Below are 70,600 nucleotides of genomic sequence, written 5' to 3' on the forward strand. Positions count from 1 at the left end.
GCAAGGGAGTCTGGGGATTGTAGTTCTTCTCTTTCCAACCTGTGCACTCTCTGTTTAGCTCTAGGCAGACAAATGCCCATTCAATCCCCAGAATCTATATTATCACAGAAAGAAGACAGGGCCTATCAGCATTTGCCTCCATTAGTGCAAAGTTCCCCGGCTTAAAAAGTGATATGGAAGGGCTGGGGCTGGGACATTGCAGAATATGGCTCAGACACTAAAAGACTTTGTGTAAATCACCTAAGCCTTGAGCTTCAGGTGAACTTGGTTCTGGAGAAAGCAGAAACTCAATCTCCTAGAAGACTTTCCTTTACACTTACTCAATGGACTAAACTTTTGGAAGAACTTAGGTGTTTTGGCTGTGATAGTCTCGGTGATGCTGGGTGATAAATAGCCCATGACTGTCAGCGGCTTAAAATTAAAATCACTAGAGTTCACATCTTGCTCATGCCACCTGTCCAGTGCAGACTGGTAAGGGATTTCAGAGTGACCCAGGAACTTGGGCTCACTAAGGCTCCCACGTGCATTCCTGGCCAGGCAAGAGAGGCAGAATGTGGCAAACCGCATGCTTGTTTCTGCCAGGAGGGGACATATCGCCGACCACCATATCTCGCGAGCCAAAGCAAGTCACGCAGCTCACTTTTTTTTTTTTTAACATTTTTACTGGAGTCTAATTGCTTTACAATGGTGTGTTACTTTCTGCTTTATAACAAAGTGAATCAGCTATACATATACATATATCTCCATATCTCCTTCCTCTTGCCTCTCCCTCCCACCCTCCCTATCCCACCCCTCTAGGTGGTCACAGAGCACCAAGCTGATCTCCCTGTGCTATGCGGCTGCTTTCCACTAGCTATCTGTTTTACATTTGATAGTGTATATATATGTCCATGCCACTCTCTCACTTCGTCCCAGCTTACCCTTCCCCCTCCCTGGGTCCTCAAGTTTATTCCTGTCCTGCCCCTAGGTTCTTCAGAACCTTTTTTTTTTTTTTTAGATTCCATATATATGTGTTAGCATACGGTATTTGTTTTCCTCTTTCTGACTTACTTCACTCTGTATGACAGACTCTAGGTCCATCCACTTCATTACAAATAACTCAATTTTGTTTCTTTTTATGGCTGAGGAGTATTCCATTGTATATATGTGCCACATCTTCTTTATCCATTCATCTGTTGATGGACACTTAGGTTGATTCCATGTCCTGGCTACTGTAAATAGAGCTGCAATGAACATTGTGGTACATGACTCTTTTTGAATTATGGTTTCTCAGGGTACATGCCCAGTAGTGGGCTTGCGGGGTTGTATGGTAGTTCTATTTTTACTTTTTTAAAGAACCTCCATACTGTTCTCCATAGTGGCTGTATCAATTTACATTCCCACCACCAGTGCAGGAGGGTTCCCTTTCCTCCACACCCTCTCCAGCGTTTATTGTTTGTAGATTTTTTGATGATGGCCATTCTGACCAGTGTGAGGTGATACCTCATTGTACTTTTGATTTGCATTTCTCTAACGATTAGTGACGTTGAGCATTCTTTCATGTGTTTGTTGGCAATCTGTATATCTTCTTTGGAGAAGTGTCTATTTAGGTCTTCTGCCCATTTTTGGATTGGGTTGTTTGTTTTTTTGATATTGAGCTGCATGAGCTGCTTGTAAATTTTGGAGATTAATCATTTGTCAGTTGCTTCATTTGCAAATATTTTCTCCCATTCTAAGGGTTGTCTTTCCGTCTTATTTATGTTTTCCTTAACTTTAAAGGAGTAGAAAGTTCGGTTCTCCCTGTGCCAGAAGGACCTGAGAACCACACTGTGGGGAACAGCATTAATTACCTCCAGGGGGAGGTCGAGCAGAGAGCCGTGTTCCTTACAACCTCCATTTCCCTCATGGCTCCAGCTGGGATAACTTACCATCCCTGTTACCATTTTTCTTTTTCTCCAAGCACTGAAAATTTCAACTTGAAAGATACTGATAAAATTTTTACTTGAAATGGCCTGTGAAAAACCAGCACAGTCCCCAGGGACAAAATTCTCATCATGCTTTTCCTCAAATACATCAGCGGTTCCGAGTCTGTCATGATTTTGTGGGCTGGGAATGCTGTGTGTTTACTTTTGTATAAAAATCCTGTCTTCCTTGGATTAGAGAAGAGAGATGGGCACAAGAGGCAGACTCCAGAATGTTTCAGGTTCAGCTCAAGTGCCCCACCCTTGCCCCAGGCTTTCTCTGACCACCTTCTCTCCAGTTGGAGGCCATTTCTGACTCTCATGAGCCTCCACTTTTCCTGCACTCCCCATCCCAGGACCTGTCATGGTCCCTCATTGTATTATCGATGTTTGTATAAATGTCTCACTTCCCCAATTAGGCTGTGAGCTCTTCGAGAGCTGGAAACTGATTGGCTCCGTCTAGGACTTTCCCCCTGCGCAAGCAGCATTTATCAAGTAATTTTGAATGGCTCAATGGATGTACGAATCTCATCTTAGGGCCTTTTCTGCAGGAGATTCTCAGTGTCTTCTGAATGAGACGATGACTGGATGGATGGACAAATTAAAGAATAAAAGATTGAATATGTATAGAGGCTAGTTAACATCTCATAGGGGAAATAAGCCTATTCCCCCCACATGGCTGTGCTAATTCTGACCAGCCAACACATAAATGTAGATTCTTGGAGCAGAAGGGACAAATGGGAGTGGGGTGACTCAGGGAAACCTCTTCCCACCCTGCAAACGGAGGCCAGGCCCTGCTGTGGCAGCAGTGTCCCCTGTACATGACTGGGCTTTGGTCATGGCTTAGTCCTCAGGTGCCAGGGGCAGGCTTTCTGGACACAGGGGCAGAGGGCGTGGCTCTTCCTGTCTGAGCATTTCTGTGGCCCAGGCTCAGTTTGGGGGAAGGAGCGACAGGCCAGCAGAGCCTCTAGGGGTTCTTGCTGGCGAGACTGCTGTGATGTGGCTCTGCTGTCCACATTAAATGTTTTCGAGGCTGAGGCAGGGGATCTCTGCAGGCCCCCAGAGCCCACAAGAGGTCAGTAGGTCGAGGCAGCAGGGGCAGAGGGACAGCCCCAGAGAAAGTGTCCCTCATCTGCCTCCTCACCCATGGGAAGGAGCCTCAAGCACCATCTCCTTTCTCAGCAGATGGCAACACGAACTCCCGTGCCTCCCAGATCTCTCCAGGGTGGAGTCTTGTGGAAGGGAGGGGAGACAGGCATGGAGAGGAAGGGCAGGAAGGCGGCACATGTGTCCACGAGGCGGTGGGGTGAGGGGACAGGCACCCCCTTTTATCTAAAATAAAGACAGAAACCTCCCCTCCCTCTGCTGTCTCCTTCCCATTTCTCCTTCGGCTCAAGTAAAGGCATAGAGGTGAGAAATGGTCCCTTTGCTGGGCTTGGCCCTTGAGTTAGAGGAGGTTAGACCTCTCTGCCTTGGTTTTCCTCTGGTGTTCATTTCATGAGAAAGAGAAATGTACGGATGCAGAAGGAACCCCAGGAGTTGGGGACCATCTTCCCTCCAGAGTGTCAGTGTGGTTCCACCAGGGCAACGGGCCTGGAGAGGCACCAGGCCAATGGGATGCTACTCGTGGATGCTGGCTATGGGCGGCCCTGATCCTCTGCCAAAGATGCCCGAGTAAGAGTCCAGCTCCTCTTCTCAACCTCCCATGGAATGATGTTCTGTGGCCAAGCATGTACCAAAGGATAAATGTGCTATATTAACATGAACACTAATGACAAATGCACTGCAGTAGTAAGCACATCGTAGATACACAGAATATTCTCTATATAGTCTGAACATAGATACAAAATAAGTTATACTTGTTTTTGTTTTCCATCACAGTAGGAGCATGGCATACAAAGACTGAGTCAGTGGCCACAAAGCAAGCCAAGGGAGAGACCATGAGGGAGACTGTAGGGCACCGAGAACGGTGGGGATTTGCCAAGGACACTGCAGACTCCCGGGGGTCCTGCAGGGAACCCGACCTTAGATCTCTCAAACTGGCCTTCAGAGAATCAGCAGGAGGTCCCACTGGATAAGAGTTGGTGGCTGCATTTGAGCTGGGATGATTCAGGCTACTGGGTGGGAGGCAGAGCAGAGACAGAGGCAAACAGCACCCAACAGGCCAGCCCACTCTCCCGCTAGCGCTGTCGGGCTTCTGCGATTTTAGGAACATGGGGAGCGTCGCCGGAAGGCACAGTTTGCTTCTGTGCTGTGACAGATGGCCAGACTGATGGCCCACCAAATGCTGGCTGGCCCTTCTCCCTCGCCAGCCCGCTCTGGGAGGCCATGAGGGGGCTGTGTGCTCAGCTTATCTGCCGTGGTTTGTCATCAGCCAGAAACGCTGGGATCCCGCACATCATCACAGCAGAGGGCAGAGTCTGTGGCCCTCACTCTATCACATGTGAGTTCTGTGACCCTGGGAGGGTCACCTGAACTCCTGAGTCTCAGGCTCCTCTCTGCAAATTGGAGGGACTAACACATACTTCCTCGGAGCGTGGTGAGGACCACATGGGATAATGTATATAAAGTGCCTAACACAGCTCCTGGCACTCAGGAGAGGCTGGATAAATGTGAGTCAAGTACAAGCATCGAAACATAGAGGCCAGGTGGGAAAAAATATGAATCTCACAGAATCTGTGGAATAAAAACCACCTTGACTGGCTATGAGAGCAGAGGATGACAGAACAGTTTCTTTGCTTTCTTTCCTGCCAAGTTTTCCCCTTCTCTCTCTGGTTCTGGGATTCTTTGAAGTGAAGTGCAAGCAGGTTTCAAAGCCAGGTCTGCCAAGGCAGTCAGAGCCTAAGCCTGGGAGAGAACAGGGCTCGGGGCCACGTGTCTTCAAGTCTGGGGCTTGGTTCGCTGAGGACGCTTCCCTCCTCCCCTCCCCTCCCTGCCGCAGCTCCCCTCCCCTCCCATCTCCTGGCCCCAGAGCAGACTTCATATGAGGAAGCCAAAGAGGGAGGAGAAAGCACAGAAAAAAAGTGGATTGTCTATTAAGTGAAAAGCCTTTTCCATATGCTCTGAGTCTGGGGAATCTGGAGGTAGGTGGGCCATCTGTGGGTGAGTGAACTGCCCCCTCTGTGGGGGAAGGCGGGTCTCTGGGCAGTGGAATAGGGGAGGGAAAGAGGGATGGAGACCTAGGCTTGATACCTGGGACCCTGGGAGTGCTCCTGTGCCTCAGCCAACGCTGGGAACTTGGAGATGTGTCTACGCAAAGATCCACCTGGAAACCTAGGGATCACTGTCCCCTCTTATCCGCAATGCTGTTCCCAACATCTGTGTGTGTGTGTGTGTGTGTGTGTATATGTATGTGTGTGTGTCCGTGTGTATGTGATCGCCTCTCCCGTCTCCTCTAACACCTGCCTGCTCTGGACCTCCCCGCCTCCCATCACTCGGTGGCTTTCCTCTTGGACGGGGGTATGAGGTGGGCAGGCAGCTCGTTGGGCAGCTCATGCCCCTCCAGCTTCACCTTGATGAGGTGGTTGGCCAATGCGAACTCCTCGTCATCCAACATGCCATCCTTGTCGATGTCGGCCAGCTTCCAGATCTTGCCCAACACACTGTTGGGTAGCTTGGAGCGCACCATCTCCTTCTTGGCATTGGCGCCCGTGATCTTGCCATCCACCGGTGACAGGGTGTAGAAGATCTCATCGTACATGGGTTTGTCCCTGGCCACCACCCACTCAGCATCATCAATGCCCTCCCCAGCCCCCTCCCCATAGCCGTGCCCGAAGGGGCCGTGCAGGGTGCCCTCAAATGCTCCGCCCTTCACTATCTGGGCGGGCCGCTGTGTCTCCTCCTGGCGCACCAGCACCATGAGCTGGGCAATGTCATGGGCCAGCATGTCGTCCACCACCTCCAGCAGCTTGCTTTTCAGTGGCTGGAATTTGCTGAAGTCCTGGGCCTGCAGCTGGTCCTGCAGAAAGAGAGAGAAGAAAGAAGGTGAGGACAGAAGACAATGGAAGGAGATCCACAAAAGATACGAGAGGAGGAGAAAAAAGGCACGTTGGCTCTTGGTGGATTTTTCAAGAGAGAAAATCGTTGCAGGGGTTGGAGAAGGAAGGGAAATTTAACCATTACTGGTCTGATTCATTTGGATTTCCTCCAGCGCTCTAGAAAGCAAATACAGTCAGCTCTCTGTATCCGAGGGTTCTGCATCTGTGGATACAAGAGGGCCAAATGTACCTCACCATTTTATATAATGAACTTGAGCATCCATGGATTTCGGTATCTGTGGAGGGTCCTGGAACCAATCCCCTGTGGATACCGAGGGATGACTATAATTAAATTTCTCTTTAAGTTAGTTTTGGCTATTGAACAGTGAGTGGTTCTTGAATGCTGTATCCCTCTGAGACTGAGTCATGCGGGTGTCTACTTCAATAAGGGTTATACTCAAGAACACTGGAAGTGCTTTCACTACGTTAATTATCTCATTCACTCCCCCGTGACCTTCTGAAAGTGGGAAATCACATGCTATCACTATTTAGGGAAGGAAAAATGGAGGCATAGGCAACTAAAAACAAATCATAGTAGAAGCCACAGGTCATTCCTAAGCCAGTAGTTCTTAATCAGGATGCTCTCGGGATTATCTGGAGAGAGTTTTCTTTTCTTTCTTTTTTTTTTTAACATCTTTATTGGGGTATAATTGCTTTACAATTGTGTGTTAGTTTCTACTTTATAACAAAGTGAATCAGTTATACATATACATATGTTCCCATATCTCTTCCCTCTTGCGTCTCTCTCTCTCCCACCCTCCCTATCCCACCCCTCCAGGCGGTCACGAAGCACCGAGCTGATATCCCTGTGTTATGCGGCTGCTACCCACTAGCTATCTACCTTACGTTTGGTAGTGTATATATGTCCATGCCTCTCTCTCACTTTGTCACAGCTCACCCTTCCCCCTCCCCATATCCTCAGGTCCGTTCTCCAGTAGGTCTGTGTCTTTATTCCTGTATTACCCCTAGGTTCTTTGTGACATTTTTTTTTCTTAAATTCCATATATATGTGTTAGCATACGGTATTTGTCTTTCTCTTTCTGACTTACTTCACTCTGTATGACAGACTCTAGGTCTATCCACCTCATTACAAATAGCTCAATTTCGTTTCTTTTTATGGCTGAGTAATATTCCATTGTATATATGTGCCACATCTTCTTTATCCATTCATCTGATGATGGGCACTTAGGTTGTTTCCATCTCCGGACTACTGTCCGGAGCTGCAATGAACATTTCGGTACATGACTCTTCTTGAATTTTGGTTTTCTCAGGGTATATGCCCAGTAGTGGGATTGCTGGGTCATATGGTAGTTCTATTTGTAGTTTTTTAAGGAACCTCCATACTGTTCTCCATAGTGGCTGTACCAGTTCACATTCCCACCAGCAGTGCAGGAGTGTTCCCTTTTCTCCACACCCTCTCCAGCACTTATTGTTTCTAGATTTTTTGATGATGGCCATTCTGACTGGTGTGAGGTGATACCTCATTGTAGTTTTGATTTGCGTTTCTCTAATGATTAGTGATGTTGAGCATTCTTTCATGTGTTTGTTGGCAGTCTGTATATCTTCTTTGGAGAAATGTCTATTTAGGTCTTCTGCTCATTTTTGGATTGGGTTGTTTGTGTTTTTGATATTGAGCTACATGAGCTGTTTATATATTTTGGAGATTAATCATTTGTCAGTTGCTTCATTTGCAAATATTTTCTCCCATTCTGAGGGTTGTCTTTTGGTCTTGTTTATGGTTTCCTTTGCTGTGCAAAAGCTTTGAAGTTTCATTAGGTCCCATTTGTTTATTTTTGTTTTTATTTCCATTTCTCTAGGAGGTGGGTCAAAAAGGATCTCGCTGTGATTTATGTCATAGAGTCCTCTGCCTATGTTTTCCTCTAAGAGTTTGATAGTTTCTGGCCTTACATTTAGGTCTTTCATCCATTTTGAGCTTATTTTTGTGTATGGTGTTAGGGAGTGATCTAATCTCATACTTTTACATGTAGCTGTCCAGTTTTCCCAGAATCACTTATTGAAGAGGCTGTCCTTTCTCCACTGTACTTTCCTGCCTCCTTTATCAAAGATAAGGTGACTATTGGCTTCTCCCTGAGGGTTCTGACTCAGTAGGCACGGGCAACAGCTCCCCTCCTTGACTTCCCATGAACCCCACAGCACACAGTAAAAGAAATATGTTCCGCTTTGCATGTCTTTGCCATTTTGAAAGGTCCTGAGTTTCAAGCATCCAGCTTCTGCTTTGCCTCTATAATGATAAGACAAGAGTTTCCCACTCCCACCCTGGCTCTGGCCACAGCAATCTCAGGACACTGGGATGAGGCCAATGCACAGGGGACAGTCTCAGGACAAGCACACTGAGTTCACTGCAGAAAAATTTAGAAAACACCCATGGCTACATTTCAAGACCAAGTGTGAGCCTGGGCATTCTCACCTCCCTTCTAGGGCAGGGCTGGACCAGGGAGGCTAGGGGAGCTGGGTGGGGGTTGGTGGAGCTGACAAGCCTTTTCTCCTGCCCTCAGCACGACCTCCTAAGGTCCCTGTCTCTCCCAGCCTGTCCACATCTAAGTGTGTTTGGTGGGCTTCCAACTAGGGGGTCCCAGTATCTTCCAGAGGATATGAGGGTTGCTCCCATCAGCCCACACATATGCCCCCACCGGACAGCCATTTACATACTGATCCAGCATCCCTAACAGAAACTGATGTCAGACAGGCAAACAAGTGAGAAGGTGAAACCATTTACGTTGCAAAAGAATTCCTCACATTAAAAAGTCATATGGTCCCTTTCAAATGTCATCTTCCCCAAATGTTTGCTTACAGATCATTAAATTCTTAATACAAAGAGAAACTGAAAGTTGAAACAATTCTGAAATTAGTGACTGGATCCAGGTAGGTGGTTAAAGGAATGAATGGATACATGAACAAATGCATGCTTTGGATGTCTATTCTTTCTTTCCTTTTATTTTACTAGATAGGAAATTAAAAATGCGTATTTGGGACTATACTGATATTCTGAAACCCTAAAAGCAACAAGAGCAAAAACAATATTACTACTACATCTGCTGCTAGTTTTTCCTAATTCCCTAATTCTTAAAAACTTTTCATTTTTATATTTTATTTTTTAATACATTTATTTATTTTAGTGTTTATTTTTGGCTGCTTTGGGTCTTCGTTGCTGCGTGCGGGCTTTCTCTATTTGCGGGGAGTGCGGGCTACTCTTTGTTGCGGTGTGCGGGCTTCTCATTGTGGTGGCTTCTCTTGTTGCGGAGCACGGGCTCTAGGCGCGCGGGCTTCAGTAGTTGTGGCTCACGGCCTCTAGAGCGCAGGCTCAGTAGTTGTGGCGCACTGGCTTAGTTGCTCCGCGGCATGTGGGATCTTCCCAGGCCAGGGCTTGAACCCGTGTCCCCTGCATTGGCAGGCGGATTCTTAACCACTGCGCTACCAGGGAAGCCCTTCATTTTAAAATAATTACATGAGAACTAATCATGAGAAGTTGCAAAAATTGTGCAGAGAGCTAGGTTCCTTGCGCTCATCACCCAGCTTCCTCTACTGGTGACATCTCACCTAACTGGCTACTGCATTTTAAGAGCACAGTTGGTGCCAGGCCATGCTAAGTGCCTTGCAAATATTATCTGATATACGCCCACAATATTATCTGATATACGCCCACAGTATCCATATAAGGTGGTGTTTTTGTAGCCTCAATATGTAGATGAAAAGACAGAGGGTCAGAGAGGATCCAGTTAGTATGGTGTGGTAGTTTTTTCCTTAGACCTTGGACACTCCTGGGGTTTCTACTTGCAGGCTGTGTAAACATTACTAAAACCGTAGGCAGGTTAATTACCTTTGTAAACCTCAGTTTGCTCATCTGTAAAAGGAGGATGAAATGCCTACCTCAGAGGACTGTTTCATCCTAAAAGGAGGATGAAATAACTCCCTCAGAGGACTTTTCACACATAAGAAACTATATGTGACTGACCCTGGCCCAAGAGAGGGGCCCATGGTATGCTCCAAAGATGGTGAGCTTCTGTGCAGATTTCTGCTTCTCTGTGGCTTATGTCCCAAATTGCTCCCAAGGAGGAGCTCAGTGGTAAACTTAAGCAATAAAGGGTCAGGAGAATGTCAGGTGACTTGTCCTGTTTCACAGGATGTGGTGGGGATTCCAAACCTGTGGTGGCCAGGACTGGGGAAGGTCATGAACTTGAGGTATCAGACCCCCGAACATCCTCTAACACTGCTGCCCACTGGGAGCGCTGGGGCTCCATGTTTCTCCCTGGGCCCAGATACGGCCCCTGTTGGGCCAGTGCCAGCCCAGCAGGAAGGGCAGACCCAGGGCCATCTGCCGGCCTGCCTACTGATTCTGGGTTGAGTTTCCATGCAGGGAGTCCAAGGGTGGCCTCCTTCAAGCTCCGGCTGCTTAGCCGGCTTGCTCCTTTCCTGGGGCCCCAGACCCTGGTTACCTGCATCCTCTTCAGGTTGGGAAAGTCCCCAGGTGAGATCTGGTGCTCCCGCTCGATCTGGCCATAAATCTCGGCCAGATTGTTCACCAGCTCCTTCTTCTTGTTGTCCTTTCCGAACATCGAGGGCATCTCCTTCTTCAGAGAGCTGATGATGTAGGCATGAACCTGAATAACAGGGGCGGAGAGAAACGTTCAGATGGAGACCTCAGTTCTTTCCTTCCCTCTAGGGCGGCTCTCACCCCATCTCTTCCCATCAATCCCCCCCCTCCTGCTCCTACTTCTGAAATTATTTGTCTCCACCCTCTTTCTCTCCTGCTGCTTGCAACGCACGTTGTTTTGCTGAATCCCAGGGAAAGGTGAGATTGTGGGGAGGGTAAGGTCAAGGCGTAACAGGGATGGGAATTCTGGCGATGACGTTGATGAGGAAGACAGTAACAACAGCTGACGTGTACAAAGCACTTCTGAGGATGCCAGGCACTGTGATGAGGGCTTTTCCGTTCTTTATTCTTCTAACCCTTTCATTTTACTTATGTGGAAACAGGCACAGCACAACTAAGGGCCTTGCTGGGGTCGGGATGCACAGTAAACTGTGGAGTTGAGTCCAATCTGGCCATCTGACGCCAGGGCTTGTGATCATTGACACCACACTCTCCTGCTCTGCCCCCCTTCCCCCCGCAGCTCTTGCAGCTACCCCCCCCACCCCAAACCATTGGCCCCGCCCATGCTGCCCATCCCCCCCACCCCCCCAGGTAGCCTCACCTTGGCCAGCCTGGCCCTCTTGATGAGGTCGTTCAGCTTGCGCAGGGCAGCGTTTCGCGGCAGACTCTGGATGTCTCTGAATAGGTCCTGCTCCTCGGCCTCAAAGAGCTTCCGGTTGTCTGGGATGAGAAGGGGGCGGGACCAGAAGGAGCCGATGTAGACCCGGATCACCTCCGGGGTGTTCACGATCTTCCCCAGGGACCACATGAGGGCCCCGTACACCCGCATCAGCTGCTGGGTCTCGATCTGGTCCGCCTTGTTCAGCACCACCCGCATCTTGTCCTCGTGGTTCTTGAGGGCCTTGATGACTTCCGAGAACTCATCAGAGATGTCCAGCTTGTGGGCGTCGAAGAGCAGGATGATGCGATCGACCCGCTCGGCGAACCACTCGAGGACTGCCGCAAAGTCGTACCCTGCGACACAGCAGAGTCAGGGGGCGGGGCCTTTGGGGCGGAGGGTAGGGTTTTGGGGGGAGGCAGCCGGTGCAGTAGAAATAACATGGACTCGGGAGGCAGATCTGGATTCAAATCCGGCTCCTCCACATTTTCACAATTTGGCCTTCAGCCAGTTACCAAATGTCTCTGAGTCAGTGTTCTTCCATCTATAAATGGGCATACTAATAGTATCTAGTTCATAGAATTGTAAGGACTAAAGACGCTCAGAGCCCAGCACCTAGCCGCTGCTCAGTAGATGCTAGTTATTATTATTAACATCCTTATCCCCATAAAACACAGCCACCATCCAGCTCCCCTATCTTGCTTACTGTATTTAGGAGCCAGGGGCCCTGCTGGAAAAGAAACTCTGGACATATATTTTGAATAAAGACCCAGAAATTCTTAACAAGGTCCCATGGTTCAGACCACGCCCATCACTGGTCTGGAAGAAACCTGAGGCTCTTGACACACAACTTCTTCTCATGCCTGCTCATAAGCTCGCTTCATTCCTTATTCATTAGCTGCAGCTCTTCCCAACTCTTAAACCACAAGGGGTTTCTCCCCAAGCATGGGACAGACCTCTGGCTGCCACACATTGGTTATCTGGCACTGAGCTGCTTCAGGTCCGGCTGGTTCCAGGACCCCCACAGCACCTGCTCTGCTCAACCCCAAGTAGCAGTGGATCTGGGAGGGCCTGGAGGGGAAGGTCATGCCAACAGTCTGCACATCCAGCCTCATATTCACTGACCCTTAACAGCTGGAAGCAGCTTCACCTCTCTGTGCCTCAGTCTCCTCTTCCATGAAACAGAGGACAATACATGGGGAAGTGAGGCTCAGAGAGGGAAAGTGACTTGCTCGAGGGCGCACAGCCCAGACACAGCAGCACTGGGATGAGGGTGGACGTGTTAGGCCTTCTGCTGCTCCCCAGTGCCACACCTCTGGCAGGGAGGTAGGAGCCCTTCCTTAGGCTCTGGTGGGATCGACAACCCCGGGTCCCAACATCACAGGCTTTCAGGGGCACAGACCCTGGGGCCCCAAAGCTCATTGCCCCCACTGAGTGGGAGACCCAGCCAACGGGAAAAAGCCAGCAGTTCCTGCCCTGCCTCACAGAGGAAGATCAGAGACTGGGGCAGGTCATTAGGCAGCTGCTTTGCAACTGAGTCAGATGCAAGCAGCTCTGCTCGCCTGGAACGGCGGTCCTCAACTTGAGCGCGCAGCGGAATCCCCCAGGGGCCTGTTAAAACCCAGGTGGCTGGGCCTACCTCAGAGCTTCTGGTTCAGTTCACATCATGACCTCATTTCCCCTTCGCACCACCCTCTGAGGCAGGCACAGTCCCACTTTCCAGAGGAGAAACCTGAGGTTCAGCGATGAGGGGAGAGCCAAATTGCCGGCATGTTGGGGGGTCAGGGTTGGACCCCGCCACGGGGCTCTGGTCGCCCTGCACAGGCCGTGCTGGCAGCGGTCCTGCACCTGTGCCCCACCCGCCCCGCCTCCCGCTCCCCTCCCGTCTCCTCCCTTCCCAGGGCTGGCTCCAGGCTATTTTTAGTCTCCCTCAGCACAGCCAGGTGGAGGGCAGCTCTCACCTTCTGAAGGCAGTCCGTCAGAGCCGTGGGCAGGAGGGCGGGCAGAGGGCTCAGAAAATCAGGGCAAACTCACTCCCGGGCCCCATCCACCCCAACCGGGAAAACAGGTCACGGCCTGGCTGCTTTGGCGCCTGGAACCTGCAGGCGTGCCCTCAGTTGTAGCTGGGGAGGGCAGGGGGCTCAGAGGCCTCTGGCCTTCTGCTGAGGCCTGTTTCCAAATCTAGCCTGACAAGGTTTTGGCCGTGGTGGTGCAGACCACGGGGAGGGCAGCTGCGATGCGCCTTCCCTCCCTCCCTCCTTCCCTCCGTCCCTCCCGTACAGCAGATTTCAGCCCTCACTGCTCAGCACGCCGGCTCACTGCTCACAGGCAGCTGGTGGCAGCAGCTCACAGCCGGCTGTGCAGCCACAGCGGCTAGCCCTGGGCGCTTAATGACAGGGCTCAAAGCAAGTGGGTGAGATGCGCCCAGGACCAAGCAGAGGGAGGGCCAGGACCAGAACACAGGTCTTCCTGCCCTAAGCCCAGCACTCCAGCCAGCCCTCCACGGGCTGGGGAAAGTGAAGGGGCCAGAGAAGCTGCAGAGAAGAGGCTTCTGCCCCCTGAGCTCTCACCAACCCCAGATGGCAGCAGCCATGCAAGAGGAGCCTCAGCTGCAAAAGCTTGGACGGGGGTGGGGCAGATCCCAGCAAGCTGACCAGCCCCTGCTTGGGGTGGGGCGGGAGAGTGACAGCAGCAGGTCAGTGCTGCCGGAATAGGCCGGCCCATGTCTGTTCCTGTCCTCACGGCTGGCTCAGGTGCCCCTCAGGCAGGCCCTTGCCTCTCTGCTCACCCAGGAATTTATCCTCCCCCCACCGCACAGGGAGCTGGGCTGGGCAGGGGCTGCTCATCCTTCCCAGCTTCCTCTGTGCCCAGCACGGTGCCCCACACACAGTAGGTGCTCTATAAGCATTTGCTGAACAGACCTGAAATGTGAGCCCTTGTTCTGCCTTTTGCATCCCAGGGACAGTGAACAGGTCATCTCTGGGCCTCAGTTTTCTGGTCTCTGAATTGGAACCCCCCAGACGCTGCCAGAGGGCGGCTGTGAGGATCTAATCGAAGAGGATGCCGGTGAGACTGCTTGCCTGTGACCCTGGCTGTTCCTACGGCTCTGCCCCTTTATAAAGAGCTCCTTCCAGACACCAGTTTCCATGACTTGGGTGTGCTCTGAAGGGGGCACCCGAGGAGCACTGGTCCGGGCAAGCCCACCTCTAGTTTCTCCTCAGCTATTAATTTGCTGTGTGTCCTTGGGCAAGTAGCCTTCCTTCTCTGGTCCTTGGTCTCTTTGCCTGTTAATCCACAGAGTTGGACTGGAAGATCTCTGAGTTTCCTTTCTCAGTTCACAATTCCCTGCTTCTAAGATTGAAGGTATGAGGGTGGGGAGTACAGCAGGATGGATGGAGATTAGAAACAAGGAAGCTCTTGCAGGACAAGGGGAAGGAAGGCTGGGGACTGCTGTCTTTAATGCCCTGGGCTGCCTATGTGAAGCCTGCTCCTTCCTGAGAACAGGCAGATGGCTTCTGCGAACCTTTCTAGGATTTCAGAAGCACAGAGGCCTCCTACTCACCCTCCCACTTTTGCAAATTTTGTATGCTCTGGCAAGGCTGGCTATCCAATTACCAACTGGGTAATGCTGGAAGCTTTCTCCCCAGGTGTGGCTGTGAGGAAATGAGAATCAAGCAATGACTCTGTGGGCTTCCTCTGAAGCTCAGCCTCCCCGATCCTGGCTATTCAGAGCCAACAGGCTCCAGCCTGGGTATTTAATTATTTCTGTAGACGGGGCTTATGGGTATCCAAGAATGGGAGCATCTGAAAGGCACAGACGGGACCTATTAAGGAAAAGGGAACGGGTTGGCTCTCCCATTTATTCTCTGTGTGGCCTTAGGCAAGTCTGAACCTCAGTTTTTTCAGCTGAAAATGGGAATAAAAATGACTGACTGATGAGGGGTCAACGGTAGAACCATGGCAACAAGATAGCGGAGGGAGGGCCCAGACTCAGTCTGGAGTCTCTGCCCTGACGTCTAGGGTGATAGGCCCCCTTTCCCTTGCTGGTCCTGGGAACGGCTCTGAGCCCCAGAATAGGAGCTCTTGAGCACCTGCAGCAGCCCAAGGGCTCATAAGATATGGACTAGTGGGTGGTGGGAGATTCAGGCTCCAGGAGACAGATGGCGAAGCTGGCTGTCCTGGAATTGCGGGTAGCAAGTCTGCCGCCTCTGGAAGATCTGGTGTGCAGGCACCTGGAGCAGAGACTGGGCAGCCTGCAGGGAGCTAGGGCTCTCCCCACTGACCCCAGGCGCCAGTGGAATGGAAGGAAAGCACTTCTAAGTAATGCCAGGCAAGAGGATATCAATGAGACAAACACAATAAGTGCGGCAACTCCTTAGTCATCAACCAGCTTCCTTCACAGCCTGAAAGGCAGTGCAGGGGCTTCCCTGGTGGCGCAGTGGTTAAGAATCCACCTGCCAAAGCAGGGGACATGGGTTCAAGCCCTGGTCTGGGAAGATCCCACATGTCGCGGAGCAACTAAGCCCATGCGCCACAACTACTGAGCCTGTGCTCTGAGCCCGCGAGCCACAACTACTGAGCCCGCATGCCACAACTACTGCAGCCCGTGCACCTAGAGCCCGTGCTCTGCAACAAGAGAACCCAGCTCACTGCAACAAAGATAGCCCCCGCTCGCTGCAACTAGAGAAAGCCCGCAGGCAGCAACAAAGATCCAACACAGCCAAAAAATAAACAAAGAAAGGCAATGCAAGGGTGCTGACAAGGCAGCACATTTCTTTGTATTTTCAGCCACACGATCTCATTTGATCCTCACAATGCTCCATGTGCCAGGAGGTAAACATGCACACACAGGGAAGGGAGAGGGAACAGAGAGGTTAAGGGGCTCACCCAAGCTCACACAGCCAGGTGGTGGCAAACTCGGGCCTAGGACCCAGATCCTTACTTCCATCTGCATTCCCTTCTCGGCTCAGAGCCCTGCAAGGCTGTAGCTCAGGGGGCTGAGCCCTCCAACCAGGCACTTACTTGTGATGGGTACTTAAAAGGTCCCATCCTGCCCCCAGAAGCTTTCAAGATATAAAGACATTTTAGCAAAAGAGAAATTAGAAGGCATCAATTTGCAAAATGTGGGAAAAGTTCAGATGACAAAGGCCACACTACTTGCCTCCCAGAAGTAACCTTGAAAAGTAGCCCAACAGACTCATCCCAGGTCTCCCAAATGGCCACAAGTTGTCAGCGCACCCTTTTAAAGGGAGTCGGGACTCTGCTGCTCTGTCCCCGCGTGTGATGCCCCCAGAGCCGTGTATGTACAGCATGCGGTCTGGGGCCCCAGAGGCCCCTAAGTGAGGATGCCAGGGATGGGAGGCTGTGAGGACCAGCCCAGACCCTCCGGGGTCCCCCAGGGGAAAGTTGTACATGAGAGTTTGCCCTCATTCCTCTTCTTTGAGTTCTTCCTGGGCAGGCAGGCCATGATAACGTGCTGAAAAGCCACCGGACGGGGAAGCAGGAGACCAGAATTCCCATCCCAGTTTTGTGACCTGGGCAAGTGTTTTCCTGCTCTGGCCCTCCTGAGTGCACCTGCACAGGAGGGGGTCCGCTGGGAGTGATGTGTGCAACGCGCCATGGGGTTGTTTTTCTAGGGTGGGGCCTGTGGGGATTTCTAGCTGAGAAACAGACAGGAAATGTGGTTGCCAAGTGTGAGGACACTCAGGCTTCCGGAGCCCTCCCACCTCTGCCACATCCTTGCTTCTTCCCAGTAATGAGTCCTGGGCTGCATCCTGTCACTTCCAGGAACTGCCTCCCTGCCCCTCTCCCACCCACTCCAATGCATCTACATCCAGAGACAAGTGTGGGCCTGGGACTTCCCGGGCTCAGGTTCCTGGACGTCCCTTGCTTCTGCTCTGCCCCCAAGACACACACAGACCCCCAGGTCCGGGCAGAGGGGCCACACTTTGTCCAGCTGTGGCCTGGGGCCTGACTGCTCCTTCCCGTGAAGCCTGAGGCCCGGGGAGCCCCCTGGGAGCAGCTGGCTTTCCAGAATGTGGCACATCAGGCCTCGGCCCAGAGGTGGCTCTGTGTGGATTTGATAACGATGCCCTGGCATCAGGCTCAGTGAGTGGAACGTGGGCTGGATTTCAGGCTTAATACACCCCTCAGTCGGGTGCCCTCCTGCAGGGCTGTCCACGGACTGTCCACGGGGCCCTGCCTGGCCCTGGGCTGGAGGAAAGCAAGAAGCACCAAATCTGTGCTGCGGCCAAACCCAGAGTTCTGAGAACCCCGGGCGAGAAGCCACGCGAAGCGCGTTTGGTTCTGTGCACACACTTGTGTGCATGTGTGGGGAGCGGGGTGTGGAGGGAGGTGTGATGTGTGTAGATGGGGGGTGCATATGTGTATAGGTATAAACTGAACTACTGAGTTCTACGGCTGATTGTGAAAGATGAGGAGGGGGTCTTCACACTGGAAACTTTTCTCATTTGGGGTTCCCCTGATATCTGAGGGTGTCTGATCCCTGCCCCCCACCCAGCTTTCCTGGTCTCTGTGGAGTGCTGGGGTCAGCACTGCCCCAGGCAAATGATGCAGGACTGGCGGCCCAGCTCTCAGCTCTTGTTTTTGTCACAGGCTACTTTTGCCAGCAACTGCATTTATAGTCTAGAATCAGGAGGGCAGAGAACAAACTGGTCTGCCTAGATACACACAGGGCTATCACTTCTCCCAGAGGTGGGGTGAGACCTGGTGGTAGTCGGTATGGGGTGGGAGGCAATAGGAAGGGTGGGCAAGAAGAACAAGCCCCCAATTTGCAGTAGAGCAGCCACTGAGGTCAAAAGATAAAGTCAGGAGAAAAGGCAGAGGGATAGGAAAAGAATGAAATGGAACAGAAGCTGAGGAAGGCAGGACTCCCTAGGAGCAGGGCTGCCACATACAGCTGCATAGGCTGTGCACTGCACAACTGCAAGGAAGGCCATTCATGTAGATTACCCTGGGGTTGTTTAACAGGGTGACCCTGGATGGCAGATAAAGAGGAAAGAAGGGAGCTCACTGTGATCCAGACCCAGAGCTGATGTCTGTGTTTCCATTACCATCTGTGGATCTCACGAGGTCATGTGATGGGTATCATTACCCCTTGTTATGCACGGGGACATTAAGCTTCAGGGGAAAGATGTGACCTGGAGACCCACAGGTTCTAAAACCCAATGCTCTAAACTCCCAGTCCAGTGCCCTTGGAATCCACGAAGGCTGGAATCCTCTCTGGACCCACCTGTCAGGCTGCATTAGCCTTGTGTAGCCACCCACCCCCTGGGTAGTTCAGGTGGAGAATTTTGGCTGCTCTCCAAGCTTTCCTCGAGGAGATACAGGCTGTCTGTGTGAAACAGTAAATCCCCTTTAGGCCTAAACTCAGGATGAACTTGGAGGAAGACTTACGGCGTGAGGGTAGAGACTGGTCAGGAGAGAGGGAGTATCTAGGGAAACAAATAGAAACAAGACAGAGAGCCACCCACGCTGTACCCTCCCCCCCGACCACGGGGCCCTGAACAGGGTGCCAGGGTGCTTACAAAGGGCAGGTGGGCCAGAAGGAGATGCTCCTCCCCACAGGGCCGTGGGTTCTATGCCCCCCTCGCCCTTGCACCATCCCACGCACCTCACCCCAGGCACGTGCAGGAGGAAGTAGACAGGCACCTGAGGTCAGTTCAGGGCAGAGTCCTGGCTGCTGCTGAGCGCTCTTGCCAGTCCAAAGCCTTCCCCTCCCGGATGCTGCCCTCTGAGTGCCGATCTGGCTCCTGCCCAGCTCCCAGCTCCAGGACTGGGGTGGCTGTGGCTTCGTCAGCTTTTCTTCCCAGCGATACGGCATGTGGCACAGAAAGGGCTGGGGGCTACCTGGGGCACACAGCATGGTGTGGCAGGAGAGGCTGGGGGAGGGGAGCTGGGAGCTGTAGTTTCAAGAGTTCTACAGTATCCGTCTAGTATTTTAGAACTAGGAAAAAACCAGTAATGATGATGACGATGATGATCTACAGCACCTCATGTTTACTGGGGACTTGCTATGTGCCAGGTAGGAGGCTTTCTACCTGTATTATTTCTTTTAATCCTCAAACAACCCTAGAAGGTAGATAGAGTTATGTCCCCTATTCTACAGATGAGCCAGCTGAAGGAAAGAAACCCGCCAGGTCACCCTGCCAGGAGGTGTCAGAGGCAGGCTCAGGACGCTGGTGGTCTGGCTCCTGAGTTCCATCTCCCGACCCGCATGCCGGCAACCTCCCTCAGTGAACAATTCCCCACATCTGTCTGGAATGAGCAGTTTTCAAGGGCTTTCACATACCCAGCTCCCGACTCTCACGCCCCAGAGCACACTGTCATCCTCACGCTGTTGGCTGGAGTCCTCTACAGGCACTTGTCTCCCCTGCAGAGCTGCAAGCTCCTGGGGCAGGGACAGCAGGAACTTCAGAAGCAAGCCAGGGTCTGGCCCATGAAGAAACCCACTGAGGTGCATAATGCAGACACTGATGTCTCCACTTCACAGATGAGAAGACCGAGGCTAGCTGTCTCCTGAGCTGCAGTGGACCCAAACCCATCTGCTGACCCTTGCCTAGGATGACCCCACACAGCACACGAGGCAGCGGTGGCTCATCAAGAGACAGCAAGGCCCCGGGAGCCTCTCTCCTAGTATGGAAGCCAGAGAACGTACCAGAAAGGACACAGCACAGAGCCAGAGCCAACCCTACCAGCTGCCTCACTTACCTCGGCTGATCCTCTGCTTCTCCCCGGAGAGGATGCCCGGCGTGTCGATGACGCTGATGCTCTCCAGCACGGGGTTGGGCAGCTGAGCGCACACGAACCTGCAGGGGTGGGAGGAGAGCCGTGGTGAGCCGCCGTCCTGTCCTTGCCTCTCAGGCACCCTCGTTTCAGCCCCACGCCAACCTCTCCTGCCCTGGGCAGAGGTTCTGAAGCCCGGCTGCCTTCCAGTGCAGACTCCCAGTCCCAAGCTAGACTCAGCCCCAGTAGTGGGCCCAGGATGTGTACTTCGAGGAAGCTCCCAGGGTGGTCCTAAGGCAGCTGTGGGCCTACGTTTGTGAGCCCCTGCTGTCGGGGACACCGGGATGTGCAGCCCTCGATCCCTGCCCCCAGGAGCACAGTCTGGTGGAAGAGCAGAGGCATGCATAAGGACAACCACGATATGGGTGCGATGGCAGCAGCGCCCCCAAGGGAGATCAAGAGAAGGGCTCGGGAGATCCAAGGTGGAAGGAAGCCTTCCTGGAGGAGGCGGCACTGCAGCTGGCCTCGAAGAGTGGGGCACACCACCCAGGAACGTTTATCTGGGCTTCTAAAAGGCTGTGCAAATACCAAACATTGCTAGTACAATAACAGTCAAGGCTTATTCAAGGAAATATTCCCAGTATCACGTCCCAAGGTCTCCAAATACGAATTGGTAAACCTAAGCTAGATCCTTCTGACTTCAAGCCTTCTCTCTTAAATGCCATTTTTGGTGGAAGCCAGCAAGGTGTCTGACCATCACAGGTACAGTTCACGGTCCCATAGTCTCCAAGAACAGACAGGGAAGGGAGCCTCTGCTACCCAGTGAGGTGGCTGCAGAGATGCAGGTTAGTGGATGAGGCTAGGGATGCACGGGAAAGAGGGTCCGGGAAGCTTCTCAGAGGACGCAGAACCTGAACTGAGACTGCAAAAGATGGCCAGCATTTGCCAGGTGGACAGGGGTGTGGGCAGGAAGCCAGCGTACATGCGTGTGTGTGTGTAGCTATGTGAAGATACAGACATGCACAGAGGGGAGATTGGAATTACGCTGCCACAAGCAAAATGGCTGGAGTGACCGGAAGCTGGAGGAAGCACGGAAAGATCCTCCTCTACAGGCTTTGGAGGGAGCATGGCCCTGCCAACACCTTGATTTTGAACTTCTGGCATCCAAACTATGAGTCAGTAGTTTTGGGTTTTTTTTTTGCGGTACGCGGGCCTCTCACTGTTGTGGCCTCTCCCGTTGCGGAGCACAGGCTCCGGACGCGCAGGCTCAGCGGCCATGGCTCATGGGCCCAGCTGCTCCGCGGCACATGGGATCTTCCCGGACCGGGGCACGAACACGTGTCCCCTGCATCGGCAGGCGGACTCTCAACCATTGCGCCACCAGGGAAGCCCGAGTCAGTAGTTATTTTAAAGCCACTCAGTTCACAGTAATTTATTCTGGCAGCCCTAGGAAACTAATAGAAGCCCTAGGAAACTAGGTGTAAATGCAGCCCAGAAATGAGGGGCAGGGAGAGAAAAAGAGGGGGTGAGGGAGTGTGTGTGTGTGTGTTTGTGCGTGCAGGCACCATTCCAGGAGAGTGCTCATCACTGGGCTGGAGCCCCTAGAGATGTGGCCAAGACAGGGAGGCAGGGCCTGGATCACAAGGGCCTTGAAGGCCACATTAAGAGACGTGGACTTTATACTGAGGGCGGGAAAAATCCATTGGAACAGTTTAAGCACAAGAGTGACACAGTCTGATATGATGGTTGTCAGCATGTCCAGTTCAGTTCAACAAATATTTATGAAGCATGTGCTGTGTTTCTGGCACTGCGCTAGATAGCGGGGGCAGAAAAGTCCATGGCACAGCCCTTGCCCTACCAAAGCCCATGGTTTTCATTGTGCCTGGGGCCCAGCCACATTCTGGTCCTTAGGTTCTAAGGCACACCCCAGTATTCCTCAATACATTCCACGTTTTGCTGAAGCCACCTTGAGCGGGGCTGCTGTCACTTGGTGACCAGAAGGTCGTGTACATGGGGCTGGTGTTTGGGGCCAGGGCTGCGGTTGAGGTATCACCCAGGCTGGGTGCATGGAGTGAGAAGGGCAGGGGGCTGAGGGTGACACCAGGTCATAGGAGCCAGAGACCAAGGGGACCAAGGTCTGCTAGGGAGGCAGGAGGAGGGCCAAGGAGCTGAGAGGGGCTGGTGGTTGAGAGAAACCAATACCCAAGAGAGATGGGGTAAGGTGAGGACGGAAAGTGCTCACCGCTTGTCACTGAGAGGTCGCAGATGACCTTCACACGGGCAGCTGTGATGGGGTGAAGCCATGTTCCACAGGTTGGGGGACAGGAAGAAGTGAGGAGGTGAAGCCCTGAAACTTGGCTGCGATAGGAAAGCGAGGGGGTAAGGGCTAGTAGGGCCTGCTGCAGGGCTTGCAAGAGGAGATAGATAGTTCCAGGCGGAGAAGGAGCCATGGGAGGTGGGGAGCTGTCAGAAAGAGTAACTGACAGAGCCGTCCCTGGGCAGATGGCCGGATGCACGATTCGGGGGCGCAGGGGCGCAGACCTGAGGGGAAAAGAGAGGACTGGGCTCTCTGCAGGCTGCATGGACGGCAGGGGCGGGGTGGGCGGGATGGGACTGATGCAAACGAACTCCCTTTACGGACAGTTTAAAACAAACCAACTACAGGGAATCCATGGATACGGGCTTCCATCTTCTCTAGAATAGGAAGCAAGGTCATCTGCCGAGAGGGGGCCTGAGGTGTCTGGAGAAGGCTTGGAACACCCACAGAGAAGGGGAGGGGAGATGTCAGGGGAGGGGAGATGTCAAGGGCCGCGAAATGGGATCACGGGGCAGCAGGCGTCCGGGGTGTAGCCTCCCTGTGTGTGTGCAGTTGCAGTGAGGCTGGTGGCACATGGAGGGCCCTCTCCCACCCCACCCCCGCCCCAATCCTGTTATCCCTCCAATGAATGTGCCTGACAGATCCCCGGCCAACAGTTAATCTACACATCTGTCACCCAGCTGTGGCGCGCTCCTGTAGAGAAGCGCGAAACTTACGGTGCCATCTACATATGCAGTGCCCTCTATGTATGTCGTAGTGCTCTTGCATTAAGCCACATTCTTTCAGTCCACTGTGTGTATGTGTTTGTGTGTATATATATATTTTCAGTTTTCTCTGCCTGGAATGTCCTTTTTTTTTTTTTTTTTTAACCCTTTTAGTGTGATTTCACTCATGATTGAACATCTGGTTCAAATGCCAACTTTTCCGCAAAGTCCTCTTGCCTTGGAGGAGGACATTACTATTATCCTATTTTACAGATGAGAAAAGTGAGACACAGACCAGTCAGGTAACCTGTCTAAGATCGCGGTGCTATTTGGTAGGATTTGAACCCAAGTCGGTCTGAAGCCAAAGCCCATAGTCTTTACCTTTACTCTAAATGCCTTCAGTTAGAGAAAGTAGTTTAAAAATTTTTAAATGCGATACAGATGCAAAATTGTGGTGTGGATCTACATAACAAGCGTATCAGGGGATCAGCCTGCATTCTAGTTAAACAGAATAGTGGGAAGGCCTGGGTCAGCTTGCCAAGCAGTCTCTAGAGCTTCCTCCACTCAAATTGACCCAATGGCCCTGGTGTCTGCAGGCTGACTTGTCCCAGGGGAGGTGACTTGTCCAAGGTCACAGAGTGAGTTTAGTAGGAGGGTCAGTGCTCAAAGCCAGGGCTTCTACCTTACGTCCAGGGTTCCTGCCACCAAGTAAAAACAATATCTAGGAACAGAGAGGAACCTTCCTTTGCCTCCTGTCAGTTGGATGCAAAGCCCTTCCGTAGTTTAGGCAAAAGCTGGGAACTACACAGAGTAGCCCTCTCTGCTTTTACTGGAGGGAGGTACACATTAGAGAAATGTGATTTAACTAGTTGAACCCTTCCCCCAACTTGATCGGGAGAAATCAGCTCAGTGTCTGCAGCTCCTGAATCCCTAATCAATGGCGGTTTCATTCCCAGCAAGAAGGGGACAATCGAGAGAGATTCCAGGTCTGGAAAAGGTACAGAGCTTCCCAAGACCCTGCCCCGCCCTTTCCCCTCTCATATTCCAAGAAAAGAGAGCTCCCAAGGCCTGTGTGTGTTCCCTCTGCACTCACCTGTTCAAGAAGGCATTGCCAAAGGCGTTCAGTTTCCTGAAAGGTTTCTTAGGATCCACCACCAGGGCATTCCCGGGGATAATGCCCTCCAGCTCTCCCTGCATCACCGCAATGAAGGAGTCCGTGGTCGGCTCGGGCCCAATCCTCATGCCTGGGAAATCCTGTTCCAGCAGGTACCTGGCAGAAGGGAACGCAGTCATGATGCAGGGATTCTATTCACAGATCAACACCGCATGCCTACCACAAGGCAGACGGTGTGAGTCATGGCAGAGGGGCAGATCCAGAGCAAGGAGATTTCACAGCAGGGAGAGATTTTCACCGACGGGGAACCCAAAGACCTTTGGGAGGAGGTGGGATTTCAGTTGAACTTAAAATAACAAATCTGTCCTTCTCGGTCCTTATCTTTTTCCCTCCATGAAGCAGTGCCGGGGGTGTGGGGCAGGGGGCACGGGGAAGAGCAAGGTTTGGGCTCAGAAATAAAGCATGGCTGGCTTGAAACTGATTCCCACACAGAATATTGTAGACTTCACAGCTGTAGGGAGTCTGTCAAAGTCCCTGCACACAGGCTTGGTTAGAATTAGACCACCCATAGGCTCTTCTGGCCACCCATAGGCTCTTCTGGCCACCCATAGGCTCTGCTGGCCACCCATAGGCTCTGCTGGCCACCCATAGGCTCTGCTGGCCATCCATAGGCTCTGCTGGCCACCCATAGGCTCTGCTGGCCATCCACAGGCTCTGCTGGCCATCCATAGGTCCTTACCTATTTATCTGCTTAGTCAGTCATTTAATGTAGAAATAACTCGTACATAATACAAACTGTGTGATAGGAACACTATGACAAGTGCATGTCCATCCCACCCTAGACTTTTGGTCCCACCCTCTAGCACAGGTACCAGGCTGTGGCCCCAGGGGACAGGCGCCTCTCTTTGCTCCAGGCCTGGGCAGTGAGAGCCCAAGGCCACTGCCCTTCTCCACAGCTCCCTTTAGAACATATGGTGAGCCACAGAATGAAGAGAACAGGCTAGAAAGACAACCAGGCCCTTTGGAAGGAGCTCAGAACAGCTTTGAGCCCACACAGCTTAAGGCTGGACTGCGGGTGAAGGAGTCCAGAACTGCCCTGGGTTGGGACTGGCCAGAGAAGAGTCCCAGGGGCCATGATGGACAAGAGCTAAGGGGTATGTTGCCCAACAAACACAGACCCTTGGGTAAGCCCTCACCATGTGCCAAGACCCTCCCCCTAAACCTTGCGGGCCAATGTTCACGCTCAGAGGGAAAAGTCAAGGAGCCCTCAGGAGAAGAGATGGCAAGTCAGAGGCTGCTGGCTGGGGAGAGAGCCTGAGACCTCCAGGACCAGCGGTCCTCAGCTGGCTGCCCGTGGAGCAACTGTGGAGCTCCAGCTGCCGGTGCCGGGGCCCAGCCCAGAGGTTGTGACCCGCCGGCTCAGGGCAGGGTCCTGGCGACCGGCCCTTTGCAGGAACTCCCCAGTTGATTCTGATGTGCAGCTGGGGCTGACACCCTGCTCTAGGCCCTGTCATTATACTGATAACACCACTGACACTCAATTGCATGGCCATGCCATACATCGCACTCATCACTTTGAGAACGTATCTCTTTCTGGCTTCACCGCACCCCTATAGGTAGGTACAGTAGGGCTCTGCGTATCCGCGGGTTCCACATTTGAGGATACACCCAACCGCGGAGGACCCGTGGTTGAATCCAAGAATGTGGAACCCGTGGATCCGGAGGGCCGGCCGAACTGTGCCATTTTACATAGGGGCTTGAGCATCTGTGTGGGAGGTGGGGTCCTCGAACCAAGGTCCCGCGGAAACTACCAAGGGACGGCTGTACTGAGGAAACCCAGGCTTTGAAGGGTTCCCTCAGTACAGCCGTCCTATTTGCTCACTATTAACTCTTGAACGTGACGGAGCTGGAATCCAAACCCTTATCAATCTAACACCAAATCCTTTGCTCTTCAACTGTCTTCTACCCCGAGGAAATGCTCTCTGCCCACCCTGTGCCACCCCAAGGTGGGTCTGCTCTGCCCAGCGAGTGGCAGCCGGGGGCACTGGCTGGGGTTTCTTCTGGCTCATCGACATCCCTCTGTGTCCTGAGCTGTTAGTTTACTCTGTGCTTCCAGGGCAGTTCAAGTCGGGTTGCCACGGGCTCCCTCCCCGAGGAGCTGGCAAGGGAGCTGCTGCAGACGGGCCGCTGCCCAGGGCCACCCCGCCTGCACCGGGGGGTTTAGGTTGCCTTGGGAAGCCCCCCATCTCCCTCCAGGATCCCAGCCCCACATTCTGGGTGTGAAGACAGGATTTCCTCCCATCAGAGGACCATTCTGAAAGCTGGATTGGGATGAGGATAAATCACCACAGCTGCACTTGGACGACGCTTCATGCTTTCTCAGACGCTCCTTCTTCAGGGTTTCGGGCGAGAGACAGGGAACCTCAGGGCCTGGGGCCAGCCGACCTGGTTTCTCTAACCTTCAGAAGGTTCTTGACCTCTGCAAACCTCAGCACTTTCCTCTGTAACATGGGAGACCATTGCTGTGATTTATTAAGCACCCGTGATGTGCCAGGTACTGTTCTAGACTTTCCATGAATTGTCTCGTTTCATGTCACGTTTCTGCTGATGTCAGCACTGTGACCCTTATGGTCAAATGGGCCTCATGGGTAAACCCACCTCATCGGGTGTTCTGAGGGTTAAATAAGTTACAGACCTTAAGCACAGAAACCAGTACCTAGAACCTAGATCATCATCCCATTTTACAGAAGAGAAGATAAAGGTTAAACTATTTGCTGCAGGTTATGCAGTCAGGAAACAGCAGAGCTGGGATTTCAGTCTAACACTCACGCTCCTAACCACTACACTCGCTGTCTCCCTTCCTGCCTGAGGTATCTCCTTGACCAGGAAATGCAAATGGGCTGAGCACCCCCTTGGGACTAGAAGGAGGAGTGGGACAAGAAGGCCACAGAAGAATCTGGTTTGGCAGGAGGCCGGCCGGGGCCAGGCCTTGCGGGAAAGGTTAGGCTTCGGGGCCCACAAACCCAGGAACTACTCATCTCCGTAAACGTCTGCCCTTGGGGTTCACACTTCGGCCTCAGCGGGTGGGACGTGGCAGCAAAGCTGTTGCTATCAGGTGACCCAAGCAGGCGCCAGGCCCACTGGATCTAAAAGGATATTCTTGGGACTTGAAGCAGTTTCATGAGAATCAACACCGTGATCTGGAAACCCCATCCACGCTTGCCCATGTGCAGGGAGCACCTGTCCCAGTGGGCGCTTGGGTGAGAAGCCCCAAGTAGGGGGTGTGGCATGGGCGAATTCTGAGGCAGAAGGAGGGTGGTGGATATCATCAAAGGCTTCAGGGACAGCTGAAATAGACAGGGGTGGAAGCAAACAGTCTGAGGCACCCTTGAAAATGCCCAGCCTGAACAGGGCCAAGCAGCAGTGGGGAAGTACCTTCCTGACCCAGGCGTCTCAGATTTCATCCCTGAGATGCACTGTGCTGGCAGGCAAAGGGTGATGTGCCCCAGCATAGTGGGGGCCACTTCCTGGGATGTTCTGCAGCTGCAGCCTCAGGCGGCCCAGCCAGGGCCTGGTGGCTGGAACTGCTGTCCTGCCTCCTCGGCTAAACCCACATGACCCCAGGTTTGCCGACCACACATGAGTCTGGAGAAATACAGAGTTCAGTGAAGCCAAGTGCAAGTCCAGGGATGCAGTCTGGCCAAGCAGAGAACCCAGGGCTGGGTAAATTCTCAGGGACATTTGGGTATGGCCTGCAGCCCCAAGTGCCCCCTTAACAAAGCCACCACTGTGTCCAGAAAGGAAAACCTATTGAGGAATATCATGGCTGCTTCTCTATGGGGAGTGATACAGATGGCCTCTGTTGCCAGGCAAAAACATTCCCAAGGCAGTGTAAAAAAAGAAAAGTTAATTCAAGCCTGGGTGAGAGCAGCTGAGATGGGGAAGCAAGAGAATAAGGAGGGGCTGATAGACTGAGCACCTGCTGTAAGGCAGGTGCTGTTCTGCGACCTTTCCCTGAATTGTTCCACTTAATCGGTCCTTGAAGCACTGTGGGATGGCTGAATTATTTCAGTTTTGCAGGTGAGCAAGTTGAGTTGGAGGCTGCCCGAGTTCAGGGCCAAATGCAAATATTTAGAGGCCCAAAGAGCTGAAAAGTTTTGGTTCCCCTTCCTTGCTATCCAATGCAAAATAAATACGAAACCATAAAATGGGTATAGGGAAGTCCTACACAATTCAGATTTTACCCATGAGGCCTACTTTTGTTTGTATTTTTCTTAAGCAAACTCTTTCCTAACATTTCCGTCATCTTTTGGTGTCCTGCTTGGCTGGCAATCTAAGCATGTGGCTTGCATTACTGGTGACCTAAGTACCCAGGGTAAGGCATGGCGCCAAGAATCTTAACCCAGTCTGCAGGGTACCCATCTCTGCAATAGCGGGACCAAACCTCCCCTCTGCTGGGGCAGCATCCAGGGCGAGGAACAGAGGGCCTGGGGCCACAGGAAGTGCCACCAGAGGCCTTGGGCTGGCTGGACCCTCTGCCTTGGCTCAGTTAGGGAATGCGCCTTGGTGGGCGTCTGCTTCATCACAGATATGACCTTGGACAAGTCCCTCAAGAGCCCACTGCCTCAGTTTCCCGAGTTTATAGAGCGGGGCTAATCCTGGGTTTCTAACTAGCTCAGAGGGTTAGAGTGAAGGTTTTGAGATGACATACATGAGTTTGGGAAAAGCAAAGGCTACACCAGACATGCGCCCACATTGGCAGAGACAATAGTTAGAGAAAACAAACGTCTCATCACTGCCTGTAAGAACTCAGCGCATTTCTACCTGGACTCCAAATCCAGGGCCCTCGCCGCCTCTGTGAAAATCCACGTAGCTCTTAATTTGCATATCTTCAGGTAGACGCAGAAGGCATGTGTCACTTTCTGCCTGTGTTACAGGTACTCGTGTTATATATCTGTATCTTGGTTTGTTTTGTTTCTGTTTTTGTTTTTGGCCGCACCATGTGGCGTGTGGGATCTTAGTTCCCTGATCAGCGATCGAACCCATGCCCACTGCAGTGGAAGCGAGGAGTCCTAACCGCTGGACCACCAGGGAATTCCCATATATATCTGTATCTTTGATCTCTCTAAGCCTTGTGTACTTCAGCTTTAAAATGGGGTCAAGACAATAATGCTTGTCCTGTCAGCCTCTCGGGGTTCTGGGGATACCGTAAGTCACTCCACAGACACAAAGTGAGGTAGGAGATGGGGGACTCAATGGCTGAGTTGAGGTCTGAGTCAGCTCTGTGCTCCACGGAGCAGTCACCACTGCCCCTGGGGCACAGCAGCCTCCACCAGGGATCAGAGTGACCCCAGCACAAAGGAGACCAGTGGCGAGACTGTCAAGCCTCCCACTAGCCTTGCCTTGTCTGCCCACCCCTGCGACAGGCTGGCCTGAGTGACCCTATGAGTTGTCACTATTCGCATGTTAGAGACAAGGACACTGAGGTTCAGAAAGGTTAGACCTTCCAAACATGGTCTCTTGGCTGGGAACTGGTGGAGCCTGGGTTCTGCCGAGCCACCCGTGTTCTTTCCGTGGCTGCGTTCTGCTGTCAGTGGGAGTGGGATGGAGCCCTTCCCCAGAGGTCCTTCTCCCAATGGCCTCCACACCTGGCTCTCAAGGCAGATCTTAAGCCGGACCTCAGGCAGGTGGACCCAGTGCCTCTGCCCTAGGCCCTCTGCTCCCTTGAGTAACACTCAAGCCTTGTAAGAGGCAGGTGGATTTCCAGCTAGTCCCACTCAAGGACCAGCAGATCAGAGCCCTGGCAGGAAAAGGACATCCATGGACCTCGGAGTGGGGACAGGAGTGAGGACTTGCAGGGGTGTGGCTGGCAGGATGGGCCGGGCAGAGGTCAGTGGGCCTACCTGGAATGGAAGGATGGCCCCTTCTCTAGCCCTTCAGCTTTCCAGAGAATCATCTTTCCTGGGTGGTGATGCTGCCATGAGGCCTGGGCATTAGAGATGCCAGGGAGATGATGGGAGAGGGTACAACCACAGGCAAATGCTGCGTCACCTTGGGGGGAGGATGCAGAGAGCCCCCTGAAAAAGTGGGGGAGGTCGAAAGGGCTGGCTGAGCAGCCCCCCCGACTGGCCCACCCCACCATGTGCTCATTCATAGTTTAGAGTCCGGGTCACGCTATAGAAGAGCCACAGGTGATCCTTAAGATCAGCTCAGATCTCCCTGTGGACAGTCAGGCAGCTTAGCTCCAGCAGCCCCGGGCCCCATACCCAGTGCCCCCGGCCCTCTACCCCAGTGCCGCCGCAGCCCAGCGAGGCCTCCCTGCAGCCCCTGAGACGCTGGGGACACTGGGCCTTCCAGTCCCTGGGGCAGCCAGTTATTCACCTCCATGACCAGGGGGCCAAACAGTGAGAGAGAGGAGGGACTTGAGGCTTCAGGCCAGAAGGAGGAAGAGTGAAGGGAGAAAAACAGCAGAGGAGGGAGGGAAGGCTGTCAGGCCAGAAGGACACAGAGCTACTGTACTTGGAAGAGGCAGCCTGTGTTGAAGGAAACATCCACCAGGCCAATTTATTGTTTATTACCCTGGGTTGCCGGGCCTTAGGCCAGGGAAGCTATTTCAGGCAGAGGTCATAGCACATTAATTAGTTGTTAGAAGAATGTCCTTTTCTGTATGTTCTTCCTGAGACAAGAAGTAGACCCTGAGGCAAGTACATATAACTGAAAGTGGATGGACACTCAGAGCCGGGGAGTGAAGAGGCAAGTCTGCTTCCGAGGGGAAGGTCCCTCACAGGTTCAGGCCGGAACACAGACCTGAATCACTGTGTTCAAGGCAAGAAGCAGGGATGGGAGAGGGCGTAGCTGCGAAGGCAGGCTGTAGTCTGCACCCAGGCACACTTAGCTACCCCAAGGGGAACTTTCTTTGCTTTGGGGGAGGGGTGTTGTACCAGCCTACCCTCTTGGGAAGCAACTCAAAAATATGACTCTTAATACCAAGATTAAAACGTAAGAAAATGTTAAAACAAAACAAAACAAAAAAACAACCCCAGAACTCTGTACAACCTTTGGCCTAGTGATTTCACTTCTGGGAATCTCTGAGAAAACAGTCTAATATGTGGAAAAATATTATGCACAGAGATATTCAGAGTGATTCTACAAGAGCAAAAAATAAAATTAGAAACAACTTCAAACATTCAAAAGAAGTAGATTGGTTAAATGAATAACTGCATATACATGCAGTGAAATATCATGTGGCTCTTAAAAATAATGCTTACAAAGATTTTTTAAATTTACCCGGGAAATGCTCATGCTATGAGTGAAATAAATCCACATACAAAATTACATTATGGCATGATCTCAACTGTGTTATAAAATAGCTAAAAATACTGGTGGAAAGATATATATATATATTTTTGCGGTACGCGGGCCTCTCACTGTTGCGGCCTCTCCCGTTGCGGACCACAGGCTCCGGACGCGCAGGCTCAGCGGCCATGGCTCACGGGCCCAGCGGCTCCGCGGCACGTGGAATCTTCCCGGACCGGGGCACGAACCCGCATCCCCTGCATCGGCAGGCGGACTCTCAACCACTGCGCCACCAGGGAAGCCCTATATATATAAAATTTAAAATGGTTTCCCGAGTCGTGGGATGATGGGGCATTTTTTTCTTCTTCCTCAAATTTATTCTTGTCTGCATTTTCCAATTTAAAAAAATAGCTGTTCAGTGGATTTAATGAGAAGAAAGGAAAATATGTAATTTGCTTTTGGAGGGCTTCCCTGTGCTGCAGCCCCTCCTCCCCTGCTGGTAGTCTCTCCCTCAAAGGGAGACAGCCTTTGATGCACGAGCTAAATTCAGTTACTGACATGAGTGGGGAGGGAGAACTCTTGTACTCGGAGGATAAGAGAGAGGAGGGATCTGCCTCTCCTGGCCTTCCTGTCCCCCTCAGATAAGGAGTAATCTATGGCAAGTTGGCTCTGCCACTTTCTTAGACCCAGTTAACAGCAAGCATGACTCAGGCAAAGCCAGGACAGTGTCTCAGACAAGAGGCATGTCTGCTGCTCCAGGATCCTGCCCTCAGGGACGCTAGCTTCTCCCCATCTCCCCTCCCATTCTGCAAACCTCTACTGGGAGCTCCTGTAGCTGAGACCCCAGGCAAGGCCCCAGGGAGCTAAGGCACAGTAGTAAGTGCTGGGCTACAGGAAGGAGAAGCTCTAAATAACGTACTAAGAATTATAACCAAGGTGTGTCCAGAGGGCTACAGGAGGCTGTGCAAGGGCAGGAGTGACCTGTAAAAGGCCTGTGCTTCCCGTGGGGCATAAACCAGACCAGGTGGAGGATGCGTGGTACAAAGGAAACCATGAACAGAACCCAGGTAGCTCTGAAGTGCCTTTGGCAGCAATGGGTGTTTAACAAAATAAGGGAGATGGATTAGATCAGGGGTTCTTGCCCTAAGGGCCAAGGCAGCCCTTGAACCCCCCAAATTATATGTAAATTTGGGATGTATGTGCATTTTTCTAAAGATGGGTCCCCATATTTCATCAGATTTTCAAAGGAGGTATTGACCTTTTGAAAAGTTAAGAAGCAAAGAATTAGATTCATCGTTAAGGGCCCTTGTAGTTCTAACAATATAAGATATCCAAAAGCCAACATTCCCCCTGGGTACCCAACTTCAGAAATCACTCAGCCTCTCAAAGCTGCGGAGTCCAAGGCTGTCCACCCCACAAGAAAAAACTCATCTGGTGTTCCATTCATACATGACATGTTAGTATGCTACATGCCCTGCTTCCAAAAGGCTTGTGTTAAAAGCTTTGAGCTGGAGCAAATTTGAATCTAGAAAATCAGGAACCAGACTGTGAACTTTTCTGCTTTCCTCACCAAACAAAGCACAGTGTTTTGCATGTTGCAAGTGCTTTGGTCAATGAATGGAAACAAGAGCACCCCTGCTTTGACACCTTCCACAGGAGATGAGCACCATTGACTCTGGGGGCGGTGGACACAGAACACATCACCACTGTGTACGAGCCTGACTCTCAACACGGGGGGGCCATGAGCACCCTCAACAGCTTGCAGGGCTGTGAATGAGGCCAAGGAAGATGGCCTGGCCTTGAAGGCTGTGTGGACTGGAGAGAAGCCTGTCTTCTAAAGATAGGAAAGGTCCTATCACTCTGGTGGACAATATATGGACCTCTCTGAACGCAGGGTGGACAAGCTGACTTCCTGAGGATCCCTCCAGCCCAGGGATTCTGTAATTCAAGGGGATGGATGACTCACCCTCAGAGTTACAGGCATTTAGCCAACCATCTCCTCCCATGCATCCAGGACCTGCATCCCAGGTCAGCCTCCCACCCTGTTATATGGCTTTGAACAATGTATTTAACTTCTCTATGCTTCAGTTACCTCACCTGCCAAGTCAAGGGGCTGGATGAGACCATGGCCAATATCCCTTCCACCTCCAAAAGACTTTAATATGATTACTGAGCCATTAAGATCAACGGAAAAGAAAAAAGCATCCTGCTTCTGGACACTGTTTGTCGCCAGTCTCCAAGAGATATCTGTAGGAGCTCTGCTCAGTGAAGGAAACGGATAAAAGAAGGACAAGTGGAACTACCAGACAGAGGGCCACAGGCTCCCAAGCCCACCTCCTCAGCTGCAACTGTAAAGACCTCATATGAGTGGCTGAAGCCTTTAGAAGGCAAGGGAAGTCGTCCTGCCCATCAAGGGTATGTCCCTACAAGGAGAGGGGGTAAGACAACCCCACCAGCCTAAGGTACTCTTGCGACCAGGGGCTTTCTCACTTGGGCTTCCTGGGTTTCAGTTTTACCGTCCATAAAATGGGAAGAATAGGGATGGCTCTGAATTTTAACACTTCAAACTGACCACCAAAGCCAAGGGCTAAGTGCAATGGAGAGGCACTAGGTAGGATAGAGCAGGGGACCATCCAATGCAATTGTGGGGTAAGCTTTGGATACCCGCACATAAGGATTTTTTCAGAGCCTTCTAATGAAGACTTCCCACTTGTCTCCACGCAGGAGGGGACATCGGGAGTGAGCGCAGGGCCTAAGCGCTGGGCGGCTGGGTGGGCTGCGGGGGCCCTGGCCGGCTCACCTGATGAAGGTGGTCTTCCCGGTGGAGTACTGGCCCACCAGCAGGACCATGGGCTTGTTGTCGAAATCAGCATCCTCCAGGGCAGGGGAGTGAAACTCGTGGAAGCGGTAGTGCTCTTCCAGGGGCAGCAGTTTGGTCCTGTAGAGTTTCTTGAGACCCTCGCTCACCGTCTGGAAGACCTCGGGGTCCTTCCTGCGGCGGTCATCGGAACGCAGCCAGCTGAACATCGCGGCCACCGCTCGCCCTCTCGGGCCCGGTGCGCAGTCCCAGCAGGAGGGCGCGGAGTCCGGCGACCCCCGTTCCTTGGGGAAGGCGTCCTGCAGGGCGGGTCCGCCGGGCTCCCAGCTGCGCCGCCGCCTCACCGGAGCGCGGGGCTCAGCCACACCATGGCCGGGGCGCAGGGCTCGGGGCTCCCTGGGAAGCACTCGCGCTTTTCCCCTGCTCCTGGGACCAAGCCCAGGCCCAGCTTCATCCAGCAACCAAGGCCGGAGGGAGAGAAAATATCTGGGCTGGGCGGGAGGGCTGCGATCTTGGGAAAAAAGTCAAACCTGCTATTAAAATGTCAGATGCCGGGGTCCCCGGTCTCCCCCAGCTCTCTCCCGCTTTGGCTCGGGTGCAGTTTAGGGATGCTTTGGCTCTTCTCCCGCCCGCCTGCGAGGCTCAGGGGAGGAGGGGCGCTGCCCAGCCAGCGGACAGCTCAGCATCTGCAGCCGCAGCCCGCAGCCCCAGGCGCCTGTTTTAATGCCAGCCGTGCAGGAAGCCGGCTCGCGGAGGAAGTCCCCGAGTACTGGCAAGGCTGGCGTGGCCCTGCGGCCCCGGCGGGGAGAAGCTGAGCAGGGCGCCGCCATGTTTATGGGCAGTCGCCCCACTAGGGACCCGCGACCGCTTGCTGCCTGGAAAGGGAGGGATGCTGAGCCCGGTGGGAACGGTCTGGTATTTCATTCCCGGCCACTGGAGGTTTGATTTGGGAACAGCGCCCTCTCAGGGACAGCTGCGAAGACAGAGTTGACCTGCTTCACGCTCTCCCTTCTCTTAGATATAGTCTTTCCTTTAGTTGCTGAGTTCAGTTCCTTAGGATGACAGGTTCTCTATTACTTGGGAATATTTTTCTTGGGGCATGGAAAGAAGAGCCCAATATCAGCTTGCCCCAAATGACCAAAACTGTCACTACCCAAACTTTCTGCTAGGTCTAGGAAGAATTCAAAACCATTTTCATTCATTCATTCATTTGTTCATTCTGGCCAGTAAAACCAAACAAAACAAGCAGAACCTCCACAAGTATTGAACCGGTATTATGGCACAATTTTGGTGACTGTGGTTACAAACTTGATCACCAAGATGAGCACATACAGTCTCTCCCTTCCAGGAGCTCCAGCCCAGGCCGGCCTTAAAGAGGAGATAGGAGCAGAGGGCCCTGGGTGCACAGCGGGAGGAGGCATCCTTTTTGCCTGGATACTATGAGGAAGATGTCACAGAAAGAAGACTGTGAGCTGGATCTTCAATGACGAATCTACAGAGAAGAAGGAGGACATTCCAAGCTGAGTAAAGGGCACTTGCAAACGCTGGGGAACATGGAAAAACTTGGTGTGGTGAAGGCAGAGAAAACAGTTTGCTACCTAGAGTACCGGGTTCAGGAGGGTGGAAGGGAGTGACTGAGGCCAGGCACAGAAGGCTTTGCAGAAACAGGAATCATGGAGGAGAAAAGGAGCCAATAATAATGTTACTGCAGATAACTGTTAACATTGACTGAGCACTCACCATGGGCAGGGGCCTGGGCTACGTTCCCAGCGAGTATTGTTTCATTTAACCTTCGCAGCAGCTCTATGAGGCAGATCATGTCTCCAGTGTCATGCCAAGGAGAAGGGGATGACAGCTGGCCAGGTGTAGGCAAAAAGGGGTGTATTTGTCTACAGGGAATTTAAACACAACAATAAAACCAACTCAAAGTCAATCTGCTTTATATTCTCACCATTCTCATCAGCATCAGTGACAAAATATTCTCTCCTGCCAAGGCAGATGGCTCCCATATACTCCCCTCCACAGACGAGGAAGCAGAGTAGGCTAGTGGGCCAGGTGGGACTGCTAATGCTGGTAGCCGTGCAGGGGAGGGGCTGGAGAAGCAAAAGAGGCTGGAGGCCAAGAGACTGATTAGGAAACTTCAAAAATGTAGGAGTTGGGGTAATCTGGCCTGGAAAAAGTCATATTCAAGAGATTTTTTTCTTTTTTAATGACATAGAATTGACAGATCTTGGTAAGCAATAATAAGGGTAAGATGGAGTCTAGGATAATTCTGAATTTTCTACTGTAGGGGACAAGATGGTTGGAGCCACTGTTCCACCAATTAGGGGAGTCGGGAAGAGAGCAGACTTAGCATTTAAAGTCTGAAACATGTGGTCGAGGTGCCCATGGGAACTCCAAGGGGAGGAGCGTGGTGAGCTGCAGGGTTTCGAGTGGGGATTGTCAGAGGTGGGTGCTGGCTCCGATCTCCTTGGCTACAGCTCAAATCTCCTGACTCCCTACTTGAACCCCAGAGCTGATCGCCTCTTTCTGAGCTCTCTGCACCCCTGGTTGAGAAATCACTCAGATTAATATTTCACCCTTGGTGTTAAGTTAGCACTGGCATAGGAGCATAAGAGGCAACTTTCAAAATATTTAACAACTCACATGGCATGGGAATGGAGCAATCAGAACAGACGTCTGTCTTCTCAGTGAAGCAGGGCCTAAGGCCCTTTTTTGTAGAGATACAAAAGACAGTGAAGGATATTACAATAATAAAACCCACAAAAGAGTATCCAAAATATATAATTAATGCCTGTATATTAATAAGAAAAAAATTCCAACAGAAAAAAATTAGCAAAAGACACAAAAATTCCTTTTATAAAAGAGGCTACAAGCATGTCCTAAAAGTATAAGAAAAGATGTTAAACCTCATTAGTAGTGTCTGGAAGTTGGGAAGGTCTGGGTCTGTTGAGGGGGAGAGGTCAGGATTGCCAGGGTGCTGGTGGGGAAGTCAGGGGTTCCTTTGTGGAAATATTTCAATATTTTAGTAATTAGTACAGCCATGGTATTGTGTACAACTAAATGTCATCCCTGAATATTTAACTTATCGAGTACATGTTGACACATCTAACTCTAGCTCTCAGTCGTGAAGAGTTGGGAAATCTATCTTTTAAATAAAGGAACCAAGTAATGATGCAGCATGTCTATATACTAACAATAACGAGTTACAAGAGAGAATTAAAAAAAAATAAATCATTTACAAAAAATAGAAACATAGGGATAAATCTGACAAAAGATGTACAGACCTTTAGATGAAAAGTAATACAACTTAATGGAAAAACATTAAAGAAGTTCTAAATAAGTGGGAGAGACATACCGTGTTCAGTTATGGAAAGATTTCATGTCACAAAGATGTGAATTCTTTATAGCATAATTGCCAGATTCAATAATAGATAGAATTAAAATCTGAACGGGGTTTTCCATGGAAATTAACATGGTGATTCTAAAATGTACGTAGAACAATAAATAGTCCAAGAGTAGCTAAGGTATCCCAGAAGAAGAAAGAAAAAGAGAGGAAGGTACAGGAGGATTAGAAGGAGGAGGAGGGCTTCCCTGGTGGCGCAGTGGTTGAGAGTCCGCCTGCCGATGCAGGGGGCACGAGTTCGTGCCCCGGTCCGGGAAGATCCCACACGCCGCGGAGCGGCTGGACCCGTGAGCCATGGCCGCTGAGCCTGCGCGTCCGGAGCCTGTGCTGCACAACGGGAGAGGCCGCAACAGTGAGAGGCCCGCGTACCGCAAAAAAAAAAAAGAAGGAGGAGGGAGGGAGAAGGAGGAGAATAAAAGAAGACAATATCAACAGCAAGAGCAACAACTAGGCGAAGGGAACTTGCCATAGTAGAAGTCATTATCAAGTTGCAGTGGTTAAGGTGGTGAGGTTTAGCGTAGAGATAGATCAGGAGAACAGTGACCCAGTAAAATAGTCAGGACATGTGGAAACCTGATATATACAGAGGTTGTAACAGAGAATGCATATATATATTACAACAAGGTCAGGAAGAATTCCTTCAATAAGACACCAAAAGAACAAATGGCAAATGAAATACATTTGGCAATAGTAAACCTAAGTCACTGTTATTCAACTGAAGATACAAAAGATAGTGAAAAGATATTTGCAATACATAAAACCAACCAAAGAGCATCCAAAATATATAATTAATACCTGCACATCTGTAAGAAAAAGGCAAACATTCCAACAGAAAAAAATATATTAGCAGAAGACAGATTCCTTTTCCAAAAGAGGCTACATGACTTCTACCCTATAAACACAAGAAAAAATGTCGAACCTCATCAGTAGTTAGAGAAATGCCAAACCACAGTTAGATAGAACTTCACACCCACCAAAATGGCCAAAAAGAAAAACATTGGTTGATAACAAGTGGTGGTGAGAATGTGGTGCAATGGGAACTCTCACTAGTCACTGGTGGACGTGTAGATTGTCATAAATGCCTTAGGAAACAATTTGGCATTACCTGGCAAAGCTCAAGGTGTGTGTGTCCTCCATCTACCTTGCAATCCCATGCCTACTTGTTATCTAGAGAGACTCTTGCCCACGTGCAGGTGCATGGGGAGATAAGTATGTTGAGGGCAGCATTGTTTGCAACAGCAAAATATTATAAACAATGAAATTTTCTTCACCAAGAAAGTGGATAAATTGTGCCATGTTCATATAACAAAATTAATTTCATATAATAATATAGTACTATACCAACGTGAAAATGAGGACACTGGATCTGATGCCAAAACACAGTGCTGGGTAAATAAAGCCCAAGGTAGGCTGTGATGCAAAGCATAATAAATACCACTTCTCTAAAGTTTTAAATTATGCAGAAAACACTCCCTGTTGTTCATGATGCTCAGAAGTTTTTAAAAAGTAAGGGAATAGAAAACGATCTGGAAAACAATGTCCTCTGGGGACTAAGGACGGAAGTGAAGTTGGGGATGGGGACAAAGGTGGCTTCAACTATATATTCGCAGTGTTTTATTTCTTAACCTTGAATATGAGTACTTGGCTGTTTATTTATTATTCCCCCTATCCTTTATAAAAAATATCTGGTCCTTAGATACACAAAATTAGATTTTTTTTCATAATCGTGGTTCAAGACAAACTCCTTATACCTGGCTTTTTTGTTACATTTTTTTCTTTTTTTATTGAACACACTTTTAAATAATACAACGAACCCCTGGTGAACCTATCAGCCAATCCGAGAACTGGAAAAATTAGCAATAATTTGCATGTATCTATGTGTCCCTCCCTTATCCTGTGCCCCACCAGCCCCAGAGTTAGCCACTACCTGGAATTTATTCCCTTGGTTTTTAAATTAATGTTATCATTAATAATAGCATATTGTTGAGGTTTCATGCTCTGGAACTTTGTAAAAAGCATATCCTGCTACAAGTAGTCCCCTGGAACTTAATTTTTTTCCTACTCAACATTCTGTCAGCGGCATTCGCTTTCAGTTCCCGCTGGCTCCTAGCGGCCTCTCTCCTACCAGGTGCTTCTCCTGAGCCCACCACGTGGCTCCTATAGTCTGTTACCCTGAGGTTCCCAGGCAGACAACCTGCAGTAGATAGAGTCCCTGGGCCTACACATCCTTAGCGACCTCAGGAACATGGCTTCACTCTCCCAGTCTCAGCTCCATCGTGAGTGAGAGTTTTTTGAGAATGAATGGAGACAATGCATGTTGATTTCTCAGTGACTGCCTGGTCAGTTGACAGTGCTCAGTATACACTGTTAGCTCTTAGTATAATAATCACTGTTATTGTTATTCACTATGTGGGCACTGCCCTGTGTTCTGGACATATTTAATAAGCTAGCATGTCATTGGTCAGTGAGTAACTTTTTTCAGTTCATTTGTATCTTAACTGAGGGTGGCTCATGGGCTCCGAGAAGCACAACTGCTAGTAGTGGAATGTGTGGCCTTTGCTATAGGCCCTTGAGGGTGACGCTTTGAAATTGGGCTTTTTCCTTCTTTTTCTTCCCTTTCTCACTAAGACCACCAAAGTCTGGCCAGAAGTAGAGGGAGAAGAAGGTGAAAACTGCAGTGGCAACTTGGAATAGAAAAAAGCTTGAGCCCTGGCCCTAACCTGGGGAGGTTAGAGGAGTCAGGAGGACGGTTCAAGTGGTGGCCCAGGTGTCCACAACCCTAGAGCTTGGGCCGCTCCCAGCCTGGCCCCTCCCAGATGAGTACACCATAGTTTACTCATTTTGTTGAGCTCCACTGAAGGGGAAAATGCATCAGCTCAGCCAGTTCCTCTTGTTGAGAATTAGATTAAGCTGTTTAACCTCTTCTTATGGCAATATTCTCATATGTGAAACCCGGTCTAAGAATGACACTGCACAATGCTGTCGTGGGGATAAATTGACACAGTGTAGGTTAAGGACCTAATACCATTTTATAATCTCTATACAAATATCTATCTATCTATAGACATAATTACATATATGTATATATATGTGTGTGTATATATATATACATATACACACATACATATGGCATGTAAGTTCACTTTTGTTCATTCAGTTTTCATTCATTCAAGGGGAAAGTGAACTTCTGTTCTTTCTACTTGAACTACTGTACTTTCCCCTTGAATGAATGAAAACTGAATGCATACAAAGAAAGGCAAGTCTGGAATAAAAATAAGGAGATTAGGAAATTGTACTCGGGAAATTTATAAACAGAAAAGGAGATGAAGTAACAGGCTGAGTCCAGTTGTCCAGTTGTCCCTGAACAGCCTGCCCTGTTCATACCATTACTGCCACACCTATTGATACTTAATTACTGGGACGTGCATCTGTCATACACAGCAGCTCTTGTGGGCAGAAAGAGAATCTCATCCTTAGGTTACCAGGGGTGAGCTCACCGGAAAAGTCCAATATCACAAGGAAGAAAGCCCACACTATGGGAGGCAGTGGTGGATGTCTGGTTTTATTAAAGTGTCTGCTTCTTGAGCCCCTACAGCTCAGTTTCCTCTCTGAGAACCTCATCTCCCAAAGGCAAGACATTTGTAATTACAAGATGTGAGCTATAATTAGAAAACCTTCCATCATCACCTTCATTATCAGTCTCTGCTTTCATAGCACTTGTGTTCCTAGAGGGTGGGCATTGCCCTTGTAGCATCTGGTCCTCACAGCAGTGCTGAAAGTGAAGATACGAGAGGAACACTCACACAGAGAGGTCGAAAGCTTTGCCCCCACAGGCATCCTCTGTGGAGCTATCTATCATCCTACCTCCTTTCCCATCAATCCAAAAAAGGTGTGAGGCAGCTTTCCAAAATCTCCTGAATTCTGAAAAACAATTTAACCCTTGAGGCAGTAGATAGGAGGAGAAGGGGCAGGTGGCTGGTGCAGCAGCGATCATGTCGGGGGGAGGTGAGCTCACCCAGTGCTCCTTAGAAGTGAGCAGCTTGTGTGGCTCCGAGCTTCCTGATGAAAGCAAAACCAGAAGCAAGTTCTTGGTCCCAAGCCCAGACATATCAATCTGTCCCTGTAGGCAGTACCTTGATTGCACCATCCCACTAAACAACCCCCCTTGGATAATAAAAGTAACAAAGCAGTGAAACGACAAAAGCACAGGAATCCAGAGGGACCCTGGAACAAGGACAAGTCTTGAGCATCTTTCCTAGATGGTAAATCTTGCCTGTCTCCCCACTAGGGGAGGTAGACGAAGCTTCTTGATGAGGAAGGCTGAGCTGTCATTTCTCTTGAAATCTAGCTCAGTGCTGAAGCAGGCCCCAAACTTGACTCATTAGGGAAGTGGCTCTTGATGGGCAGAGAGACTGGAAATGTGAATTGCCTGCAGTTGGCTAATGATTGTAAAACAATAAGGCTATGACCATCACAAAATGTGTACCAGCAGAAGGAAACTGATAAAGGCAGAAGATAGGAGCAGGCGTTATTTAAAAATACAAAAGCAGACAACAGTGGAAGCTGAAGAAGCAGAGCCTGCTCCTGTCTTTAAAAGTCTGCTACTCAGCAGCTATGTCTCAATTTTTCTCCATTTAAAAACTGTATTTATTTTTATTTTATTTAGTTTGTATTTTCCTTCTCAATTTTGATTATAAAATTTTTTTTTTGCTTACTGAGTTTAAAATTGTTTTATAGGAAAAGTTATTGGTTTTTTTCTTTTAATTTTATTTATTTTTACTTTTGGTTGCTTTGGGTCTTCGTTGCTGCACACGGGCATACTCTAGTTATGGTGAGTGGAGGCTACTCTTGGTTGCGGTGCGTGGGCATCTCATTGCAGTGGCTTCTCTTGTGGAGCACGGGCTTTAGGCACGTGGGCTCAGCAGCTGTGGCTCGCAGGCTCTAGAGTGCAGGCTCAGTAGTTGTGGTGCACGGGCTTAGTTGCTCCACGGAGTTGTGGTGCACGGGCTTAGTTGCTCCGCGGCATGTGGGATCTTCCTGGACCAGGGCTCGAACCCGTGTCCCCTGCATTGGCAGGCAGATTCTTAACCACTGCGCCACCAGGGAAGCCCAAAGCTGTTGGTTTTATTCTTTATGATTTCTCCCATTACTACATTAAACTTAGAGTTCTCCTGCTCAAGAATTTGAGTTTTTATTTTCTTGAAATTGTTCTCTAGTTTGAAACTTTTATATGTAACTTTAAAATTCATCATTAGCTTTTTTTTTTTGGTATAAAGTTGTGGAGTGGTGATGTATTCAAAATTATTTCCAGATTCTTTACCAGTTCTCTGTTGAATAGTCTTCCATTCTCTTTTGATTTGTCAAGTCTTCTTAAAGACACATTATTATAAATTACTGAAATAGGATAACCCTATTTCAGAGTTATCCTGTTTCAGCGAGCTGTGTCTATTTTTAGTAACATGCCATTTAAATTACTGTAATCTTATGATACATCTTCATATCTGGTATGAATATTCACTCTCCCTTACTAACATGTATTAACAATCTCTTAGTCTCACTTTCTTCTTGTTCTTGTTGTCTTCCCCCTCCTCCTCTCTCTCTCTCTCTCTTTCTCAAAATCTTCTGTTCCTTCTAATTGAAAAGTAATTATGAAGTTTGCAGGTAATTTAGTTTCCGTCTTATTTCTGTCAATATGTATTTATTTATCCTCTGCCTTTTCCCCAGTCAACATTATACCATGTGTATTTCACATATCCTGGAAAACTATTCAAATAATTAATTGGAATGAATGCTAATATCCAACTCTATGGAAATTCCTTAATTTAATTAGCCGTACTAAATAACGAACATGTAAGTCATTGGCAGAATTATTGCCAACAGTAATAAAAGCTTTATTTCAGAGTTATCTATTCTGTTTCACTGAAAGATGAACACCTTTGTACATAATTCTTCATCCATGGTTTTATTTACTTAATATGTATTTTATAAATGGAACCATTGGCAACATTATTAATTCTTTTGATACTTACCACCAAATTGCTTTTCAAAAGAGGTACAACAGTTTATATCCCTATTGCAGGGATGTTAGAGTTCCTAGGGTTTTATTTTTTCCCCCAACAGCGTATGTTATTATTTAAATAAATTCACCAATTTGGGAACTGGAAAATATCTCATTTTTTAAAATGAGTGTATATATTATTACAAAAAAGTTTGAAATTTTTCATTTGTTTATTAGCCATTTATATTTCTTCTGTGACTGTCTATTTTTGTTTATCCTTCATTTTTCTAAAAACATTTTGCGTTTTTCTCATTGTTTTGAAAAAGTTTCCTTGTTTTTACAATAAGGACATTAATCTTATGTCTCTGTGTTTACTCATCCAGATCAATTTTGAAGATGTTTTGTCAATTACCTTCTCCTCATCTCTCCCCTCCCCCACAAAACAAGATCATTGGGATATTTTTTTATCAGAATCTCAATAAATTTATAAATTAATTTTTGGAGAATTAACATCTTCTTAATATTTAAATTTTCAATCCAAGGAAATGATACAGCTTTCCACTTATTCTTTTACATCCGTGTAAACTTTCTGTAGTTTACAGATAGGTAAAAAAATTTCCTTTAAGATTATTCTCAGTTATTTTATATTTTTATTGTTACTATGAAAGATATTTCTATTATGATAATTTCTAACTGCTTATTGCTATATATAGGAATGCCATTACTTTAAAAAGTATTTATCTAATGTATAGTTTTTTTACTTAATACTCATTCATACAGTACTTTTTAGTTCATTCTTAGTTTTCCAGTTAAATGAGGATCAACTAGTGTTTTTCTTCTTTATTAATACTATTTAGGTTTATAATTGTATTTCATATTTTGCCAGAATTTTCAAAACAATGTTGAAATTTTAAAAAGGAGCCTTCTTTTTTTGTTCACCATGTCAGTGCTATTCTGATACCTATCTGGATTCTTCTTTCTTTCACCTCCTTGGCTTGGGAGTTGTGATCTTTTTCAATGCTTTCTTTTTTGGGGCGGTGGGTCAGATAAAAAAGTATTCTTAGCATCTGGCATATAGCATCCTCTTAGATTGACAGATACATGTATTTGTGTGTATATAGAATCCTACATACACAATTACATATTTGTGTTACGTGCTCTGAGTGTTTCTGAGAAGCCTGGGTGGTGCTGTGAATAGAAACTGAGACCACAGGAGGAACAGTAGGTTTGGAAAATGATATCTACTGATAGCCACAAGGATACTGAAGCTCAGTCCAGGATCTTCTCAAAGGGTTTCCTTTTGCAGGATGGGACAGAACTCACATGTTTTAACATGTGAGACATGAGATTGAATTGACAGCAAACTCAATGTGAGTCAACACTAAGATGTAGGTGCCAAAAATAATTATAAGGTTTGAGCCACATGCACACAAGCGTAGGAGATGAGGATAATCACTGCTGCCTGGAAGCCTGTTACGTGGCTGGCGCTATGCTAGCTGCTCTCACACACATGACTTACTTTGTTTGCATGACAGTTCGAAGTGTCATGATTCTCCCAGAGAGCGGAACAGAAGCTTAGTACCCAGAACGAGGCAGAGCAGGGCACGTGCCACAGTTTTTATGAAGTGTAGGTGAACTGATTGATAAACCCAGATGTGGTCTGACATGGTATGGTTAACAGTCAGGGAGCCAGTCACTGTGTTGTATTATGGTTAACTTAAGGAGCTGAAATTTTAAAAATTATAATTGGAGGACTGTTCCCTGCGAGGGCAAAAACAACCAATCTACCACTGTGCTATTACCCACTTGCAAGGTTTCGGTTACCATCTGTATGCCAATAATCCTAAACACTCGTATCTCCAGTCTGAGCTTCCCTTGGGTATCCTGTAGACAGGCAGCTCACATTCAGTCCCAGGGGTGAGAGTTTCCCAAAGACCTCTTGGTAAGCACTAAATTCAATCATTACGGAATAATTTTAATTACTGTTTTAACACAATTTACTGAGTGCTTATTATGGACCAGCCACTGGACTAAATGTTTTGTATTCATTACGAAATGAATAGTTGAATTTTCCCACTAATCTTACAAAGTATATATTATCCCTATTTTGTAGATGATAAAACTGAAATGATAAAACTGAGTCAGTAAATGGTTAGAGTTGGGTTCAAACCCCAGGTTTATTTGGCTGTAAGTGTAAGTGTGACTTCCCCAAAGTCCTCCAATTCCCTTTAACTCTGTTTCAGACTTTTTCAACTCCATTCGCACCTGATTTCTTCTTTCTCTTAGATCTCCATCAGTCATGTTTGTGTGTGTCAAGAACTTTTATTTTCATATTGAGATAAAATTTATATTTAAAAATATTTATGTTTATGATTTTATATTTATTTAACAAATGTATTTAACAAAATTTAGCACTTAATATGTGATAAATACTGTCCTAACTGCTTTACCAATGTTAGCTCAATCCTCACAACAGTCCTATGAGTAGGTGTATTGGTGTCCTAGGGCTGCCATAACAAATTGCCACAAGAGAAATTTATTTTTCACAGTGTTTCTTAAAGGCAGAAGTCTGAAATCAATGTGTCCTTAATACCGTACTCACTCCAATGGCTGTAGGGGAGGATCCTTCCTGCCTGTTTCGGCTTAGGGTGGCTCCCAGCATTCCTCAGCTTGGAATGCATAGCTCCGGTCTTTGCCTACATCTTCACACACCCTTCTCCTCTGTGTCTTTCCCCTTCTCTTCTTTTGTAAGGACACTTGTCATTGGATTTAGGACCCACCCTAATCCAGAGTGATTTTATCCCAAGATGCTTAACTTCATTACACCTGCAAAGACCCTTTTTACAAATAGGATCACATTGACAGATTCTAGGTAAACGTATCTTTGGAGGAGGGTACCCATTCAACTCATCGCAGTAGATGTGACTATTGGCTTCATTTTACAGATCAGGAAAAGGAACAGAGAGGTTAAGTAACTTCCCTTAGGTCTCACAGCTAGTGAGCAGCAGAGCCATTTTCTCCTCTTACCAGCTCCCAGGGCCTTTGATCGTTCATTTCAAGGTCTCATCTGCAGGCATGGATCTCACCCAGATGTCTGCAACATTTGCTGTTGGCACTCGGCCCAGCCACCTGGACTGGTTCTCATTTTATACAGGCGACCTCCAAACATGGACCTGCGTACCTAGTCAAGCTGCGGAACCCCTGGGGAAGAGTGGAATGGAAAGGAGACTGGAGTGACAGGTGAACTTCTGAGACTGGCTGGGAGGGGTGAGGACGGGGTAGGTAAAGGCTGCAAAGGAGGCTGCCTTTGGCACACAAATTCAAATGCGTGCTTTTGACATTTTCACATATGCATTATCACTTAATCATTTTTACAGATGAAAAAATGAAGGCTCAGAAAAATAAGTGGAATATTACTCCTGATAGAATGTACTACACTCTATTTATTATACATTAATAAAGAGAATTGTCGGAGGGACTGGGTCTATGTGGAAAAATGGCATCCAAAGATTTATATAAATTTTTTTTTTTTTTTTGGCTACGTTGGGTCTTCGTTCTGCGCTTGGGCTTTCTCTAGTTGCAGCGAGTGGAGGCTACTCTCCGTTGCAGTGCTTGGGCTTCTCGTTGCGGTGGATTCTCTTGTTGCGAAGCACAGGCTCTAGGCGCGCAGGCTTCCGTAGTTGTGGCATGTGGGCTCTAGAGTGCAGACTCAGTGGCGCACCGGCTTAATTGGGCATGTGGGATCTTCCCGGACCAGGGCTCGAACCCGCGTCCCCTGCATTGGCAGGCGGATTCTTAACCACTGTGCCACCAGGGAAGCCCGATTTACATAAAATTTAAAGTGTTGTAGAAATATAGCGTCATAACGTTGTTGGTAGTGGTTTGTTTAGGAAAACAAGTGCTTGTCTTTGAGAAAATGACGGGTTAAATTAATTTTGGTAGCTGTGTGATCTTAGGCAAACTTTTTAATTTCTTTGAGCCAGATGTGTGATGAGGATTAAATAAAATGATGGGCTTTATTCCATAGTGTCTAATCTGCTGTTAGTCTCATCCAGAGCGGTTTTCATTTTAGATATTATATTTTTAATACTAGAGATACCATTTGAGAATATCTTTCACTTTTCTCTTCATCATGTCCATAGTTCCCTTTACATCCTTGAGAACATGAAGCGCATTTATAATGGGTGTTTTAATGTCCTTATCTGCTAATTCCATCATATCTCTCTTATTTCTAGGTCTGTTTTTACGTGTGGTCATGGATCACATTTTCTTTCTTTCTTTTTTTTAAACATCTTTATTGGAGTATAATTGCTTTACAATGGTGTGTTAGTTTCTGCTTTATAACAAAGTGAATCAGCTATACATATACATGTATCCCCATATCCCTTCCCTCTTGCATCTCCCTCCCACCCTCGCTATCCCACCCCTCTAGGTGGTCACAGAGCACCAAGCTGATCTCCCTGTGCTACGCGGCTGCTTTCCACTAGCTATTTATTTTACGTTTGGTAGTGTATATATGTCCATGCCACTCTCTCACTTCGTCCCAGCTTACCCGTCCCAGCTTACCCTTCCCGCTCCCCGTAACCTCAAGTCCATTCTCTACATCTGTGTCTTTATTCCTGTCCTGCCCCTAAGTTCTTCAGAACCATTTTTTTTTTTAGATTCCATATATATGTGTTAGCATATGGTATTTGTTTTTCTCTTTCTGACTTACTTCACTCTGTATGACAGACTCTAGGTCCATCCACCGAACTACAAATAACTCAATTTCGTTTCTTTTTATGGCTGAGTAATATTCCATTGTATATATGGGCCACATCTTCTTTATCCACTCATCTGTCGATGGACACTTAGGTTGCTTCCATGTCCTGGCTATTGTAAATAGAGCTGCAATGAACATTGTGGTACATGACTCTTATTGATTTATGGTTTTCTCAGGGTATATGCCCAGTAGTGGGATTGCTGGGTCATATGGTAGTTCTATTTTTACTTTTTTAAGGAACCTCCATACTGTTCTCCATAGTGGCTGTATCAATTTACATTCCCACCAACAGTGCAGGAGGGTTCGCTTTCCTCCACACCCTCTCCAGCATTTATTGTTTGTAGATTTTTTGATGATGGCCATTCTGACTGGTGTGAGATGATATCTCATTGTAGTTTTGATTTGCATTTCTCTAATGATTAGTGATGCTGAGCATCCTTTCTTGTGTTTGTTGGCAATCTGTATATCTTCTTTGGAGAAATGTCTGTTTAGGTCTTCTGCCCATTTTTGGATTGGGTTGTTTGTTTTTTTGATATTGATTTGATAGTGGATCACATTTTCTGCTTCTTCATATACATGGTGATTTCTTTTTTTTTTTTTTGTGGTACTTGGGCCTCTCACTGTTGTGTCCTCTCCCGATGCGGAGCACAGGCTCCGGACGTGCAGGCCCAGCTGCCATGGCTCACAGGCCCAGCTGCTCCGTGGCATGTGGGATCTTCCCGGACCGGGTCACGAACCCGTGTCCCCTGCATTGGCAGGCAGACTCTCAACCACTGTGCCACCAGGGAAGCCCATATACATAGTGATTTTTTATTCGATACTGGACATTGTAGATTTAGTTGCTTAGGGATTATTTTGATACTTTGAAGTTTTCTTTTAGGACAGTTCCAGGAAAACTTTTAGTTGGGGCCTAACTTGACCCCACTACTAAGGTGTAGACCCTTTGGGTTCTCTACTAAAGACCCCATGTATACTGTAAGGTCTTTTGACTCTGGCTGGTGGGAATTCAAATGATTTCCAGCCTGGTGTCAGCTCTGGAAATTGTTCTGTGTATAGTCCAGTCTTGTGGGATTTCATTTTATGTATGGACAGATTTTATTTTAGCCAAAGACTCAAGGGAACACCTGTGAAGTTCTCTGGAGGTCCCCTCCTCTTGGGCACTTTCCCCAGCAAATTCTAGCTGTCTTGTCTCCCTGAACTTCAGACTCTGTCTCTTCCACTCAGCAAGACTGCTGGGCTCTTTGTGGGTCCACTTCCCTGCGTCACTGTCCAGGGAATTAGTTTCAGGCAGGAGTCTAGGCAATGTTAGGGCTCACTTTATTTGTCTCCCTCCTCTTGGGGTCACAATTCTGTGCTGCCTGCTGTCTAATGTCCAAGAACAGTTGTTTCTTGTATTTTGTCCCATTTTTAGTTGTTTATAGTGGGGAAGTGGTACATGAAAGCCCTACTCCTTTGTAGCCAGAAACAGAAGTCCAAAATGATGGGCTGTGGAAAAAAACCCAATAGTAACATAGGTTCCAATGCTAGTTCTGACATTTAATAACTTTGTGACTTCAAGCAAGTGACCTAATCTCTTTTAACCTCAGTTTCCTAATCTCTAAAATGGCAATAAAAATCCCTACTTTGTAAAGTTGCTGTTAGCCTTAAATGAAATAAAATATGTCAAGAGCCTAGCCCAGAACATGGCTCAGAGCAAGTGATGAATTAATGTCACACGTTGCTTTCATAATAGAGGATGTGAGATGTAATTGTCTGCAAGCAGTATGAAGATGAGAATAAATAGCAACACTGTAGAGCATTTACTGAAGAATTTCTTGCATGTCCCTCTCAATCCTTTCCTTCCCCATGAAAACATCTCTTTTCTGTTTTCAGCTCAAGTATGTGGGAGCTACTGAGCCTCACGGAGAAGATTCTGCTGCTGAGGAAAGATGATGATGGAGAATTCTGGTATTTGACTCAGAGACTTGGGGCACGTGCCCTGGCTTACATTAGGACATCCATCCAGCAAACGTTTACAGGGTGCCTCATGTATGCCAGGCATACATGAGATCAAGAGAGATCAAGAGACAAGATCTCTTATACAGAGATCAAGAAGACCCTTTAGGGGCTCATGGCCTAGCAGGGCAATCAAACAGTCACAGTCTCTGTGATGAGAGCAGAGACCCCTGGCATGGAACTCAGCGGGTGCTCAAAGCAGAGGGTGGGTGTGGCCACCGCCTGCTCTCCGACTTCTGTTTCTTGCCGACTATAAGCCACCGCACCTGTGCCCTCCAGAGCAAAGCAATACTGCCCCCACCCGCCCCGAAGCCTCTCACCCCTTTTTATGAAAGGCCACCAGACACCCTGAGCTGATGCTGCTTCTGGGTGTCTGACATGAGACCCACCTGTTCCCCGTTCCTTCCACTTTTCACCCTTACTATTAACTCCCACGCTGTCCCTCCTCTCCCTGTACCCATCCTTTTCAGACTGCTGTGTCCCTTTCGCTCTTGAAGTAAGTGGTCATTGAACTCAAGAGTCCTGCAAATACTATTATTTCTGTTTACAGATAGTAAACTGAGCTGGTTCAGACAACACGCCTTGGGACACAACATTAGCCGACTGGGGCGAAGGTTTTTATTAATTGATGACGAGGAACTGATTCGTGCAATTCTTACTGAACGTGTGTAAATCAATTGACTAGCTATGAACGCCCCAATTCCACTTTATCACCACCATCAGTGGCCCAAGAACATCGCCCTCAGGTAGCCACTGTTGGAGGCTGCTTCCAGCCACAGGGTGGGGTTTCTTGGTAGCACCACCTGCCCGAGATGGACCCTCACACTGGTCCATCCAGCCCCAGTCTCATGGGTCCAAAGCCAGCTCAGCTCTGCATGGGGGTGTGGAGGCTGGGGCCCTGGGTCCAGCAGAGGGCTGGGATGCCCATTACTTAGTTGCAGCCTCCCTTCTGGTCCTCATGACTGGATGTCATCTCTTTCATCCTCTACACAGGATGACATTGCAGGACTTTAAAGCACATTTCATGCTTCTGGTCATCTGTAAACTGAGCCCAGGCCTGCTGAATCAGGAGGTGGTCCAGAAGTGGTCGTACACCATGCTGGAGGGGAGATGGGAGAAAGGGACCACGGCTGGTGGCCCGACAAAGTCACCCCGAGGTGAGCCTGTGCACAGGAGACAGGGGCTCTTGGGTCTAAGGGGGCAGCTTCTCCAGGCAAAGGTGGGGCTGCAGACAGAGCCGCTGCCCAGGGCCCCTGGCTGAAGGTGAGGGGGCTTTGCTGGCCAAGCTGTGTGCGCTGGCCCCGGGCTATGTGAACCAGGAAGATGGGGCACCTTTGTCCTAATTTGCACCAGGGCGTAGAATTCTCAGTCAGGCTGCCTACCTCTTGGGGGTGTATCTTTCCAGAGGGTTCCCTTTCCTAATAGGCACCAGGCGGCCACAGGCGCACAGGCATAGTAGAAGGTTGGGTCACATCTTTCTGTGGTTTTAGGATAAGGTCACTGATATGCTGAAGCAACCACCCCATAACAGGCAGGATTGAAATAGTATTTATATCGTATGTATCAGGCCCACCTTACCTAGAGTTTGGTAGAGAAACAAAGTCAAGGATTCCCAGGTCATCAGGTATAGGAGATGAAAGTGTATACATTCTCCAAGTGGAGAGGTTTGGGGACTGTGTCCCTTTCTCCACAATGGGCCATCTCTTGGGTAGGAATGATTTGAAGGGGGTAAGATCTCAGCGGGGCCCGGGTGGCCCTGGCTCTGCCTTCATCTCCCCCACAGTGTCCCCCCAAAGGCTGAACCTGCACATAAGCTAAGGCTTGGTCCCCACAGCTCTGTCCCCTTCCCTCCCACCTCTTCCACCTTGGGTTCTTCTATGGACACACAGACCTGAGAGTTACTCTCCACTGTAGCTTTTGCCCAGCACACTGCCTGGCACAGACTTTGTGTCCTGGAGATGTTCACTGCCTGGGTCAGTGACTGTTAACTAACTGAAGACGACGTGCCTGTGGTCCCAGGGGAGCAGCATTTTAATGGGGACCAAGCCTTAGCTTATGTGCAGCTCTGTCCGGGTGGACCCCAGCTCTGTCCAGGTGGACCTTGGGTGGGAATCCCGGGGCAGCACCCTGGGTCTGTGCTCCTCTCTGTGGTTTGGCAAGCAGGATGCTAGGGGAGCCTGTCTCACCTTGGTTATGTTCTGCCCCAGACACATTTTGGAAGAACCCGAAGTTCCTGCTGTCGGTCTGGAGGCCCCAGGAGGGCAGGAGGTTCCAAATGCCTTGTAGTGTGCTGGTGTCCCTGCTCCGGAAGCCCAGGCACAGGCACCGCAACAAGAAGCCTCACCTTGCCATTGGCTTCTACCTCTTCAGGGTAGGTGGGCCTCTTGTGGAGTCTTATCCTTTCTTCCTGTTTCCTGTCCTCTTTACCATCCATCTCTGTCTACCTACATCCTTGTCTGTCTACCATGGGTGCAAATCCTTGGGAATATGTGACCTAGAACAAGCCACCTTCTTGCATTTGAACATCAGTTTCTACATCTGTAAAATGGGGACAATGATATTTATGCAAAAGGTGGAGTAAAAGAAGATCGTGTAGCAGTGCTTATCATTGTGGCTGGCACACAGTTGGTACAATTAATTCTAGTTCCCTTTGCCCCTCCCCAAAAGCCAAGCTTACCTTGCCTCACCTTTTTCCAGGATTTCTGATGATGGATTAAAATGTCACTGACTGGAACAGCAAGTCTTATGGGAGGGGAAGTGGCCTCTGGGTAGAGTCTTCTTGTATACCAGCCTCCATTAGAATTCATGCTTGTGAAAGAGCTGGATTCACTGCCTAATGAGGCGTCTCTTTTTTGTTTTTCAGATGAGCAAGGTGAGTTGCACACTTGCCAGGCTGGCGCTGGTAGGGAGTGATGTCCCGGGTTCACTGAGACTGCAGCAGCCTTATGTAAGGAGCCACGGGAAGGTCTGGCAATAATGCCAACTGCCTCTGTGTGTGCAGGTAAAGAGCATCTGCTGTTCTTTTTTATCCAAGGGCCCCCCAAAGTCCTTATACCTCCATAGACAGGTCTGAGCCTGCTGCAGAACCAATAAATTTTAGAATCGATTAAATCCCTACATAAATACTTAGGGCTAATATTGAAGACTGTCACAACATAGGAAGAATGAAAAATCACAATCTTGCCTGAGTTATGAAGCCCATAATAAAATAGATCTATAACAGATGGGACATCAGGAGCCCATGCAGCCCACCTACTAGGGGACAAGGGACAAAGGCTGGGAAAACAAAACAGAAACACAGGCAGAGGACAGCAACAGCTCTGTGTTTCAGCTGCAGTGGCAGCCTAGAGGGATCAGTTAAGGCCTGACCTACCCCAGCCTCTGGAGGGTGGTAGATATTCTTTGTTTCCCAAAGAAAACAGGAGTGAAAAACTTAATTTTCTCAGATTGGACTGAATCGAGTAAAAGGGTTTTGCAAAGAAACCATTTTGCATTGGGTGTCTTGGGTCGCTTTGGGTGTTTTGTTTTCCTCCTGAGGGAAAACTGAGCACTCCCAAAGTTGCCTATTAATTTTAAAAGAAAAAGTTATTTAGTCGAGGAGTGGTGGTGGGATGGATTGGGAGATTGGGATTGACACATATACACTAACATGTATAAAACAGATAACTAATAAGAACCTGCTATATAAAAAAATAAAATAAAATTCACACAAAAAAATCTAGGAAATAGTATAAATGATGCCAGATCTCAATATAGACATTGGTAAATCTAGACAAATCTAAAATGCCATGAATTTCTATTAAATTCTACTATTTCATATAAAAAAAGCTATTTATATCAAGCCTATTCCTAAATAGAATTGGGTCAACCTACAATAAAAAGGATAAACAGAACAAAACTATGAACCAGTTACAGAATTCAAAAGGCGAGAAAAGAGTTATAAATAGATGAGGGATAGGAAAGCAGTTAATTCTGCCAGGAGCACTAACCCTAGAACAGCTACTGCAGCTGCTTATAAAATTCAGTGCTGAGATTCCTGGCAGCCAGGGCAAAGACAGCAAAGGGCTGATCTTCTAGTTCTCATTGTCTCAATAAAGAAAGCATGTATCGCCAAGAGGTACATTTTGTTTCCCCAGCCCTAAGTGGAATCTGGGAAGTGTCTTTATGTGGTGGATAGTGTCTTCAGCCGCAACTGTGTGCATCCCCCCTTATGGACCTCCCCTCCCTCCATAGCCCTGCGTGAGAGCCGAGGGAAGAGGAAGCAAGAGAGAAAAATAGGGCCAAAGGGGGATATAAAAGAGAGAGGGAGAGAGAAAGAGAGAATAAAAGTAAGAGATAAAACAAAACACAAACCAGACCTCTGATCTGGGTCTTCTGAGCTTTGGCCAGTACTCCTTCTGCTTTATGAGGCTGCTTTCACTGAGATGACACGGAGTATCCAGTTGATCTGTATGGAGGGAGATGGCTGGTGGTCCGTCTGTACCTATGAGCATAATCATGTCATAATCAACCTTGAAATGGTAGCACATACATGGAGGCAGCTTCAAGAAGTATCAAGAACGTGGACATTGGAGCTCAGCTGTCCTGAATTCCAATCCTGGCTGAGACTCTTACCTGCTAGGTGACTTTGTGCAGATGACCTAACTTGTCTGAACTTCAGACCCTCAACTGTAAAGTGGAAAGTGCAGACACAGTGACATTCCTCACCTCATCTTGTGTATGATATCGTTTTTAACACAAAGTCAAATCAGTCGACATATTTATTCAACCTCATGTGGGGTTCCAGCAAAGGTGCCCGTCCTCTACCCACAGAGCTATGATGACCAGAGGAGACTGCCTCCCAAGTTCTTCTGGAAAAATGCTCCCCTGAATTGGCCTGCGACGTTTCTCAGAGAGAAGGAAGTGAGTCGGGAGCTGTGGCTGGAGCCTGGGACATACGTCATTGTGCCCTGCACATCTGAGTCCCACCAGGAGTCTGAGTTCATCCTCAGAGTCTTCTCCAGGAAGCGCGTCTTTTAGTAAGGTCCAGGCCTCTCCCGGAGGTTGGGGTCCACTTGGGCCAGGGGAGGGGGGCAGGGTGAGGCGAAAATGGCAGAGGACGGGGGTCTCTGTGACCAACACAGGGGACAGGGTGAGCAGGAGAGCAGGGCAGCTGTCTGCGCAGAGACATCCCTCACTTCTTCCTCCCTGCTCTCCTTCTAACAAATGAACACTCTGCTGGATGTAGAGAGAAAAAGCTAGAACAGGTCTGGCCCCTGCCCTCCAGGGGCTCAAAGGCTGGAAAGGACATGGACGTATGAACAGTTATTTATGTTATGCTGTGTCTGGGGTAAGCGTTTATCTGTCCAGGGTGTTTGGAGAGCACCAAGGAGAAGCATCTGAGCCACCCTTCCATGGTCCTGGGGGAAGCAGGGGTGGCCTCAAGGACGTGGTGATTCCTAAGAGATGCACAGGGTTTGTTCAGTTGAGGGGGGCTGCCATCAACCATCAGGCTCAGACGAACCAATATACACTCATCCCAGCCAAACTTATTACAGGCCTACCTCGGAGATATGGCAGGTTTAGTTCCAGACCACTGCAATAAAGCAAATACTGTGTTAAAGAGAGTCACAGGATTTTTTTGGTTTTCCAGGGCATATAAAAATTATGTTTACACTGTACTGTAGTCTATTAAGTGTGCCATAGCATTATGTCTTAAAAAAACAATGCGCGTACCTTAATTAAAAAATACTCGGGAATTCCCTGGCTGTCCAGTGGTTAGGACTCTGCACTTCCACTGCAGGGGGCACAGGTTGGATCCCTGGTCAGGGAACTAAGATCCTGCGTGCCGAGTTGTGCGGCCAAAAAAAAAAAAAAAAAAAACAAACTTGACTGCTAAAAAATGCTAACCATTGTCTGAGCCTTCAGTGAGTTAGAATCTTTTTGCAATGGTAACATCACTGATCAAAGATCACAGTAACAAATATAATAATGAAAACGCTTGAAATATTGCGAGAATTACCAAAATGTGACAGAGAGACAGGCAGTGAGCCAATGCTGTTGGAAAAATGGCGCCCATAGACTTGCTCTATGCAGGGTTGCCAGAAACCTTCAATCTGTAAAAAAATGCACTAACACGGAGCACAGTGAAATGAGGTAAGCCTGTATTTTGCCTGTGATTGTTCTGACATGACAGCCCTTCAGTGCTTAGAACCCAGTTCTTTTTCCATCATATTTAGGGCATAGATAGTCTATCTTGGTCCCAGGCCTCACTGCCTTGTGAGACCACTGAGTCTGAACGTATGAGTGGGAGTAGTTAGATGAGGGTGGGGGAAGGAAAGGGCACACGGGGAGGAGGGTTCTGCTTGAGCAAAGGCCGTGGGGTGAGAACACAGGGCACGTGGGGAGGTACAGCCGTGTGCTGAGCCCTGTGCCAGACTGCACACTTCAAGGGCAAGTGGGGCGTCAGCTAAGGAACTGGGAAGGTGAGTTCCCAGGGGTGGGAGAATATTGGTCAAAACGTTCCCAAAATGATCCCCAAGAAGTAATTCGGTCTCTTCTCCCCCCTCAGTGAAATTGGCCGCAGTTCAAGTGTCATCTTCCCTAAGGTGAGTTGTCAGGTGGAATTCCACATGATGGGGACCGTTTACAGAGCTGGGAAGGGGGACTTCTCCCCTCACATTCAGGGGTCCGGGGAAGAGGTCTGCAGATCCTGCAGGCCCTACTCTATGGCACACATAGTATGTTATCTATCGTGCCCTAGAAGTATGCAGGTTCTGCTGTTTTTGCACCAAAATAACTGCCCTCTGGTCAGGTCCTTGGCATTGAAGGCCCGAAGCCCCAGATGCATGAGTCACACCTCCATGTCCTTCTGTTTCTCTCTACCCGGTGTTTCTTCCGCCCCTTTCACTGTTTGCTACTTCCCCAAAGCCAGTGACGACTGGAGAAACAGGGATGTGGGTGAGTGCTATGGTAAAACATTTAAACCAGCACTCGAGGTCAGACTCACAGATTTCAGAGGCCTGGGAGCCGTGAGCACATTAGAGTGTGCACGAGAGTCCGTTCGTCCAGGGGAATGACCAAGTTCTTCTGTGTGTCTGTTCCTATAGGAAACTGTAGACCAAATGGAGGGCAGGATGAATTCTTCACCCAACTCTTTGAAAAGGTAAGTTGAACCAAGGGAGGTAGCAAGGAGCAGGGCACGCTGTGGAGCCTATAATCCCATGGCGGGTGGGTTTGCATCTGCCTGACCCTGTGTGTAAATTGTGATTTAAGGCTTTCTAGTCCCCAAACTGCCACTTTCTATGAAAGCCCTCAAGGTTTTAGACAAATGAGTAGAGCTGTTGTTTCCAGAAGGCTCCTGTAAAATGCATATCCGTTCTTGGAAGCTACATTGATTTGTTGTAGGAAAAACAACTTTAATTTTTAATCCCTGTGACAATGGAATATGGCAGAGGTGAGACTCAGTGTTGGGAGGTGTGGGTGGAGCCTGGCAATGATGAGCCCTCAGGGGTCTGGGGGAGGGACGCCCAGGGAGAAGACCCCGTGGGTGGGTTGGTGAGGGTGGAACCGGTAAGAGGCACTGGGGAGGAGGAAGGCTACCCTCCTGGTCCCTTCCAGTTCTTTCCTTGGGCTGACCCATGTTTGAGCACCAGCAAGAGGCCACCCTGTCCCTAACCTGAAGGATGCGAAGTACATTTAGAAACAGGGCAAGAAATCTGGGCCTGACATTTGAGTGATGTCATTACAACTGGAAGAACATGAACTGCCTGTGTTAGTAACACTCCTGATTTAATTCACAAGTTGCCTCCCCTCCCGTCTTCTCTCATCTTCACCACTGGCATTTTGCTTAATGTCATCAGAGAGGATACATCAGAATCTTATGTGTGTTGTTTATAAAAGTTTTCCTCCATACCAGGGGTTTCCAAACGTCTTTTACGGCAGTCCTTTTTATCAAATGGAATCTCACAGAGAAACCTAACATATATAAAACAGATTAATATGAACAGATAACTTATAGCCATTTTATAAGCTCAAATTTATGGTACTTATATTGCATTAATATGTTCTAAAGTTAAATGTTCATGTAAAGGGTTGCTTTTCTGAACTCTAAAATGGAAATCTGGACTCTTGGCTAAGGATAGTTTATTAATAATAAAACTGAAACCCAATTGCTGAACTTTCAAAGCATCTCTATAGAACCCAGTTTGAGAATCACCGCTATTAGTCTACCTCTTAAGAGTCCTGCCCTGCTGGGGTGCTCTGAAATTGGCACCCAGTTAAACTGTTGTAGAAGTTCTTATGAAATTCCAGATTTAATTATACGTCTAGTCATGTTCCTTATGTGCAGGAAAATGGTGTCACTTATTCTGCCCAGAAATGACATATGTGCCACCCTGAGCAGATGTGGGAGAGGCCTTTCCCAACCCCCTATAGCTGTGGGCCCTCTGCATCTAACGAGCCTTCAGCAGTGATGATTCTCTTCTGCCACTCTGCTTCTGCTCCAGCATCCAGAAATAAATGCAGTCCAACTGCAGAAGATCCTGAACCACATGCCCTGGGCAGGTGAGTATTTCAGAGTCATCCTGTAGGACTCAGGGGTCACAACTTTTCTGAACTCTGGGTCTATTTCTCTTTCTCCTGGTGGGACATGTGAATGCCCACTGGTCCCCCCAGGAGCTGTGTCTTATACCAGGGTGGGTCGTGTGGTCTGACAAAGAGGTAGAGGAATTTATGCAGCTTAGAAAATTGTTCTTTTTTTTTTTTTTTTTTTTGCTTAGTTGAGTGTGTAAAGATAGACGGCAGTGAAAATGAAGATTTCTGCTAGTTTGCTAATTTGAGAAGAATAGCTGAATATTTCTTTCTTGGCATATAAAGTCCATGTGGAAGAATGGCATTCATTTTCTCAACCCGGCAAATAAATATTAAGTATCGACTAGCTTACCAGAGAGCTCTCTGATGAGCTCATAGTTAAATTGATTAACCCACAGAAATCTGATAGGAGCACATCACGAAGGAGAACTGCAGATGGGCGGTGTGGATGCCTTTGTATGAAGCTTGGGATAAATCATCAGAAAAGCTTAAAGCCCATATAAAAGTATTTTATGTGTATATTTTGAGTGAGAAAAACATGATTTTGAAAAAAAGTAAACCAAACAATTAAAGGGTATTTGCTACCTGAAATATGTGATTGCTTCTCCTTTACATGAAGCCAAGATTTCAAACCCAAACACACTCAGAAACTGTATAATTTCCAGATGGTTTCTCAAAGCCAAACTCGGGTATCATAAAAGAGCCAGAAAGGGAGACTCTAGAAATTATACAATATGAGATGCAGCCCCACCCTACACCTCAAAAAAAATTGTAAAAGAGATGGCTTCTGCACATTAAAAATTTTAAGGCATTAATCACAAGTATGCAAAATGATTTTTGAAAGAATGAATGGACACATTGCTTTCATTTATTCCTATGAGAGGGTTTCTGGTTGATAGAGCTACTATAGCTTTTGGCAAAATAGTTGGTAAAGTCTTCCATAATAAATGAGGAAATGTGGGTTGGAAAGTTGCAATATGATTCACAAGTTTCATCATCAATCCCAAGAGTTATATAAATATGAACCCAGAGAGATAATTCTATGTTATGGGTCAGAGCCTATACGTTTTAGGTATTTAGTTGAGAGTCTCTGTATTCTGCCCTTGGTCCCCTTACACTTCCTCAACTTTTATCAATGGCTTGGAAGAAGACATGGCATGCAGGCTTATCAGATCTGCAGAGGGCACAGAACTGGGAGGAATAATTAATATTATAGCCAACAGAATTAAAATTCAGAATGTTCACCACAAGCTGTGCCCAAGCCAAAAAGATGAAATGTGGTCAGGGTGATAATTAAAATCTGCCATTTTATAATATTTAAAAAATCAGTTGCACAAGCTCCTAACAGAAGAGACCTCATCTTTGTGGCAGTTAATTTGAAAGCTATCTGGTTAATTTAGTTGACCTTGAGCTTAACATGTGCTAATAGTTTCAAGTCGCTGCTAAATAAGCAAATCCAAATTCAGGCGGTATTTAGTGGAAGCATTTAGTGTGTGTTTTTGAAATTGTGTTCCAAGAAATGTTAGAAACCGAGAGGCTTTAGTAAGTGCTCCATGAAGTAAAATGGGTTAGATTCTATGGTCAGTTGTGCTTAGGAAATGCTGCATTAAACAAAATTTCAACGTTGGCTCCTGTACATGGATCACGTGCTAAGGTACATGGTGATGGAGACAAGGGTCATAGATACAGAATATTTCAAATGTATTTGAACTCAAAACCCTTTCTCTGCAAAACGTCTCCCTTGGAACCTAATTTGGGAAATGTGGACTGAAAATGTTGGAAGTGATAGACCCACCGTGCTCTGCTTACTCCACCTGCAGCTGCAGGAGTGCGTTCCAGTCTTGGTGCCACATTTTAGGGAGACGCTCGCAAAGCAAAGTGCGTAGAAGAGGGAGGTGAGAGTTTAGAAACCATATCATCTGGGGAACCGATGGAGAAATGTTTAGATGTTTCGAACGGAGGGGAGGAGTCGAAGAGGGGACAAATACCTGTTTATGCTTTTCTGGAGGTAGAACTAGGACTAGTGAGTGAGTTTTACAGGAGCTTCCTTTGGAATTAACATGAGAAATTTCTCCTGACTTGGAGCTATGGATCCATGTGAAAAAGTGAGCTCCCAGAACCGACAGGCCATCTGTCAGGACATCTGAGATTGTCTCCCAGTTTGGGTGGGAGCTTGAAAAAGGAGCCCTTTCAGACTGGGGAGCCTGTGACTCTATCGTCCTGTCTGCCCCCATCCCAGCCCTCCGATACACAGGGCCATGTTCATCTGACCTACTGTGAAGCAAAACCAGAATGTTCTCTGCAGGGTTTTACTGTATTACTTGGATGTAGGAATCCCCTCTAAGCCTTCTCTCTCTGTCTCCACTGTTCTCATTCTTCCTGCCCCAACGTAAATGGTGGTCATTGGACCCTATGGCCGGCCTAGACAGCACTGCCTCTTCCTGTTCAGAAAAGGGCCATGCCACGCCCATGCAGACTCTTTCTGTTCCTTCACAGGTCTAAGGAGCGAACAGCCTCTCTTCAGCCTCGAGGCCTGCCAGGGGATCCTGGCCCTACTGGATGTATCTTTTTGGGTTTGTGGGAGGATGCATTCTGCTGTTTGAGAGCTTCGCCCTGGAGCCAGGCGGCCTGGGGTTGAATCCCAACCCTAGCACTTACTAGGTCTGTGATCTCCGACTAGTCGCTTAGCCTCACTGTGCCCCAGGTCCTCATGTGCAGCACAGGGATGGTATTAAAACCTATTCTGGGGCTTCCCTGGTGCCACAGTGGTTAAGAATCCGCCTGCAAATGCAGGGGACACAGGTTCGATCCCTGGTCTGGGAAGATCCCGCATGCCACGGAGCAACTAAGCCCATGCGCCACAACTACTGAAGCCCGTGCACCTAGAGCCCGTGCTCCACAGCAAGAGAAGCCACCGCAATGAGAAGCCCGTGCGCTGCAACGAAGAGTAGCCCCCGCTCACTGCAACTAGAGAAAGTCCGTGAGCAGCAACGAAGACCCCAAAAATAGCAGCCAAAATACAAAAAAAAAATCCCCAAAACGAAACCTATTCTGTAAGATTTGTATATGAATACAAATTAGATAACCCATGTAAAGTGCTTAGGACAGAACTGTCATCGAAAAGTGATCAATATTGTTATTAATAACAATAAGCTTACTTCCTGACAGCGAGGATGAGGCAGCTGCAGGGTGGCGGTTAGTAACAATTCTCCAGGTTACAAGGAGCTTTTACAAGAGCCTCAGGGTCCTGAGTTTTCCATTTGGTGATGGGGCAGCAGCTGCCCCCATCTACAGATCAGGAAGCCAGAGCTTGGGGAGTTCCATGACATGCCGCGAAATCAGCTTTCCTCGTTTTCAACACTGTCATTTTTCTAGCGAACCCTCTGCCTTAAGTTATTCGGAGTTTACTTACCCACGCCACAGAGAGGCACATAGAATGGATACTGTGAGAGGGGTTGCAAATATAAAGAATGTTGGCAGAAACTTGGCAGAGGCTGCGGGCAGTGTGGGATGGTGATCAGGTAGGCAGGCATTGGGGCAGGTCCCAGCCTTGTCAGCAGCTGTATGAACTTGGACAAGATCATGCTCTCTGAGCCCTCATTTCCTCATCCATAAGAGGGAGGAGTTAGTACCTACCCCACCTACTAGGTGAAAATGAAGTTCCATAGGTCAAGTGTATAGCTCAGTGCTAGGCCCACCATCAGGGCTCAAAGAGAGGTGGTGTGTCATGGTGTTTTTGAGCCAGTGTCTCTGGTGCGGGGGTACTTGGACGTGGTCTACAGGGCTAAGCATGCAGCTTTTAACCGTTCCTAAAATGACTAAACATAAGAGGCATCCTTAGCCACCCTGTGCCTGACTCCTTCCGTGAGTTTGTTTTGACAACAGTGAAAAAAAGAGTTACTATTTTTTATTTAAATCGCATCAGACTGGCCATGTCAGAATACCCTGCTTCACTAAATGGTAACTGTCATCACCACCATCAGCAGACCATCCTCTCCTCTCAGTGCTGCTGTGTTCCAGCTCATTCCGTCCTTTCCTAGTAAGGGCCAGGGAGCCCTGGGCTGCACTGAGCAGTCAAGGGAGGCCAGCTAGGGATAGCTAACATCGAATGGGGTGTCCCAAATTGCACATTGCTGTGTGGAGGGCCCATTACTGCCTCCAGAGGTGTGGACAAAACTCCCCTGGCGGCTTTGACCTTAACCCTGCTATCAGCTTAATGCGTCCGGCACCGTGAGTATCCAGGAATTCAGGGACCCGTGGACGCAGCTGATGCTCTGTCAGGTAAGATGCTCTGTCAGGTGTCACCACGCCTCCCACGGGACAGTGCAGAAACGGCAATTCTGCAGATCTATAAGGCACCCCTCTCCCTTTCAGCCCTTTCTACCCAACCACTCACCTAATCTTCCCTAATGTCCTTTTAGTGTTTCCTCCTTTCTCTCCCGAACTCAGAGAGCCTGTTGCAATAGTCTTCTGAATTTTTAAAGCGACATCTGATCACATCGCTTCCTTACTAAAAATTTTTTGAGACTCCCCATGGCCGTCAGTCGAGTTCACACTCTTTAGCATGGCATTTAGAGTCCTTCATAAATTGGCTCCCTCCTACTTTTCCAATCATTACTCACAACTCTCCTCCCGTCTCCTGAGTCATAAGGTTGGAAGCCCTTCAAAATTTGGATGGTGTGCTCAGATTAGGCACGTTTACCTATACCAAGACTCTCCATCCCCCGTAACAGAAAGACCGCCCACTCTCACAAGCCTTAAGGAGAACTGGGAGAGGAGGTGGGATCCTGACAGGGACCCCCTGCCCTATTCTTGTCTAGGCAGCCGGGCCTGCCGGTGGAGCCTCACAGTCAGCAGTCCTGCAGCCTTGACACTGGGGTGTGAGGGCTCTCAGGCGGGGCTTGGAAACGCCTGGCTTCCTTAGCCTTTGGTGTGGGCTCTTCGCAGGAGGTTTTCCACAAGCAAGACACTAACTGCTCAGGGTGCCTGAACTGGGCCCAGCTGCGGGCTGCCATGAGGGACACAGGTAGGCCTGGAGGCGGGTGGGGAGGTGATGCTGCAGGGCGCACACCAGGCAGGGGATGGGGCGGTGGGGGTGAGTGGTGCTGGGCAGGGTGTGTGGCGTCCTGCAATCTTCTAATGAGTAGGGTTACTCCCCAAGTTCAGAGGCCCAAAGACCAGGATCCGTGAATAACTAAACCATTGATTATTATCACTGTGATCACAGCTAACATTTATTGAGGGTTGGCACATGTATACTCGCATTTAATCTTTGCCAACACCCTGTTCTAATCCCCACTTCACAGAGGAAGAGATTGAAGCTCAGAGAAGTTAACTTGCCTGGGGCTTAAATCCAGGACTCCCAGACTCCAAGGCAGATGCTCTTGACCACTAAGCAGACTGCCTCCTGCCTTCAAGGCCAATAACCCACGTGATAAAAAGATCCTCATGCTGGTTGCCTAGGGGACAGGGATGGAGAATGGAGAGACAATAAAATTAATAGGCTAAATAATTGAAAAATTCACAATGAACCGCGTAAAAGAAGATCTTAGGCTATTAGGATTCAGGTCCCGGAAGTGGAGGGACAATTTAAGGGGCCTCAGGTGGGAGGGGAGCTGGATATGAGGTTTCCGGCACCCACGGTGGGAACCCTTGTTCAATGCAGGAATCGTGCTCAGTGATGACGTCTGCCAGCTGATGCTTATCCGCTACGGTAGCCCTGACCTCCAGATGGCCTTCGTCAGCTTTGTCCGCTTGATGCTGCGTGTGGAGGACCTGCAGGGTGAGCTGGGGGGAACGAGGGAGGGCCCGGGCTTCCTCTGCTCTCCTCGTGGATTGCCCACCTGTCCCCAGTTCAAGCACGAGAGAGGACTGCTGCCAGTGCAGGGAGCTCTGGGGAACGCTGGCTCTGTGCCTGTGAAACCTAGCTGCATCTACCCGAACTAACTTATAAAGGAGAAGAGTTCTGAGTGCCCTTCGTTCTGCTGAGTGCGCGATGGAGCACTGTATTCACTGCACTTATTCATTTGTGCATCAAATATGACTGGGCGCCCACTGTGTGCCAGGCATATGTGAAGGTGCAAGTGTTTGTTGAATGAATGAGGGTGATACACTGAGGAGAAAACAGCTCTGTGTCTGACACTGGCTGTCTTCCCCTTCCATTCAAGCTGCACAGCTTTACTGAGCACCTGCTATGGGCCAGATGTGGAGACACTGGAGTCTGGAGTTGAATCATCTGTCCTTTCTGTCGAAAACACATCCTCCGTTTGGGCTGCTTAGAAAGAGACTAATAAAAGCTGGGGTTTCTTCCTTGACCTCGGATGTTCAGCTTATGGAATAAGCTTCTAAGATATAGGGACCCTCAACGTGTATCTACCCTCAATCACTCCCATATTTGAGCGTGAAGGTGGGATGCAGGTGGAGGGGCAATGGTTAGAACTTCTGAGCCCGTACCCAAGCACAGATCCCCAAGGACACCTGATCCCAAGCAATCCTCCCATAGCGACATACTCCACACTGAGAGAGCACTACAGCCATCAGAGTGGCACCTGACGCAGGGCAGCTCACAGCTTGAGCAGAGGCTTCTAGAAAGCAACGTGCTATCATGGCAAGAGAGCTGGACTGAGACCCAAGGTGAAGCCACAGCGCCCCTCGTAACCACCTGTGGGACTGTCAGCACATCACGTTGCATCTCTGGGCCTCGGCTTCCCTGTGTGCGAGATGAGCTGGCTGGGTGATGTCTAACGTTCTCTCCAGCTCTGACCACCTCTGGCTCCTTGAGGAGATCCTCAAGGCCATCGAGGAGGCCTACAGGAAGTGGCAGCCAACTTGCTGGAATTTCACTCTGGGCTTTTCTGTGACCCCACTGGTAACTTCACCATTCTCATCTTCATCATCACCAGCATCACCCTTTTTATGTAACTGGCCTGGGGAGTGGTTTCCCCAGAGGTTCCCCCCATGTGAGTTAGAGGGACCGTTCATCACACCCACACAAAGCTGTCAGACAAATGGGCCCATAAATGTAAACATGTAGACTATGTTCTATTGGATCTCTGCTACCCAGTCGGCCCACACACCTACACACTGCTGTCACAAGCACGCCAAGTTGAATTCATGGGGGACAATTGCATTGAGAATTGAACATAGAATCAGCCTGCATCTTGGCTATCATCATTCACAGGCACCAAGGGAAGTCAAGGTTGATTATATTTCAGGTTGATTTATACTTACCATGGGATGGTGTGGTCCTTCTGGCTAAGCTCTCCATAAATGTCCTGTCTGGCTTTCCAGGAGTGATGGGGGAGGAAGCCCCAAGTCCTGCGTCAGGCTCTAGGACCTGGTGACTGAGAAATGAAGCATCCTTAACTGAATGTCAGAGATGGGTCTGAATAGATCATAATTTTCTTCCTCATTATTCCAGTGGCTGACGATGACTCTGTACTCCTGAGAAGGCTGGACGCTCGTTGGCCCTCACTGAGGACTCTGCATATGGCCCAAGGGTGGCCTTTGGTTGAGACCAGCCCATGCTCAACCCACCTACAGTTCTTCAGGACTGTGTCTCCAGCCATCACCTTCTCGTCTGGTAAGATTTCTTTTCTGCAGATCTCCCCTTTGGACGGGCAGCATACAAAGAGGGAAGCAGCGAGGCAGAAAGATTGCCTTGGACTTGTCAAGACCAGCTCTCTTTCCCTGTGACCACGACCTTGTCACAAGCAGAAACGTCACCTAAGCAATCTGATTCCAGGTTTGGTGTGCTTTCCTTTATACAATACTGACTCCACAGGTGTCCAACTTAAATGACCTTAGACATGCCGCGTTCTCACATTTGGGGTAATAGTCTACGTTTCAAGACCTGAAGAGGGGATGATATGTTTGTAGGCATCTGTACCGGCATCTATAAACTGGTAGAGGGATAGGCTAACTTTTAACTGTCTGGGGGTGGGGCGGGGATACATTGAGCTTTTAAGAACACAGAAAATAACAGAACTGTCAGGGTCGAGGTGGGATGGGCTGGATCTGGCATCTGGGGTCACTGCGTGATCTTCTGCTGACAATATCTCCCGATGGTTGGATTTGGGGGGTGCCAGTGAATTTAGAACACCCGACTTCTTAAAGGGCTTCTGCATGTGATGGGTGTCAGCCTGTTTACTTGACCTATGGGCTATCGGATCTGCTCCAAAGAAGAACAACAAATCCATGCTGCATTGTAGATTTAATCAGCGGATGGTCGGTATATCCGATTTTTTGTGCTACAGTGATCCCTCACTTTCCTGACATCCCTACCAACCCAGAACCCAGGCAGAAAATCAGAACAATGGCCATTTCCCAAGGTCCATGCATTTTACTCATAAGTTAGCAACCCAGAACCATTCATTAAAATTCTATTTATTATTGTTATTATTTTAAATTATTTATTTATTTATTTATTTTTGGCTGCATTGGGTCTTCGTTGCTCTGCCTGGGCTTTCTCTAGTTGCGGCAAGCGGGGGCTACTCTTCGTTGCGGTGCGTGGGCTTCTCATTGCGGTAGCTTCTCTTGTTGTGGAGCACGGGCTCTATGTGCGCGGGCTTCAGTAGTTGTGGCACACAGGCTCAGTAGTTGTGGCTCGCGGGCTCTAGAGTGCAGGCTCAGTAGGTGTGGTGAACAGGCTTAGCTGCTCCGTGGCATGTGGGATCTTTCCAGACCAGGGCTCGAACCCGTGCTGCCAGCATTGGCAGGTGGATTCTTAACCACTGTGCCACCAGGGAAACCCTAAAATTCTCTTTATTATTAATTTACAAACTGTTCTAACAAACATGACTACCTGGTTTCCAGGTCCATAGGAGACTAAAGGAGGAGGTTGAATAGGGGATAAAAGAGTGTCCATTGGCAGAACTAAAGGAAGTTTGACAGCCTGGTAGACGGGCAGTGCGGGAGGAAGGAGCACTTGAAAGGGGCACTTTCAAAGCATAAAAACCTTTATTTATTCCAAATGATAAAATGTGAAGCGGTTTACCGTAAAGTGCCATATGCACTAATGCATGAGGTATTACTGATTTTGTAAACAGTCATCATATAATTATAGTCTTTTAAAGATTTTTATGTCTATCTATTTATCATTATTTCTATCTTTAGACCCTGCCATTTTAAATATTTGGTTTAGTTAAATTATTATTGCTTTGCACCATGAAGGCCGTTTTGCAGAGTTTTTGGGTGATGGGAAGGTCGTACCATTATTCCGTTCATGACACTTGCACATTATTCCATTCATCACACTTGTGTGATGGTTTTGCTTGGTGCAGATGAGATCTGCATTCAGATCAATGAATTCTGATAAAGCTCCCCGTTTGGCTTCTTGGTGGTAGTCTGAGCTGCCCTCCTGTCACTCGTGTGTTAGCCTCACCCCCCCTGAGTTTAGGTATCACTGTAGCAACCCACAGATACCCTGTGCCTTGCCAACCTTCACCCCCACTGATTCCCTCTGTGCCCCTCCAAAGCTGAGTACTGGAGATGAGGGGCAAAGCCATGTCGCCACCCACATATCCCCTCCCCATCTTCTGTCACCCCAGGGCATGGGGGGCAAGTAAGGCTCTAGGACAGGGTAGACCGTTCAAGGGTCCGGATGAAGTTATGCTGAAGGTGTGAGTGGTGGACATCAGTGATTTCCAGAAGTTAAAAGCCAGGTGATTATCATGACCAAGACAGGTGGAAAGTCTGCATTCCAGAAGCCCAGCAACGGAGGAGCAAGCAGTCAGTCCTCAGGTGCCAAGACAGGTGAGTCAGGGAGTCCAGAAGCTAGGGCTGTCTAGAAGTCCAGCCCAAGCAGGCAGAGCACGCCTGGGGGTCCCGTCCTAAGCCTTCAACTCTCAGAAGAAAAGGACTCTAATTGCTAAAAGGACAGTGCAAGAGGGGACTAAAATACCTGCCCTTTATTTATCCTTGCTTTTCTTTTTTCCTTCCTCTCATGTTTTGTACAAAAACTTAGTCACCAGAGAGAGCCTTCTAGATACCAGTTAAGGCCCAGGGCAGGGCAGCCAGCAGCTTACTGTACAGAGCACTGCTTTCCTTCTGTTGTCCCACCGGGTTAGAGAAATGATTTTAGCCTCCAGGATTTCCAAGCTGATGTTTTCCCAATGAAATATATGTTTTAAAATATTTATAATGGACAAAAAGGAAAAAATTAGTTTTGTGGGTCCTAGGTAGGTAAAAGGGGGCCAGCTCTGCCTGGCTTTGTGGAGGAGTAAGCTGTGTGTCCAGCTCTTGGGGAGCTCTGCGAAGACAGCCCTCTGGGGTCACTGGCCCCAGGACCTGAGTTACCAACGCTCTCCCAGAGTCCCGAAGACCGAAGGGGTACAAAATCCAACAGGAATGAAAGTGAGGAGAGGTTGGGCAGGAATATTCTAGCTGTATGACATTGGACCTCAGGTTACTCATTTGTAAAATAGAGCCCAAAATGTCTACGTTACTGCGTCATTATGAAGATTAAATAATGCTGGTATGCTGTAGGCACTCAGTAAATGAAGCTGCTCTTTTTTTCCTTAGGCAGGACAAGTCTTCCTTTACAACCATTATTATTTAGTTTTGTTTTTAAAACACAGTCACTCACAATGACCACTCCTCTGAAACGCCCAAGGTTTCATAACCCATTTCTACTTTCCTCTTCTTCCTCTACTTCCCCTCTCTGAACCTATCACTGCTTCCTTGAAGTGTGGCCTCTGGAGGGCACCCCTCGTCTCCAATGCCAGGCACCTGCAAAAGGGGCCATCTTGTTATTAAAGCTCCTCTCACGTCACACAGACACGGGCTCTGCCCTCCACTCACCTTGAACTTCAGAAGCAGGAGAAGGTTTACTCGTCAGAGGCCCAGGTTGTCAGTGAGGGCTTTTCTGGACCACAGACCAAGCAACTCTGGAGACCATACTGACCAGCAGTTGTTCCAGAAGCTCTGTTGGATAATTTAGATGTGACCTAGAGCTGACCTGACACTAGGAGTGAGAAGGCCTGACAAGTGCACAGCCATGGCAAGGAAGCGGTTACTCTCTGTTAGACCGATGTCCTCACAGTGGTGCTCCGTGCTGATTGGCTCAGCTGGTTTGCACGTGGTGCTGAGGCCCTGGCATGGTGAGGCCAGCTGGGCAGTGGGATTGCATCCCCTCCACCTGTCCAGCCAGCCAGCCGTTCAAACATTCACCCATCCATCAGAAGACATGTGTCAACCTCCTATAATGGGTTGGGCACCGTGCTAGGCACTGGGGACACAGTCATAGTTTACTGGAGTGACAGCTGACGGACAGATGGTCTGAGGCGTGCTGTGATGGGGATGCACAGGGTGCTGGGGAAACACAGAAGACAGGTGCCCAGGCCAACCTGAGAGAGTCGGCGGGAAGCTTCCTGGGGGGTGATGCGTGGCCGTCTTATAGGATAGAGGCACTAGATAAGACAGTAAAGGGAGAACGGTGAGGTTCTAGATAGACGGTGCTGCACGTGGAGAAAAAGTACACAGAAGCAGGGAAGGGAACGGTGTGTTTGGGAAACAGCCATGGTTCCGAGGGGCGGGGCTTAGCTCTGTCGTGAGGGAGCCGGTGAGCGAGTTCGCACAGGCAGGCAGGGGCCCCGCAAGTTCTGTCATGGCATCGGGACCCTCTCCTG

General features: G+C 48.8%; 2 protein-coding genes across 2 annotated transcripts in view; one reads left to right on the top strand and one right to left on the bottom strand.

Annotated features, from left to right (window-relative positions):
* Positions 1–3,673: 3,673 nt before the first annotated feature.
* Positions 3,674–35,070, bottom strand: EHD3 (EH domain containing 3). The gene is made up of 6 exons (XM_029231799.1): positions 34,224–35,070; positions 24,107–24,283; positions 19,978–20,075; positions 11,191–11,603; positions 10,432–10,596; positions 3,674–5,898 (listed from the first exon to the last, which is right to left on the bottom strand). Exons 1-6 carry the CDS (start codon positions 34,448–34,450, stop codon positions 5,371–5,373), a joined length of 1,608 nt encoding a protein of 535 aa, XP_029087632.1. The 5' UTR covers positions 34,451–35,070; the 3' UTR covers positions 3,674–5,370.
* Positions 35,071–46,277: 11,207 nt separating this feature from the next.
* The window catches only part of CAPN14 (calpain 14), a 32,989-nt gene continuing 8,666 nt past the window's right edge, over positions 46,278–70,600 (top strand). The window contains 15 exon segments of the mRNA XM_029231621.1: positions 46,278–46,885; positions 50,280–50,354; positions 51,396–51,559; positions 52,610–52,773; positions 53,266–53,274; positions 55,215–55,420; positions 56,953–56,989; positions 57,491–57,512; positions 57,515–57,546; positions 58,889–58,946; positions 61,470–61,534; positions 63,186–63,254; positions 63,921–63,999; positions 64,639–64,755; positions 66,394–66,555. Coding sequence (XP_029087454.1) covers positions 50,287–50,354; positions 51,396–51,559; positions 52,610–52,773; positions 53,266–53,274; positions 55,215–55,420; positions 56,953–56,989; positions 57,491–57,512; positions 57,515–57,546; positions 58,889–58,946; positions 61,470–61,534; positions 63,186–63,254; positions 63,921–63,999; positions 64,639–64,755; positions 66,394–66,555 — 1,252 coding nt within the window. The 5' untranslated portion in view covers positions 46,278–46,885; positions 50,280–50,286.

Source organism: Monodon monoceros, unplaced genomic scaffold (genome assembly GCF_005190385.1).
Source record: "Monodon monoceros isolate NGI ecotype Baffin Bay Population unplaced genomic scaffold, NGI_Narwhal_1 Super_Scaffold_19, whole genome shotgun sequence".
Classification (NCBI taxonomy): domain Eukaryota; kingdom Metazoa; phylum Chordata; class Mammalia; order Artiodactyla; family Monodontidae; genus Monodon; species Monodon monoceros.

What these genes read in the sequence shown, in the direction of transcription:
- EHD3 (XM_029231799.1), bottom strand. Translation starts at nt 34,450, where the DNA reads ATGTTCAGCTGGCTGCGTTCCGATGACCGCCGCAGGAAGGACCCCGAG. An exon ending in GGCAATGCCTTCTTGAACAG is followed by an intron (nt 20,076 to 24,106) that starts GTGAGTGCAGAG and finishes CCACCCCTGCAG; the next exon opens with GTTCGTGTGCGCTCAGCTGC. An exon ending in AGAGGGCCAGGCTGGCCAAG is followed by an intron (nt 10,597 to 11,190) that starts GTGAGGCTACCT and finishes CCTGTTATTCAG; the next exon opens with GTTCATGCCTACATCATCAG.